The sequence below is a fragment of the Marmota monax genome, unplaced genomic scaffold, assembly GCF_021218885.2.
Source record: "Marmota monax isolate L192 unplaced genomic scaffold, Marmota_monax_Labrador192_F-V1.1 WCK01_AAM20220418_F8-fsc00132, whole genome shotgun sequence".
Taxonomy (NCBI): domain Eukaryota; kingdom Metazoa; phylum Chordata; class Mammalia; order Rodentia; family Sciuridae; genus Marmota; species Marmota monax.
Window position 1 is genome coordinate 4,902,176 of NW_026695199.1, and position 72,089 is coordinate 4,974,264.

The 72,089-nt window shown below is 34.2% G+C and overlaps 2 protein-coding genes and 1 long non-coding RNA gene across 7 annotated transcripts; 1 reads left to right on the forward strand and 2 right to left on the reverse strand.

Moving 5' to 3' along the window:
• Positions 1 to 12,157: 12,157 nt before the first annotated feature.
• Positions 12,158 to 18,908, reverse strand: LOC124082255 (UDP-glucuronosyltransferase 2B17). Its single transcript, XM_058574049.1, is given in 3 exon segments — positions 12,158 to 13,086; positions 15,373 to 15,874; positions 15,877 to 18,908. Coding segments are annotated over 3 exon segments (819 nt in total). The 5' UTR covers positions 15,914 to 18,908; the 3' UTR covers positions 12,158 to 12,806.
• Positions 18,909 to 22,857: 3,949 nt separating this feature from the next.
• LOC124082282 (UDP-glucuronosyltransferase 2B31) lies at positions 22,858 to 46,624 on the reverse strand. 5 transcript variants are annotated; one of them, XR_009225330.1, is made up of 8 exons: positions 45,855 to 46,624; positions 45,016 to 45,164; positions 38,259 to 38,390; positions 36,998 to 37,085; positions 35,518 to 35,737; positions 28,157 to 28,766; positions 25,385 to 25,453; positions 22,858 to 24,669 (listed from the first exon to the last, which is right to left on the reverse strand). XR_009225330.1 is itself a non-coding variant. In XM_046428748.2 (6 exons), the coding sequence occupies exons 1-6, from the start codon at positions 46,576 to 46,578 to the stop codon at positions 28,487 to 28,489; spliced, it is 1,593 nt and encodes a 530-aa protein (XP_046284704.1). In that variant the 5' UTR covers positions 46,579 to 46,624; the 3' UTR covers positions 22,858 to 28,486. The 5 variants fall into 5 exon arrangements, 1 of the variants encoding a protein (XP_046284704.1); XR_009225329.1 differs by lacking the exon at positions 25,385 to 25,453; XR_006848314.2 differs by having other exon boundaries at positions 22,858 to 25,453.
• LOC131423599 (uncharacterized) lies at positions 39,868 to 46,025 on the forward strand. The gene is made up of 2 exons (XR_009225332.1): positions 39,868 to 40,014; positions 44,929 to 46,025. It is a non-coding gene; the product is annotated as an uncharacterized LOC131423599 (long non-coding RNA).
• Positions 46,625 to 72,089: the final 25,465 nt, after the last annotated feature.

The window sequence follows — 72,089 nt, forward strand, 5'->3', positions numbered from 1 at the left end:
CCAAATTTTATTTTTGAAAAGTTGTTCAGGAATGTTATATGTGTGATTTTAATAATGTAATTCTTATCCAAGTTGCAAATCAAGTGCAAACATAGTAAATTTGAGGGAAAATAAGTGTCTTCCAGGTATCATTGTATTTTCATTTATAAATGCTAGAAAATTATATATCCATATTCTGTTTCATGGTTCTTTGGGCTAATGATTGTTCTGTGTACATTTTCCCAAAGTAACTCAGGAAATATAATAAGTGCTGACAATTGATCCAGAGGATTCAGTGATAACCCCATGACCCAGAACTGACTGTCAGAAAAAAATAAAAGAATCTCTCTCGGGAAAAAAAAAATCACTACCATGAATTTATTTATAAAAATTAGTCCTTCTAACTTTTTAAAATTTAGATTGTGTGTTTAGTTATAAGCCACATTTACAAATGAGAGGAAATTTCCAACTTTTTTAGTAAATGACACTTTAAAGTTTTCATACACAAGCAAGACTTTCCTTATGACTTCTAATTGTTCTTTTGGTGTATGTTAGGTTTTCCTTCATAATGGATATATTTTTATCTTTCATATGTTTTTTTGTTTTTTTTTTTTATTTTTTATTTTTAGGGATTACTGGTGACTGAAAAAATTACTTCAGAGTGGCTCAAAATGAGAAATTTGATGTCCTTTATAAAATAGACATGTCTGGAACTGCACTTCAATTTTGCATAGAGATTCACCAGATACAGCTGAACTGTATCTTAAAGAAAGAGCAGATGACCCACAGTTTTTAGAAACAGGGCAGTTATGGCTTGGCTGGGCAATCAAATGATTATAGGAAGAAAAGACCTTGATTTTAAAACTTTGGATTTTTCAGCATCATTAATCAGTTCCCCCTTTTTCTGCTATCTCTGATATTCCAAATTCCTTAAAGCCAAGGCCTATCATTCTCTTTTTATAGTCTTTTCCTGCCTTTTCTAGATTAGACCAGATAAGACAGTATTTATCCTCATCAGTCTCCCTTATCTTATAACTTAGTTAAGTTCTTTTCCCTATTATTATGGTCTAAGAAATGCCATTTGCAGCTTGAAACTATATTTTCTGCCTCTGCTGGTTTCTTTTGCTGAATTATTGACCCAGGACACTGTGTTCCACTGCTATTTACTCGATGTCAAACTGTTCCTGGAGTCATTGCTGCAGTCTGGCTGGGCACAAATCGTGACCCACTGAAACAGGAACAAACTTTATTTCTGAACTCCACCAGCACACTCCACACATGCTCCCTGGTAATTCTCCCAAATGCCACACGGCTCCTCCATGAACCACACACCAACCGGAAATCCCTCCTCCGGCACTTTTCCAACCAATGGGAACTCTCCAGGAATCCCAAAGTTGCGAGAACTCCAAAGCAGCAGCCCGAGGCAGACAGCAGGGGTCTAACATACACAGCTCAACATAACCATCATTATCCCAATGGCCTGCTGGCGTCACCTCTCAACCACTCCATACTGGCAAAAATGCTATACGTCATTCCTACTTGGCTATGGCTCTCAGCATGTCATAGCTCTTCTTCTTCTATTTGGATAACACAGTTCATGTTCCAGATCTGGTGAAAATGTTTTTTTTTTCCTTTACCTTATTTCATGTCCAGGTCTCCAAAGGGCAAAGACATACATTATTCTCTCTAAGGTCTTCCCTGGGGACTGGAGCTGGTCACTGAGAGACTACTGTGAGGGCCAGGACCTGCTTCCTGTGGAGAGTCCTCTTTTCTTAGCAGACCCTTTTCAATTTCTACAAATCACACATTGCCTTGCTTGGGTCACTTTCATCTTCTCCAAATAGATTTGGATTCCCTGATAGCACCCAAGATAAAGTTATAGCTGCTGCTGAAAATTTCCTAGTCTGCTGCCCAAGGAAGACTAGTCTGAGTCTCACTCTGCTCTCCTGACCCAGGATCCCTCCTACCTACTATCCCACACTATGGCTACCTGCTTGGATTCCTTGAGAGACATTTCCTGGGAACATTTATATCTCAAGTCTGGTTTTACCATGCATGTAGCTATACCTCTATCCATGTGCAGCAAGAACTTTTACCTGAAGTTCATATCAGCCTGTGCCAAATTAAATCCAAAGCCACAATTCCTAAACTGAAGCTCCATAGATTGCTCTGACTTGGGTCCTTCTATGTTTAGGAGTTGGAACTTCAAATGCATTGCAGATCCCCTGAGGCATAATACAGATATCAGTGGGTTGCAGTTTTGCAAATATATGCTCTCAGTCTGGAATAGTTGGAAACACTCCTTCCGCTTATCACTACACTCCTTTTCAATCTCAGCAGAAAAGTGATATAGTATCAAATGTTACCCCTCCCCCAAGTGATTGCCTCTGATTCTGGAAATATTTGCTTCTATACCTTTACAGTGTATATGACAAATCATTTCAGGGTACAAAACTTGTGTTGATGTTCTTTATAAACATAATTTGAGGGAATTAATCCTGTGATTCTAACAAGATTTTGAACTAATTCCAGCTAATACTGGTGTTAAGAAGGAAGTAAAATAAGCCAAGTGTGTCTATTTGCTTTCTTATCTTTACTAACACTGAGATAATGTGGTGTAACACATATGGGTTTCTTTTACTATGATCCGTTTTTGGGGAAAAAAATCTTGTTCAAGATTTAATCTTTTTTTAATTTTAATTTTTTTTGGAGTGGTTACTGGGAATTGATCTCAGGGCCACTCAACCACCAGTCACATCTCCAGGGTATTTTGTATTTTAATTAGAGACAGGGTATCACTGATTGCTTAGTGCATAGGTTTTGCTAAGGCTGGTTTTGAACTCCCAATCTTCCTGTATCAGCCTCAGGAGACTGTGGGATTACAGGTGTGTTGCACCCACCTGGTTTAGACTTTAATCTTCTTAATAGATTGACCACACTGGTTGCCTTCACTAGCAGGGTATAATAATCTTCACATTCAGGATGTAATAATCTCCACATTCACTAGTTTTCATTTTTAGGATGTATTTCTTAATGGGACTTAATTCAACAACAAAAACAAAATGCTATAAGATTAAACTATTCTCCAGTTATTTTTCTATGCACTAAATATAGAGTGTAAAACAATTTAGATTTATTCTGATTCCCTTACAATTAATCTCACTCTTAACACCACACTTTTTTTGGTGAGAGAGAGAATTTTTTAATATTTATTTTTTTAATTTTCGGCGGACACAACATCTTTGTTTGTATGTGGTGCTGAGCCAGGTGAGTGTGCTACCATTTGAGCCACATCCCCAGCCCCTTCACACCACACGTTTCTAGTAATATTCAGTTTCAGAAGTGTTCGATATCTTTGAAATCATAAAAACCTGCCACTAAATTAATGTTTCAAAAATAATTTTTATCTCTATTTCTTTTTTAATTTCCAGATAAAACACTGTTGTATTAAACTCATTCTAATGGTGTTATTGGGGTGTTTGTGTGTGTTTAACCTAACTGATGTACCATGAGGTAAGGACAGTGGTAACAAATATCTGGCACTGATGTGAATATTCTCTATCTTTTACAAGTCTCATTATTCAATCAAAAATTAATGAACAGCTTAAAGTTCTTTCCATCACAGCACAGGTATATATCCCCTTTCACTCTACTGTGTCATAACTTGTCTTACCCACACCATTTACTCCCTTTTCCCACTGGCCTTATTTTCCATTTGGGAAAGTTACACCCTTTGAGGATTTTGAGGTTTGAGTACTATGCCCCATTTCACTATCAAACAACAGAGCACTCTCCTCCATATTTCATATTGGTTTTCATATACAGACAAGAAGGTAGTACAATCTATTTCAAATACTTGATGTTAAAGAAATATGAGAAGCCAATTATTTTGCTAGAGTTCCTCAGACAATTGAGAAAGGTAAGAAGGAAAAGTGGGACTAAGAATAGGTAGTTTTCAGTAAACTACCTGTAACAATGTCTCATTTTTTATTTGTGATATTGGACTTTTATATATAAATAAAATTTACATGTTGTTAAAACATTACCTTCAGCAGCAATCTTTATAAGCAGCCACTTATCTAATACACTCTAATATTGAAATTTGCCATACTAAATTTATTGATGCCTATCTGGAGACTTGCTGAGCCAAGACTTTTTGTAACTATCTTTATTTTAATATCTAATGCTTGATTTTACAGGCTACATTAATTTTCTACCATCAACATATAAGTAGTCAAATATCTTAGTAGAAAGTGAAACATCAAAATTCATAGCTTCTATCTCACTAGTTAAAAATTTGGCATACTTGTTTTTGTGAATGAAAATGGGACTAAATCAGAAAAGGAAGCAATAGAAAACAGAAGAGCACAGACTAGAGTTAAAGAGTCTTTTTGGCATCTGCTCTGTGCCACTTCCTATCAAGTAACTTGGGACCTTGAGACGGTAACTTAACTTTCCTGTGACTCAGTTCTTATCTGTACAATGTACACAGGATGGACAGAAATTATCAATAAAATAATTAGAATGTGTTTATTAAATATTCACATTCCCATTTATTAGCTACCATGAAGAAAATTGTTTTTATATATCGTGAAATTTTGTTTGTTTAAATGGGTGTGAAGCATCAGATTTATTGTTCCACAGAGATGGCTTCAAAATGACAGATATTTTACATGTTAGTCAGAGAAAAAGAGGTCTCTGATGTCATTACAGCTACAAATATTCTTTTGTTGTTTGCTCCCAAGTCTAATTTTCCACAAGGAAAAACTATTGTGGTGTAAGGGATTATTGTTAAATACTGAATATTTTCAATGGAGGCCAATGATCATCATTCAAAAGAAAACCATAAGAAGGCTGTGTAGATTATAATACCTTTACAAATAATGTTTAGGATATAATAATAAAACCTTTGAAAAAATATCAAAAAGTTAGATATAATCAAATAATCATTCCACATAGATGGATTAAAATTTATGTGCCAATCATTCCACATAGGTGGATTAAAATTTCTTACTGGGCATTTGATTATATAGGGAAGTCTATATTGTTAGTCTTTTCATCTGGCATTATGTATATTCACATTTACATATAATTTTCTTAAAAACTATAGAATGGGAAAATAAAATGGAATATATGTCAATTGTATAAATTAAAATCAAACACTATGATTTGTGGGTTGATATATACTTACTATACTTTGTATTTCATTGCCATTTCAATTAGAATCTATCAGACATTAGACAAATTTATAGAAGAATTACTACACACATTTTTAAAGTATTCAAAGTGAGACTTATAATTGAGTTTCAAATCTAAGTCTGTTTGACTCCAACATGTCATTCTTAACCATTATATGACAATACATAGAATTATATATAAGAAGCTCCTATAGCTGTGAGGAACATTGTCATAGAAACAGTTATGTAATGGTGGTCAATATTACAATGTAAAGGTTCCAAGTTTTATTTATTCTCAGAACACCAGTGTTGCAGAAATGCAGGCTAAGAACCTGTGATTAAATTTATGTTTTCTATAAACTATAATTGGCCATAACTAGTACTTGTTTATAATTTTATAAAGCAAGACAATAGCATCTTTAAAACTTTTGTAGGTTAATTAAATTTCCAGTATGGATTTGTAAACTTACCAATTAGAAAGAAATGCCACTGGTAAAATGCATCAGTCTCAACAAATGATTAGTAAGATAATTTTTGGAATGCAGCTTACTTATAAGATGAGCACTGACTCCACTGTCCTGTTCTCTCCTATGGAGGGCTTGAAGAAAACTAGTTGTATAAATTTTATGGAGAGACTTCTCATGCAAGTTGGAATATGGTGAACAAAAGAGGAGAGAAAACAAAATAATTCTTCACAACTTACCCTCTGTGTACCCTCTCCTTTCTCCAGTCCTGTTAGCAGGGGAACCAAAAATGCTGTGCATATTAGAAGTTTTAGAAAAGAAAAAGATTCTTGTGGTTCTCTCTAAAGACTCTGATTAATAAAGCAGAGAATTTGGCCCCAGATTTTGCTTGTTATATAAACATCAAAGGTGAATCAATGCCTGTATTGTGTGTTGATTTTTCCTAGTGATACATTTGAACTACTCATATTTTACAAGAAAAAACTTGATAAGCAGATAGATAATGGGATGCTTTTAAAACAACTATCAAGGCATCCCTTTTGTACTGATTGAATTCATATTTATAAATAAAATATGTAAAATAAAATGGACAAATGAAATTTAAAATAAATGGTTTAAAATAATTTGAAAGGAAAAAGTACAGTTAGTGAATTACAAAGCTCAGCATGAGCCTTTTTTCAAATTTGCACTGTTTCAAGTCAAAGAAATAGAAACTTTCCCAGTATAGTTTGCTCAGTCACTTTTATTTTTTTATTTTGGGGGTACTGGTGATTGATCCCAGGGGTGCTTAACCATTGAGTCATATCCTCAGCCATTTTTTTTTTTTTTTTTGTATTTTGAGACATAGTCTTCCAAAGTTGCTTAGGGAACGTAAGAGAAGTTGCAGCAGTTGGCGTTGAACTTGTTGTCCTTCAGCCTCAGCTTCCTGAGTCACTGTGATTATAGGTTATGCACCACCATGCTTAGGTTAAAAATGTCACTTTTGAATCATGATACTGTTGCACATAAATGTCTGCTTTCTCTTTTCTTGTATTCTGAGACTCTGTTCTTTCAATCAGTTACTCCCTAAATACTAGGGAATGGAGGAAACAGAGAGAGGAACACAGAATTTGGACAGGATGGTGTGCCAGGTCCAAGAGCTCTACAATGCTTTAAAAGACTACTTATATTTTTCTTTAGGGACGTGATGGATGTCAATCCAAACTACAGAGACTCAGGTTCATAATACAGAAAGCTGACACAAGAAGCCCAGGAATGACAGGGGGATCCCACTTTCTGTGGTTCTTCTCTCTAGATTTAACAGTGACAAAAGGGAAGAGCAATAGAAAATTCCATATATACAAGTTTTATTTTTCATGAGAACTTTTTACTAAGATACCATCTCTCCCAGAACATCATAGAATTTCAAAATCTTTAAATATCTGGGCTGAGTCTATTCTGATACTAACATTCACTCTGGTATGATATAAATATTCTATATACTCTGCTATTAGAGTAATTATAACCATTTTTTTAAATGAAAACATCTACCTTTTTTTTTAAGCTCTTGGTTTTTCTGGTGAATTCACCTTTTGTCCTGTGCATCAAAATTAACATATTTTTGTTTTGATTTGTTTTGAATAATGATTGTGTGTGTGTGTGTGTGTGTGTGTGTGTGAGAGAGAGAGAGAGAGAGAGAGAGAGAGAGAGAATATGTGTGTGTGTTAGATCTCTGGGATTTCTTTCTTTATTTAAATTCTTGCTATCTTTATTTAGAGGCCAATTATTCAAGGGTTAACTCTCAAATGCACTGGAAACTAAGAGATCTCCTATGATGAGTCTTAAATCAGGAGATAAGTAGTGGTGATGATCAGAGTGCTTCTACCCTCTTGGAGGATGAGTGGTAACCTGAACTTGGATTTCAGCATCTAGTGTGGCTGACAGACTCTACTACTAGTATCTCCCACTGTTTAGGTTCTCCCAATATCTGAGTCAGATTAAAATAAAGCAAGGTTTATAAGAATTAAAATTCTAACTAACAAATGTAATTCTGTATGCAAAAAAGAAAGAATGAAAAAGAAAAACAATTAATCTGTATTTGAATTGGAAAAAAGTACAAAAAGTAAAGCATTTCATCTTATTAAAAAAGAAGTAATTGACAAAAGTTTAGAAATTTTATAAGGATTTCATAAGGATTGCTTCAAAATGTAAACTTAAGAAATTAAAAATAATCAGTACCAGGAAGCACTAAGACAGAACTCCATTTTCGAGGGACAAACTATGTACCCTAAAGACAGGCTTCCAATGACCTACCTCTTCCAGCCTCACCTTCCCTACTTACAATTACTACCCATTTGATACATGTCAGGAGTTTAATGCACTGGTTAGGTTAAAACTCTCATAACCCAATCATTTCCCCTTTAAACTTTCTTGCATTGTCTCACATGAGCTTTTGGGGACACTTCATATGTAAAACATAACACCAAGCATACAAGTCTTTTAAAATGTAAATCTTATAAAAGCACTTTACCAAGTTGGTATTCTCTAAACTAAAGTTGCAAGAATTTTTTTTTGTAACAAGTTTTCAGAAGTATATAAACATAAAAATTTAATTCAGCATCTATTTATGTCATTTAATGTTTTTTAACTGGATAAAAGTACTCTTAAATTGAGATAGAAATTTAAATGTGATTTTAGAGAGATAACAAGGAGAGCCTGATTTGTTTAAAGTTTGACAATGTAGAACATGAAAACATTTTGCCACATTTTTCTTTTCCCTGTAAGGAAGTTAGGACCTCTCTGAGCTTTTCTGTTTGATTCATGTTTCAGATGTAACTGATATTCAATTATATTATATTAACTGATATTTAGATAGCCTCAGAAAAGAATATTGGATATTTGAAAGAGGAGCAATGGTGAGCTTCAGAAATTAAACATTTTAGCTATGATTCGTCAAATGGTCAGCCTTATCTAAGTTAAGGCTCTTCCTCTCACCATACTCCATGTTAGGATAGTTCCAATTTAGTTAAGTTCAATTAAGTTCATTTAAAGTTCTATTAAAAAGTCAGATTTTGTTGTTAGGACTACTGTGATCTCAAAATAAAAATGACTATAATACAAATCTAAAAAAAATGTTTGCACAAATTACAAAATATATTTAGAAGTGAAGTTTTAAAAGAAGTTTAAAATAAAGTAAAACCTATAAAGGCCCTATTAAGAATTTTATTTACAATTAATTTGATGAGTGCAAATTTTAATGGGGGCCAAATTGATATCAAAGATATTTTTGTGTTGTTAAAAAATTATGTTTTTGGTTCAAAGGTTTCATATACACTGAGTATGTTTTTGTTCTTGTTATTTTTATTTTCTATTTTCCTTGTAGAACTTTATAATTATTATCTGTTAGTGTTTTATAGAAGTACTACTTTTAACACAATAACCTTAAGAGATAATAAGCCATCACCTACAGAAAGACAGAACATAATTCTTACTCTGAGTACTCATAGTAACCCCAATTAAATGGAAGGGTTGACCATAAAATCATAGATAATAAAATTAAAACCCATTAGTCTTTAAGATTGGTTCAACTGGTCTGCTTCATGTTTAAAACCAAAACTTGGACACAAAAGAGAAGGAATTAAAAAGGCTAAGAGATAAGCAGCCAATATTTTGGACCTTGTCTTCTAAGATCATCCAGGACCTAGGGAATGATGGAATCTCACTAAGGGCCCTAAAACTCTGGTGAGTCAACTGGCCTCCCACTCAGGGGATCTGTGTGGATTCTAGAGAAAAGGAAGACAATTACTGAACATATTACAAAAAGGAGGGGAATTGAGGAAGAATCTATCCATGATTGTTCCAAGGGAAGCTGCATGTGATCACCAAGACCCTGACCTAAACTGACATTTGGCACACCTGGTAGAGGAAAAGTTAAAGGAGTCAAGAGACTTCCCTTAAGCTCCCAAGAGCGATCTCTGAGGAGTCTCAGCTGAAATTAACTAATTTTAATCAATTAGAGGCCAATTGCTCAAGGATTATCTCTCAAATGCACTGGAAACTAAGTGATCTCCTAGGATGAGTCTTAAATCAGGAGACAAGTAGTGGTCATGGTCAAAACTTCTACCCTCTTGGAGGATGAGGGGTAACCTGAACTTGGATTTCAGCATCCAGTGTGGCTGACAGACTCTACTACTAATATCTCACACTGTACAGGTAAGAACATGTAGGTAAGAACGTGGTTGATTTTTTTTTTTTACCAACTTGCTCTTAACACTGTTACATTTTAGACATTAGATGTTACCCAAAAGCTCATATGTAAGACAATTCAAGAAAGTTTAGAGATGAGTATATATATATATGCTAAGAGCCACATCCAAGTAATATGATGCATGGCATTTTTGGTTGAAAGGTGATGCCAGCAAGCCATTGAGATGATATGATTATGTTAAGATTTGCATTCATATGATATTGGACTCCTGCTGTCCACCTCAGCCTGCTATGGGACCCCTGGAGAGTTCCCATTGGTTGGGGAAGTGCGGTAGGAGGGAATTCTGGAGGAGGAACTTCCTCTTGGGTTCCGCAGATCCGGGAGAACTACCGCGTGCTTGTGCCCAGCCAGACTGCGGCATATATATATATATATATATATATATATATATATATATATATATATATATATATATATATAATTCAGCCATAAAGGAATATAAATAAAATTATGTCATTTGTATGAAAATGGATGGAACTAGAGACCAGCAGGTTAAACAAAATAATTCAAACTCAGAAGATCCAAGGTTTTATGTTTCCTCTCAGATGTGGAAGCTATAGAGGAAAAAGAAAGATGCAGGCAGGTCTCATGAAAATCAAAGGGAAATCAGGAGATGAAAGGAACCAAAGAATGGGAGGTGGAGAGGGAGGGGTTCAGTGCTGGGGAGTGCTATTGGCCAAATTATACTGTTTTATTGTGTATCTGTGTGCATGTACAAATAGGTCACATCATTACCAATCAGTTTGTACAATTAAAGTGCACCAATAAAAAGTGAGAGAAAGATATGGAAAATATGTTTTACTATGTATTTTAAATTTATACCTAAGATGGAGAATGTTTCTTGTGAGGCTTAGATGGTGATCTTCATATCACAAATGATAACTAGCTATTACGATTTGGGCATGAGGTGTCCCCCAAAAGCTCATGTTGAGACAATGGTAGATTGTTCAGAAGGGAATTACTGGGTTGTGAGAGTCTAAAGTCAATCAGTGAACATTCACCTGATGAGATTAATCGAGTGGTAATTGGAGGAAGGTGTGTTGTGGCTACAGGGAGGCAAGTCATTGAGGTCATGGCTTTGGGGTATATATGTTGTATCTAGCAAGTGGAGTCTGTCTCTATGATTTCTGATCATCATATGAACTGCTTCTGTCCACCACACTTTCCAGCCATGATGTTCTGTCTCCTCTCCTACCTCCAGAAATGGAGCCAAACTTCTATGGAATAAAACCTCAGAAACGGTGAGAAATCAAATAAACTATTCCTCTTCTGCAATTTACCTTGTGGGTCTTTTATCCACAGCAGTAAAAAAGCTGATTAAAATACTAACTATTCCTCATTTGGGCCATTTTGATCATAAAAAGGTTCCATGATATTTCCCTTTAAGGACAACCTTTGGACTACTTGAGGGTTTATTTACCTATTTTTCAAATAATTTATATACTTTTTATATTGTTTTCAGTGTTACTGATTATTATAATAGATAACATGTTTATATTTGAAGGAAAAATATGATGACTTTATTTTCAGTCATTCCAAGTTATTTAGATTCCTTATTAGTGTTATGGGTGAGATGAGACAATAAGCTACTGAGGAAACAGAAAAATTTGACAAACTCTTCATAATTACAGATTATAGAATGGTAAACATAATTGCAAACTGTCTCATTGTTGAAAGCCACAGCCGAAGGGGTGCCAGCAAACTTCCAGCTGCCGGCTGATGATTGGCTCAAAGCAGACCCAGCAACATCTAGCTGATTGGCTCCTCTGCGGTGATGCTCATTGGGCTGTTTCCCTGCCCTTTCAGACCACGGAGCTGCTCATTGGGGGACTTTTTTGGCTCTGCCCACGAGACCCAGCCAATCGGCCTCAAGAGCAGGAGCGTTGTGGGAGGTGGAGAGAGGCTTGTGTTGGAGAGAGAGGCTTGTGGGAAGCTGGTGGTGGCAGTTGGGGCTCTGAGGGTTTTTCCTGAGAGGCTGTTTTGTTTGGCGTGTGTGGTTCTAAAAATAAAGTTAGTTTCTTTTGACAAGTGGCTCCTGATTGTGCCCAGCCAGACTGCGGCATCTCATTACATTTCACATCATAACAGTAACAAATAGAGATAGCATTGTGTCTTATTTGAGGGGAGAGCAAAATTCAGCAAGTTTGTTTTCTGTTCATGTTCTATATTACCACAACCTAAAATTGAGACCTAGTATCTGTTTCCAAAGTATAATTATGAGAATGGGCAACATGGTCACTATTTTTTAAAAATTAAGAGTAAATAATAATAAGCAAATAAAAACAAATATATTCATTTATAATTAGCTTTAATTGTACTATAGAAAGCAGATAGGAATCATTGTTTTTAATTCCACAGACATTGTATTGGGAAGTGATTTAAGTGGAAGAAGGGAAATGACTTTATGAATTCTTCAGGAGAGAATTGATGGTGAGACTGGATTATAATAAAACACACTAGCAATACTGGTCTCTCAAACCCAAAAGGAAGAGTATGCTTTTTACAAATTGTAATTATTAAGAGCTTTCTTCAAGAAAGTTAAATGTAAAAAATCTATTCCATAATGAAGTTAAAGCAGGTAGGAATCTGAGAAACCATGTTGATACTGTGAGTGAATACTTACTAGTCTTATCTCAAAGAATAATCATAATTAAGCTCATCAAGTTTTTGAGTATGACTAATAAATTATAATATTCAATTTCTAGGTAGATTTATATAGTTTAATCTTTCCTGACGTTTGATTTTTCTTTCACTTGAAATGTTTATACCCCTTGACCAGGAATAAAATCTCAAGAAAAAAAAAAACCTTTGAATTCATTAGGTAGGTTGTGAAAATTTGTTTTCTCACAGGCAATAGAGAGTCTAGCATTGTATCCTTTTGTTGCTGGAGTAAACTGGAAATGCCTGTCTGTGAGGACTCCCAGGTTCAGGCTGAATAAACTATTCCTCTTTTTTCTTCTTTTCTGTTTTAGCAAACTTCTGACAACAAAGCAGACAGCATTTGGTGATGGCGAACATCACAGTGGCCACACAGGCCAGCAGGAACCCAAGCACATCCAAAGAGTAGTACTGGAACCAGGAGAGGTCATGGGCAGCCATCCGGAGGTGTTTAGCTCCTTTGTGGCGCATGACAAACTCGATCCAGAAGACAACTCGGTCCAGAGGCTTCACTGGCTGTTCATGGTGAATTCTTGATAATCTCATAACATTCTCTTTATATCTATACAACAATCATAAGATACCAATATTTTAAAAAAGTTAATTGGCCTAAATTTTTAAGTCCCTGAAAGTGTTAGACCAGGACACAAGAAAAGACCACTGACTTCAATTAAAATCAAATTAAAACAAGCTTATTATTTCAACCATCAGGGCTTCCTCTCTCACCCAAAACCTCCGGAACAAGACAGCTGCCGCATCTTTCCTGCAGCCCAGCTTTATAGCCCAGAAAGTCACACAAAGGGGGGCTACAGATAACAAAACTGACGAGCATAATACTAATGGTAGTTTACATTTTTGCTGGCCCCGACATCAGTATTTATGAAGGTCATTAGAGCCTCAGAGGGTTGTTATCTGGCCAGGGAAGGCCAAGATTTGTGAGGCGTCACTAAAGTTTCAGAGAGGGCTGCTCTCTGGTCAGAGAGCCAGGCATGGGTGAGTACAAGGCACAGGCAGGCATTCCAAGCAGGTTCGGAATTTGCAGTAATTTATAGTAAAGCCAAAATTATCTTTCCATGGCTTTGTGGTGAGATGGTTCCCATTTTTAAGAAGAGATCAGGTTGGGTCTATCAAAACGTTCTTTGAAAGTTTCACAAAACTGGGTCAAATAAGTGTCATAGAACAGCCATAGAAGAATTTTCTTTTTTTAAATTCTGTTGTCTTGAGAAATTCAGCTTCTAACATGGTGATTTGTTTATTTACTTCCATTTCAAAGTTCAAATGTAATTAAAATGGTGATTGTATAGAATGGGTTTGAAGTCATTCAAGCTCCTTAAATTGGAGATTTGTGTTGGACACATATTTTCCAAAGTGAAAATGGAAGGTCAGGTGGGAAAGGTAATATTACCTAGTAGACCAAGTGGAAGTATGCAATTTTCAGTGTGGTAAGTGATATGGTTAAACACTATTTAAAAATGATCATCTTGATGTTTTTGAAGAGGTATTGTGTCATGTTGGGTGAAATGACTTCGATCAATTCTATTTTGCTCTTCTATTCTACCTGTTGCTGTGTATTTTCACTCAATACCCAGAAAGATCCTTTTTGATTAAACACATGTCAGCTTCTAATACTGCTGTGACCAAAATTTTCGAATGGCTCCCCATGTATTTAGATTAATATCCAGTTCAATATTTATATACTGTTTCCTCACTTAGTTACTGCATGTTTGAACAATATATTATTTATGATTTTGTTTTTTAAAAATGTACTGAGTAGGTTTCATGGCATAAATATACATTCATCACTTAAGCTACATTTATCAGGTTCTACAAATTTTATATGCACTTGTATTTATTAATTTTTAAAATAATTTCTAAGTTATTACAAAAGTGTTCAAAATCATTTATTATTACACATTCTGTGTGTACTTTCTTTTTGTTATTTAGACTTGTTTACTCTTATTTAGTAGATGCATAAAATTTAGAATGGTATTGTTTGGAATGGCTTATGAAATAATATTTGAATAATTATTAGTATTTATTTTTAGAGGTTATTTTGCACTATTTTGGTAATAGTAGTAGAAGTAAAATAGCTTACATTGATTATGGCTTCATTGGGAGTTGTTTTACATTTTTACTCATGGTTTTATTGTATACTTAAATTTATTATGTCTTATAAACCAGGTTTAGTTAGTTGAATTAGTTTTAAAAATATGGTCTTTGATAATAATTCTGGTTTTTATAATTAATGTAAGCATTAATACCTTCACAGTTGAATTAACTTTTTAATTTTTGATTCATTTTCTTTTTTTCTGACCTATGTTTCATTCCCATTCTATTTACTTCTTGATACTTTAAAAGCACTATTCCATTGAATCTTATTACTATTTTGTTTTTGTTCACGCATTATTAAAGTGTTCTTTTAGGTGATGTTTTCCTTATACAGTAATATTACTGATCATTGTGATGAATGTTGAATTGATTGTAGATATGCTAGGCACTTTGTACTTTACATTGCATTTCCATTTGAATTGGGGAAATTTTGATAATTAAAGAATTATTTAACTAAAATAAAACATTTTCATGCTTCAAAGTGCACTATGAAGAAACTGATGGATCCCTCTATAGTAGATGGATTTTCCTCTTTGAAATGGAAGAACATGTTTGCAAATCACCCAGTATCTCACTGTAAAACTGATTCCATCTCTTCTCATTAAATAATTTGAGCCAAAAATCAAAATAAAAAACGTAGAGCATATATTTTACCCGCTCAACAAATGTCATTTGATTGCTTAATCCTGAAAATATAACAGGCACATAGGAAGGAGAAAAGAGTAGTTCCCTACTATACTTATTAAATTTGCAACCAGGCGATAAGCAGAGACTGCAAACAAATGGGTTTTGAAGAATTTCCGCCAGCAGCTCATCACAGGGACAAATGGCATCTGAAAGAATGACATCAAACCTTGATTCTTATAGTTTTGCCATAAGTTTCTTGTTCAAAACTGCATCTCTACATATAGTTTCTACATAATCAGAAAACTAACTCATAATTTTTTGAAATCTTGAATATTTCCAAAATGGATTTTTCACTGTTTCATAAATAATTATACCAAGTGATTGAGTATAAAAATTCTCTATATATTCTCTTGAAAATGATGAAGCATAGTTCTCAAACTTAATGGCAGATGATTTGTCACCATCCACAAAAATGGAACCTGAAGGTCTAAAAACAGTCACCTCATGTGCCCACTGTGTGAGCTCCTCCAGTATTGTCTTCATATTGATCCAATGGTTGTATTCCATTGCCCACACCAGCACCTTTCCACAACTTCCAGAACCAAAGTGTAACAGTGTAACAGGCGCAGAACTACAGTCATTTTCATAGACATCCTGGTGAAATGCAAGGCTTCCTTTCACAGTGAATTCCCTCTGCTCTTGCAAGTATCCAAGAAGAAATCATTATTTGGTTAAAAAGTAACTCGTATGTATAAAGGTAAATACATAAGTGAACATTTAGTATACCTGGATGCCAAGTAGAAAAATCAAAGGTGACTTTGAAAAATCATTAGGTGACTTCCTGCTTGTGTATGTGTAATGACTCTTTCATGATTATACATGCTCTCCTGCAGTTAAGAATGGATTATCCTGCATGTGCAATATACCTATCTTATGTTAAAAGTTTTAGAATAGTGTGAGGAATGGTTGCAAGTGAGATGACTTGTTCCTATAGATTCCTTGGCTGGAACTAAAGTAAATACATAGTTGAATCAACATTTCTTATAGATCATTGTTTAACAGATTGTTTTTTAAGTAAAATCTTTGTTTGCTTATAATTCACATAGGATGAAACTCACCATTTTTAAGTATACACTTCAATTTTTAAATTTCAGAATAGAATCTCAGAATTGTAAACCTCAGTTAACATTCAATGTTGAGGCATTTAACAATCCAAACTTTCCCAGTACCTCTAACCATTCCATGTCCCTCATTCCTAGGTAACCTGTAATCAATTTCCTCTCTCTATGGATAAGCTTATTCTGGTGGCATTTCAAATAATTGTTATATAATATATGGATTATGATTGATTTCAACATTTTCAAATAATTGTCATGGGTTTTGGTGATTTATATCAATACTTAAAATTATGTCACTTATCGATATTCCAACATGTGACAAGACTTCATTCATTTTCATGCTGTGACAGGGCATGAGCTATGCCACTGAACTGAGGCAACCATGGAAATCCTTTCTCTCCTGATTTTTATGGTCATGCTGGAAATATTTTATACATGTTGCTCAGAGTAGCACACATACATTTATTGAAGGGACAGTAAAAAGGAAATAGGGATGCTAAGGCAATTCTAGGTGACTTTGAACTATGCTGACCTGTTGTGGTTGCAACCTGCTCCTAAAAAAATTTTTAAGGTTACAGGTAATTATCCTTATCTCCTTAAGTTTTGTAACCAGGTCTTTGTAAAGCTCATAAAATTCCACCTCTCCCTTCCCACAGGGTACCTTGTATTCTTATTGGCATTTTGGACCTGCATTTCTTGTGCAGATAACAGCTTCTTTGCTGAGGAATATAACATAATCTATTAAGTTAAACCACCAGTTAAATTTTTTGTGTGTGTGTAAAAATGAAAGCATGTGGGTATCAGCTCAATGGTCCTACTTTATAGAATTATTACCTTAAACTCCTGTGCCCACTGTTAATGTTTGTGTGCTTCCTATTAAAGCCAACTAACAACTCATAGTGTAAAATAGATCACATTTGTTTTTCATTCCTAAGTTTTTGCACACTAACTTTTTCCCAACCTTGGGCTATTATGAATGATCTTATTTATTAATGCTTATTTAATAGTTTTATTTGCACATGTTTTCATTTCTTTTTGGTATATAGTTAAATTAAAATTATTGGGTCTTTTGAAAACTCTGTTTATCCTTTGAGGGCCAGAATGACTCCTTCCTCTAACCAGCATTGAATGAGTGTTTTAATTTCCATTCTAACCAGCATTGAATGAGTGTTTTAATATCTCACATTACTGCTAACACTTTATTATTAATTTTATTATAACTATGGTATGAATAAGTCAGATATCTCAATATAGTCAGATATCTCAATATGGTTCTTTCTGAATTTCCTTGTACTACTGGTAATAATATTTTTCCAGGTGATTGCATATGTTTTCATTGACATTTTGAAAATTTTTCTTGAAGATATGTCTATTCAGAGTTTTTGGTCATTTTTTATTTCGTGATATTATTGAGTTGCTAACTTTCTTTATATATTCTTGATGCAAATCCATTACCAGATGTATGATTTGGAAATAATAGTCATTTTTTCATTTATTTTATTGATTGTGCTCTTTCATGTAGAAAAATTTTAAGTTTCATGAAGTCCAATTTTTCCATTGAAATTTATTTGTGCATTTGTACCACATATTACCATCTTCAGGGTCATAAATATTTAAATATTTATTTATTTCTAATCAGCCCCTATATGTGGTTCTTTTATTGCATGCTTTTGAGACTAGTCTTAAAAATTAGAATAAAGTCCTTGTTCCCTGGTGTTTAAGGTTAAAATCCCAAGTGTATTGCTTGAATGTCTGCTTAGCATACATAATGCTGAAGTTCATAAGGACTAATAGTAGTTCTAGATATGTATTCAAATTCATGGGAATCTACTGAGTTCCACAGCAGACAAGACACCAATGAGTAGCCTGGAAGAGAACATGTGGCCAGGCTCAGGTTATGTATACAACAATGTGTTTGATGGGAGCTCAGCAGTGGCCTAGTACCCCACCTCATGACCCATACCTAGTTAATTTCAAATATCAGAGGGACTAGAAAGGAGCTTCTTGAATTCAAACACCTCAAGGGGAATACTTTCCTTGATTTCTTTTTTTCCCTTTTCTTTTCCTACACACATTTTATTGTTTATTATGTTATTTTTTCATAGTTGTACCAGATTTTCATTTAACTTCAGTGAGATATTTTCATGCATTCTCTATTGTCTTTTACTGTTTCATTTCCCCATCTTCTTTCTTTCTTAATTTTAGTTTTCTTAATTTTTAACATTTAGCTTTTTCTACAATGTTTCTGCTCCTTCACTTCTAGACTTTGTGAGTTTTTTCAATCTCAATGCATTACTAATTTTTTCTATATATTTTTTCTATATATTTTATTTTGTGATTATTGTTTATAATTCTTTTATCTTTCATGTTAAATTCATTTTTAGATATTTATTGTTTAAAACTATTGTATATTGGATTGATTTCTTGATTTTTCACGTAGTTTCTTATTGGTATTTAGAAATACTAGCCACTCTTGCATATTCATCTTTTATCCACTAACATTATCAAGAGTACTTCATCTGTTCTTTTTCATTCAAAAGATTTCTGGTGGAGTGAGTAAGCTTTGCTCTATATAAGATCATATGGAATCTAAAAGGTGATAGTTTGACTTCTCCTTTTCCAATTTCAATGAACTTTCTTTCTTTGATTAATCATTCTGGGTTGAACTTCCAATATTATATTGGGTAAGAGTGGTGAAAGTGAACATCCTTTTTTCACTTCCAGACTTAGAGGAAAAAAATCGACTTTTTCCTATTCAATATCATGTTAACTGTGTGTTTTGAATATATAGCTTTAATTGTGTTGAGGTATGGTCCATGTACTTATAATGTACTTACAAGATTTATTGAAGTTTACTGAATTTTATTGAGTACCTTCAATTTCCATTTGTGACAGTTGTTATTTTTACATGTTAGTAGCCATTTTCACTTGTGTGAATTGCCTATCCATCTCCTTCATCTATTTGTATACATGACTATTCATATTTTTGTTTGGTGATTTGTAAGATTTGTAAGTACTTGATGAATACTAATCTTGGCCATATAACTGTGGTGAGCCGCTTCTGCCGTTTCTGCAGATTATGGTCGCCATTACAAGATGACGCTGGCTCCGCTGTGGTCTGTGACAAACAACTCCTTATCTGGGAAAGTTGGCACATGATTTTTCACCACCCTGTGAGAAAGCTCCACGCGGCAGCTTTGCATTGGGGCTTGGGATGCTTTATTAAGGCTGGGAGGGGCATCCAAGAGGGAGAAGAAGAAATATCAAGGGCCTGAATAAACTGCTGAAAGAAGATTCCTGAGTTGCGTCTTCCTTGCGGGCAAGGGGTCGCGACAAGTGGTGCCGAGACCCGGGAACCAGAACTTTCAGCAGTCAGAGGTGGTGCACCGGTTAGTCCCAGGTAAGTGGGATCCGCGACCAAAGCGGGGTTAGTCCCAATAAGTGGGATCCGCGATCAAAGCGGGGTTAGTCCCTAGTAAGTGGGATCCGCGACCAAAGCGGGACAGCTCCTCTGTAATGAAAGAGAGAGCCTTACATTTTATTGCAGCTGCACTGTGTACTTTCGCTCCTACTTTCGCTTTCTTTTTTTTGTGCTTCCTTTGTTGTTGTGTCATGGGTGCCGCATCTTCAAGTCCGCTTCTCCTGGCCCTAGATGGCCTGTTACGTTCCAAGGGACTGGAAGTGAAACATAGTATTTTACAGAGATTTTTACAGAAGATAGATATCGCTGCACCGTGGTTTGCATTTTCGGGCAGCCTTACTGTGCCTAGTTGGGATAAATTAGGCAAAGATCTTGACTTTGCTTCTGAGCAGGGCATATTAGAGGGTGGGGTGATACCCCTTTGGAAAATGGTCCGTGGTTGCCTTACAGATGGTAAATGCCAGGAAGCTGTGAGTGAGGGTCAAGCTATTCTTGAGCAACTGCATGAGGAAAAATCTGAAGGACCATGTAGTGGAGTGGCAGAGAGTATTAAAAGTAACAGTAGTGAGAAGGCAAAAGAGCCTGAAGATAAAAATAGGAGAAGGCTCTACCCAGACTTGACCGAATTAAAAACGCCTGAGAACACAAGCGACTCAGAGAGTTCTGAGGACCTTGATATATTGTTACAACAACTACATAAGATAAAAATGAAAAGGAAGAAAAAGGAGACACAGGGCACGCAGGCCTACTGTAAGAAGGGGAAGGGAGTTAACATTGGTCAACAAAACTCTGAGGAGGAGGAGGTAGAATATCTAGAAGAAGATATGGTGCCGATTGCCCCACCTCCGTATGTGGGGGGGGGCCAAGGTTCCGGGAGATCTTTTCATGCACAAGTTTGGAGGACAGTTAATACAGATATGGGACTTGCATACCCTGTATTTCAGGACAATAACAGGGGAAGATATCATGAGCCTTTAGACTTTAAGATAATTAAAACCTTGGCAGAATCTGTCCGCACTTATGGCATAGATGCCGCTTTCACTCTCACTCAGGTGGAGGGACTTACTAGATTTTGCATGACTCCCTCAGATTGGGCTAGTCTAGTCCGCGCTTGTGTTTCCCCAGGGAAATATTAGGAGTCCAAAGTTGGCTGTTTAATGTTTCTGGCAGTACCCAAGACTCGGAGCGAGGTAGGAGGCTTAAAATTTCTGCAAATAATTCACAATTATCTAATGCTACATTACCCTCCGCAGCAGTCCGTCTCCAATCTCCGTTCCTGTTTCTTTTGGCTAATGTTACATCACAGGGGATGCTTAATTGTTCTAATATTACCTGTTATTTGTCTGAGTGTTGGAATGGCTCCTGGACTACGGCAATGGTTATGAAATTTCCAACCTTTGTCCCGATCCCGGTTACTTCAGATCCAGAGTCATTTCCTATTGTTGAACTGATTAGAGCCCGTAGAGATTTTGGAATTACGGCAGCTATAGTGACAGCTGTGGCAGTGTCTGCTGCTGCAGCGGTTACAGGCGGAGTGGCCATGGCCAGTCAAGTACAAACTGCTGCCACCATTAATCAATCAATCAACATATTTTGTCAGGGATTTTAGCTGCCAACCAAAGGATAGATCTGCTTCAAGCTCAAGTTGAGGAATTGTCTGACCTAGTACATTTGGGTTGTATTGATCAACGTGCACATTTATGTATAACCTCTGTCAGATTTAATGATTCCAGAAATGCCTCCCGCATCATCGGAGAATATTCATCCGGAACCTGGTCCATGGAAGCAGAAAACATGATCCAGTCTCAACTAACTCAGATTGCTGTTTTGAACAGTACCCGTGTCGATCCCGTGACTTTGGGTCAGTTCACCGATTGGATATCTTCTGCTTTTTCCTTCTTCAAAGAGTGGGTGGGGGTAGGCATTTTTGGTGCAATGTGTTGCTTCAGTGTTGTACTTTGTTTGTGGCTTCTCTGTCGCCTTAAAACTCGCCATGCACAAGAAAAGGCTATGATCATACAAGCTCTTGCAGCTTTAGAAAATGGCAACTCGCCTCAAGTCTGGCTTGCGCATCTTAAGCAGTAAACCTTTGTCATGGTCGTTACACCCCAAGTTATTATAACATTGCACTGGGATCGACATGACTTTCCTTGTTATTCTCTTAGTGTTGGAAAGCCCTTGCACTCTGCCGGTCTTACTGCCATTGCACGCAGATGGGTTTCCACACTAGTGCTTTTCTATCGCCTTGAAGTTCGTGCCTTTCTTTCAGGGTGCTGTCAACTTGTTTGTCGTTATAAACAGCCACAGTTCAGCCTCAGCTATCCCCTTTCGTCCACCATCGTCACGATACAGGATGCGAGGCAAGGCACTGCACTTGAGTGATCCTTGATGTGGACCTCAAGGAGAGCATGTCCTATTGCATGCGGGTTAGACGCGTCCACGCCCCGCCCCACGAAAAAAGGCGTCGGCTGATATGGCCTCAGATCTGGGGAAGGGCCCTCCTTAGGACTGAGCCATACTATGCAGCCACTTCTGCACAGTGGGATAGGACCTCTACTCTTGCCTGTATTGTTTTAAGAAAACAGAAAGGGGGAACTGTGGTGAGCCGCTTCTGCCGTTTCTGCAGATTATGGTCGCCATTACAAGATGACGCTGGCTCCGCTGTGGTCTGTGACAAACAACTCCTTATCTGGGAAAGTTGGCACATGATTTTTCACCACCCTGTGAGAAAGCTCCACGCGGCAGCTTTGCATTGGGGCTTGGGATGCTTTATTAAGGCTGGGAGGGGCATCCAAGAGGGAGAAGAAGAAATATCAAGGGCCTGAATAAACTGCTGAAAGAAGATTCCTGAGTTGCGTCTTCCTTGCGGGCAAGGGGTCGCGACATATAACCAAAAGCAATATACAGATTCAGTGAAATCCCTATAAAAGTACCAAAAAATGGCATTCTTCACAGAACTAGAAAAAAGAGAGTCCTAAAATTTATTTGGCATTATCAAAGTCGTAGGATACCCAAAGTAATTCTGATCCCAGAAAGCAATGCTAAAAGCAACACAATGTCTGACTTCAAATTTTACTACAGAGCTATAGTAACAAAAACTGCACAGTATTAACATAAAACACATACACCATTGGTACGGAGATGAAGATACAGAGAAAACCACACATATGAACAGTCATCTAATTCTTGACAAAGGTGCCAAAACTATACATTGGAGAAAAGATTGCCTTTTCTACAAATTATGTTGGGAAAATGACTCATCATGTGTAGAAGAATGAAATTACACCCTTTTGTTCCACCCTACACAAAAATTAACCACAAGTGGATCAAAGACCTAGGTATTAGACCAGAAACTATGGAACTCCTTGAAGAAAATGAAGGCTCAACACTTCACCGTATAGGCATAGGGAACAACTTTCTCAATAGAAGCCCTAAAGCTCAGGAAATAATACCAAGAGTTAATAAATGGGAAGGTATCAAATTAGATAGCTTCTACACACAACAAAGGAAACCATTAGAATTGTGCAAAGAGAACCTAGAGAATAGGAAAAAATCTTTGCTAGCTCTCTTCTGACAAAGGATTAATATGTAAATGTAGAAATTACTCAACAAAATGTATGCTAAATAACCAAATTATTAAATCAGCAAATGAATTAAACATATACTTCTTAAGACATGTGCATGACTAACAACAATATGGAAAAAGAATGTTTGATGTCTTTAACCTTCATGGAAATGCAAAACAAAACTTTACTGAGATTACATTTCAAACAAGTCAGAATGGTAGTCTTCAATAATAAAAAGAATAACAAATACTGAATAAAATATGGAAAAAAGAAACACTGTTGATGGGATTGTCAACTAGTACAACCATATGGATGTCAATATGGAGGTTCCTCAAAGGCTAGGCATGAAACCATCATATTACCCAGCTATACAACTTCTTAATACTTACCCCCAAAGAATTAAAGTCATCTTATTACAGTGATACCTGGATACTCATATTTTAAGCAGCACAATTCACAATAGCCAAATTATATAACCAGCTTAGGTGCCTGCCAATGAATGAATAGATAAAGAAAATGTGGTATATATACATAATGAAGTGTGTTATTCAACCATAAATAATTATGTCATTTGCATGAAAATGGATGGAATTGGAGATAATTTTGTTAGACAAAATAAGTCAAACTCAGAAAATCAAGGGTTTTATGTTTTCTCTCATATGTGGAAGCTAGAGAGGAAAAGGAAAGACTGTTGTGAATCTCATGAAAATCAGTGGGAGATCAGGAGAGGGAAGGAACCAGAGGATCAGAGGAGAAAAGGGTGGTGGGAAATGCTGGGAAGTGATACTGGCCAACTTATATTGTCATATTGTGTCTTTGCGTACATGTACGAATATGTCATATTAAATGCTATCAGCTTGTATACTATAATGCATGAATAAAGAAGTGACAGAAAGATATAAAAATAGGTTTTAATATTTATTTTAATTAATAACATATAACAAAGATTGTTTCATGTGAGGCTTGGATGGTGGTCTTCATATCAAAAGGGAGAATTAACTGTTGTAGTTTGGGTGTGAGAGGTTCTCCAAAAGCTCATTTGAGAGACAATGTGAGATGGTTCAGAGGGGAAATGATTGGGCTGTGAGATCCTTAAGCCAATCAGTGAAATAATGACCTGATGGGATTGAAAGGTAATTGAAGGCAGGTGGTGTGTAGCTATAGGTGGCAGATAATGGTGGCCTGGCTTTGGGGTATATATTTTGTATGTAGCAAGTGGAGTCTCTCTCTCTCTCTCTGTGTCCTGGTCATGATGTGAGCTGCTTCCTTCCAGCACACTCTCCCAACAGGATGTTCTGCCTCACCTGGAGCACAGAAGAAATGAGCCAGTGAAAAAGCTGACTTAAAAAAATAACTATTCCTCAGTTTTGGTCCACTTTGATCGTAAAAATGTTCTGTGATGTTTTCCTTAAAGGACAGCCTTTGGACTACTTGTGGTTTTATTTATTTTCCACACAATTTATATAATTTTTATATTGTTTTCAGTGTTAGTAATTATTATAGTAGATAACAAGCTGAGATTTGAAGGAAAAGTATAAAGATTTTATTTTTCAGTCATTCCAAATGATTTAGATCCCTTTTTAGAGTTATGGGTGGGATGAGGCAATTAGCTACTGAGAAAAGAGAGAAAAAATTAGACAAGCTCTTCATAATTACAAATTATAGAACAGTAAACATAATTGCAAACTGTCTACAAAACTTAGTACATTTCACAATATAACTGTAACAAATGTAGGTAGCATTGTGTCCTATTTGAGGTGAGAGCAAGTTTCTTTCCTGTTCCTGTTTTGTATTAACACAACCTATAATTGAGACCTAGTATCTATGTCCAAAGTATGATTATGAGAATGGGCAACCAGTTGAATTTATTTGAAGGATTACAAGTAAATAATAATAAGCTACTGAAATCAAATATTTTCTTCAATAGCTCAACTGTAGAAAGCAGATAAAAATCATTATGTTTCTAATTCCATACACATTATATTGAGAAGTGACTTAGCTGAAACTAGGCAAACATACTTCCAGATGCTCAGAGAGAAGTTATGCTGAGGCTGGGTTTATAGTAAAATTCAGCAGAAATACTGGTTTCTGAAATCCAAGAGAAAGATTTAGTCTTTTTACACAATTGAAATTATTGAGTGTTTTCTTTAAGAAAGTTAAATGTACAAAATTCTGTACTACAATTAAGTTAAGGCAGGCTAAATATTTGAGAAACCATATTGATACTCTGAGTGAATCCTTACTGGTCTTATCTCAAAGAATAATTATAATTAAGCTCAATAGGTTTATTGGTATGAAGAATAAATTACACTATTAAATTTCTACATAGGTTCATATAGTTTTTTCTTCTCCAATGTTTGATATTTCTTTCACCTGAAATATTTATACTCCTTAACCAGGAATCAAAATTCTGGAAAAGAAATTTGAGTTAATTATGGTAGGTTGTGAAAATTTCTCACAACAGTAGGGAGTCTAGCATTGTAACAGGTTTTTGCTGGAATACACTAGAAGTCCATCTGTTAGGACTCCCAGGTTCAGGCTGAATAAACTTCTCCTTTTTTTTTTTTTTTTTGCTTCTTTCCTGGTTTAGCAAACATTTGGCAACAAAACAGACAGCATTTAGTGATGATGAACATCACATTTGCCACACAGGCCAGCAGAAACACAACCACATCTAAAGAGTAGTACTGGAACCAGGAGAGGTCATGAGCAACAACCAAAGGTATTTAGTTTCTTTGTGGCACATGACAAACTTGATCCAGATGATAGCTCAACTGGATGCTTATGATGAATTATTGATAATCTAACAGCATTCTCTTTATCTCTAAAGGAAAATCATAAGACACCAATTTTTAAAGTCAGTTAATTGGTTGAACTTTTCAAGTCTCTAAAATGTTCTTTGAGTTTACAAAAGTGGGTCAAATAAGTGCCATAGAACAGCCTTAAAAGTACTGTACTTTGAACTGTTGTCTTGGACAACTTGGCTTCTAAGTTGGAGGTTTATTTATTTCTTTACTTCCATTTCAAGTTCAAATGTAATTAAAACAAAAATTGTGCTTGAAAAGAGTGAATTCAAAGTAGTACAATCTCTTTAAGTTGGAGATTTCTGGTGCATAAACATTTCCAAAGTTAAAATGGAATGTCAAGTGGGAAGCTTAATCTTTTCTAGAGACCAAGTCGTAGTAAACCATTCTAAGAATGGTAAGTGAAATGGTTAAATGCTATTTGAAAATATCATCTTGACCTTTTTGAAGAGGCATTTTGTCAGGGTGGGTGAAATGACTTTTAACAATTATATTTTTTCTCTTCTCTTCTACCTTTTGCTAGAAAGATCATTTTTGATTAAACACATGTCAGCTTTGGATACTAGTGTGACTAAAGTTTCCACATGGATCCTCATGTATTTAGATTAATATCCAGATGTGGTTATTTTAGTTAAATATTTTTTGTTTGTTTCCTCACTTAAATCCTGTGTATCTGCACAATATATTATTTATGATTTCTACCTTTTCAAATCTACTAAGTTTTCTTGTCATAAATATACATTCATCACTTAGGTTACATTCATTACATTCTATCAGTCTAATGTGCACTTATATTTATTAATTTTTTATACAATTTATTTATTTATTTTTATGTGATGCTGAGGATCGAACCCAGGGTCTCATGCATGTGAGGCATACCACTGAGCTATAATCCTAGCCCATATTTATTAATTTTAAAATAATTTATATCTTATTGTAAAGGTATTCAATATCATTTTATTATGTCAATAAATTCTGTGTATTCTTTTTTTTTTTGTTCATTTAGACTTATTTAATTTGAAGTTTATTTAGTAGGTGCATAAAATTGAGAATGTTATGCTTTAAAATGACTTCAAATAATATTGTAAAAATATTAATATTTAATTTTATTTGTTATTTTGGAAAACAATGGTAGTATTATTGGAGGTAAAATTGCTTATTTTGGTTATGGGTTCAGTAGGACTTTTCTCACTTTTTCACTCACAGCCTTCCTGTATACTTAAATTCAGCATGTCTTATAAACAGGGTAGATAGTTAATTTTAAAAAATATGGTCTTACATTCTTTGTCTGATAGTAATTCCAGTTTTTATAATTAATGTAAACTGTAATATCTTCACAGTTGAATTCACCATTTTATTTTATATTCACTTACTGTTTTTCTCACCTGAATTATATTTCCATGCTATTGTTTTCTTGAATTTTAAAGTACTTTTCCACTGAAATTTATTACTATTTTTTGTTCATGCATTGTTAAAGTGTTCCTTTAGGAGATGACCTTCTTATACTGTAAGATTAGTGTAATAGTTGTAATGAATGTTGACTTGAATATAGATATACATGGCACAATGTACTTAACATTGTCACTTCCATTAGAATAAGGGAAATCTTGGTAACTAAAGAACTATTTAACTAAAATTAAATATTTACATGATTCAAAGTGCACTATGAAGAAATAAATCTGTGTATTCATAGTAGGTGAGTCTTTCATTCTGCAATGGAAAAATATTTGCAAATCAAGTATCTCACAATGGACTTTCATCCTGTGTCTTGCTTTGGAAAAACATTGGGAAGAAATGAAAAAGCAGTAAGTATTTTTACTAATTCTACTACCAGTTCTAAATTATCATAACTTATAATTGATATCTTACATCTCTTTCCAAAGACTGAATATGAGAATCAGTGTAACCAGATCATTACTTTTATGTGGTTAAAAGAAAACAGAATAAATGTGTAGGTAGGAAACAGTATATTTCGTATTTGACATACCTTTTTTGGAAATGACTTCAGCAAGAAGAAGATAAAAGTCTTATCAGGTCCTGAAGAGAAATGATGCTAAGGCTGGATGTACAAGCCAGCACTACCAGTCTACCAAAACAAAAGAGAAGGGTGAATCTTGACACACAATTTTAAGTATTGAATACCTTATTCAGAAAAAGTTAACACTACGAAACACTACACCCAAGTGAAATTAAATCATGATAAGTTTTAAAAGTGATTTTATAAGCAGAAGAGGAGGCTGGTTCACAATCTTTTCTTGTGAAATTGAACTAGAGGAGGTCCATCTGGCAGGACTCCCAGCTTTGGGTCTAGATGCAACTATGCCCTTTTCTTCTTCTTTCCTGTTTTAATAAACTTCTGGCAACAAAACAGACAGCATTTGGTGATGATAAATATCACAGTTGCCACACAGGCCAGCAGGAACCCAAGCACATCCAAAGAGTAGTACTGGAACCAGGAGAGGTCATGGGCAGCAACCCGGAGGTGTTTAGCTCCTTTGTGGCGCATGACAAACTCAATCCAGAAGACAGCTCGATCCAGAGGCTTCACTGGCTGTTCATGGTGAATTCTTGATAGCCTCATAGCATTCTCTTTATATCTAAAGGACAAACCATAAGACACCAACATTTAAAGCAACTTAATTTGCATAAGTATATTAAGTCTATGTAAGGTTTTTAAAAATGTTCATAAAACTGAATCTAAACAAGTGCCTTAGGTAGCCACAGAAGAGCCAGGTTGGTGACACAGGCCTGTATTCCTGATATTTGGAAGGATGAAGCAGAATAGTAAGTTCAAGGCTAAGTCTGGGCAAATTAGCAAGACATTGTCTCAAAATTCAACAAAGTGGGCTGATGATGTAGCTCAGTGGTAGAACATTTGCCTATCATGAACAATGCACCTGAGTTCAATTCTCAGTACTACACACAAATGCAAAGAATATCCATAGACTTTTGTTTTTGTTGCTGTTAAAGATGTTAGATCATCATAGAAAGTTTAACTTTTAATTTGGGATTTTCTTATGGGCAAATATTTTCCAAAAGAAAATGGAAGGTTGATTGCTTCAGATAAAATGATAATAAGCCATTCTAAGCACTATAAGATAGTTAATTGTAGTTAAATTATCATCTTGAAGTCTTTGAAGATAAATTGTCATAGTGGGTGAAATGACTTTTAATCAGTCTCTCTGTTTATAATCTTCTTTATTGCTCTCTACTGTCTAATTTCTACCTAGTATCCATTTCAGATTATAACACTTGTTCAAAGATTTTCACTCATAATCATATTTAGAATAACATCCAGATATACTCTTTGGAACTCTGTTAGACCAGGACACAAGAAAAGACTACTGACTCCAATTAAAATCAAATTAAAGTAAGCTTATTATTTCGACTGGCCGGGCTGCCTCTCCCACCAAAACCATGGGAACAAGACAGCCCCACAGCTTTCCTGCAGCCCAGACTTATAGCCCAGAAAGTTACAGAAGGGAGGTTACAGATAACAAAACTCTGAGGAGCATAACACAAAGGCTAGTTTACATTTTTGCTGGCCCCGACGTCAGAATTTATGATGGTCATTAGAGCCTCAGAGAGGGTCCTTATCTGGCCAGGGAAGGCCAAGATTTGTGAGGCGTCACTGAAGTTTCAGAGAGGGCTACTATCTGGTCAGAGAGAACCAGGCATGGGCGAGGTCAAGGCAGGCATTCCAAGCTAGTTCAGAATTTGCAGTAATTTATAGTAAAGCCGAATTTATCTTTTCATGGCTTTGGGGTGAGATGGCTCCCAACTTTAAGAAAAAATCAGGCTGGGTCTATCACTACTAGACCACAGAAGGTCATATACTAGAAATGTTCTCTCCTATCATTTTTCCTGTGCATATTAAGTTACAGACACAATTTTTTGTTTTCAGTTTTTCTCCTGAAGCCCTCAATGTCTATCTCAGTCCACCAACTTTTCTGCACCCATTCTTTCTGTCCCCTCTCCTTTGCCCCATCTCAAATTCTTGCACTCATCCCATGCCCCATTCATTTTGCATTAGCAATCAGTATCAGAGAAAACATTCAGGCCCTGTTTTTTTGGAATTTGTTTATTTTGCTTATCTTGATATTCTCAAACTCCATCCATTTACCTGCAAATCCCAAAATTTCAATCTTTTTTAATGCTAAGTAATATTCCATTGTGTATAATATTCCCCAGTTTTGTTATCCATCCATCTATTGAAGGGCATCTAGGTTGTTTCCACAGTTTGATTATTGTGAATTGTGCTGCTATAAACATTTAAGTGGCTTCATCACTGTAGTATGCTGTTTTTAAGTCCTTTGGGTATAGACCAAGGAGGGGGATAGCTGAGTCAAATGGTGGCTCCACTTCAAATTTTCCAAGGAATCTCCATACTGCTTCCCAGATTGTTTGCACAAATTTGCAGTCCCACCAGCAAAGTATGAGTGTGCCTTTTCCCTTACATCCTTGCCAATACTTACTGTTGCTTGTATTCTTAATAACTGCCTTTCTGAATGGCATGAGATTAAGTCTTAGAATAGTTTTGATTTGCATTCCTCTAATTCCTAGATATGTTGAACATTTTTTATGTATTTGTTGATCAATCATATATCTTATTCTGAGAAATCTCTGTTCAGCTCCCTAGCCCATTTATTGATTGGGTTGTTTGTTTGTTTGTTGGTGTTAAGCTTTTTGAGCTCTTTATATATCCTGGATATTGGTGCTCTATCCGTCTTGAGTGTGGCAAAAATTTGCTCCAAAATATAGGCTCTCTCTTCACTCATTAATTGTTTCTTTTCATAGAGAAGAAGTTTTTCAGTTTGAATCCATACTATTTATTGGTTCTTGATTTTATTTCTTGCACTTTAGGAGATTTGTTAAAGATGTCAGGGCCTAATCTGACATTATGATTTGGGCCTACATTTTCTTCTATTAGATATAGGGTCTCTGGTCTAATTCTGAGATACTTGATCCACTTTGAGTTGAGTTTTGTGCATGGTGAGAGGGGTTTAGTTTTAGTTTACTGCATATATATTTCCAGTTTTCCTAGCACCATTTGTTGGAGAGGCTATCTATTTTCCTATGTTTGTTTTTGGCACCTTTGTCTAGAGTGAGATAACTGTGTTTATGTGGGTTTGTCTCTGTGTCTTCTATCTGTACCATTCGTCTACATGTCTATTCTGGTGCCAATATCATGCCTTTTTGTTACTATAGCTTTGTAGTATAGTTTAAGGTGTGGTATTGGGATTCCTCCTGCTTCACTCTTCTTACTAAAGATTGCTTTGGCTATTCTGGACCTTTCATTTTTCCAAATAAATTTCATGATTGCTTTTTATATTTCTATGAAGAATGTCATTGGGATTTTAATTGGAATTGCATTAAATCTGTATGATGCTTTCGGTAGTATGGCCATTTTGACAATATTAATTAATATACATATTATTTTAAATATTCATATAGTTCCATTGCTTATATGCATGGGAGTGGTATTGGTGATATAAAAATGCAAGTATAATTGTGATTTCTTTATGGAATCTAAATTACTTAGACGTATATTACTTAGTTTTCAAAACCTAGAGGGTTTTTAGTTAATTTTTTATTTATTATTTGTAGTTAATTTTTTCTCTAATTTTTTTTTCTGATTTAAGTCCAATATGACTGGAAAATGTATTCTTTAGATTCAAATCATTTCTGGGCAGTTTTATGGCATACCCAAATATATCAGGTTCTTCAAATATGAATATTATTTTCCATCATTTTCTGTTATCGATAAAAGTTTTTAAAAACTTCGCATTATGACTATAGACCTGTGCACTTACATTTTATATTTTTATGTAAAATTTCATTAATAGGTCTATTTTATATTGAATGACTTCTAAATGAAGAAATATTCTTTTCATATTTAGTTTTGTCTACTCTCTATGACAGTAATATAGCTACAACAGCTTATTTATTTATTTTGTGTTAGTAATGATTGAACTCAGGGGCCATCCACTACTCTAATCCTTCTTATATTTTACTTTGAGATAGGGTCTCTTTAAGTTGCTGAGGCTTGCCTTGAGCTCACAATCATGTCTCTGCTTCAGAAATTACTGAGTTACAGGCTTGCACCACCATGCCCAGCTGCAACACCTTGATTGACACTTAAAATCTTTTATCTCTTTACTCATAGAATTTCTATGTAATTAAGTTAAACATATCTCAGAAAAAGAGTATATGACGGGTTTTTAAAATCCAATTTGATTATCTTTTAATGATATAGTTAATATTACGATAGATATTGATATATTACTATATAAATCTACCAACTTATTCCATATTTTCTTTACCATTTTCCTTGCATTATGTTTTTTTATTCCTTCTCATCTAATTTTAAAGTATTTTAGCATTCAAAATTGTAACAAATTTTTTTTTTGGTAATCCATTGTCAAAGTATTCCGATAGGTCATACCTTCCGTAAATAATGAGTATTGGTAGTCATGATCAATGCTGACTTGATGGTAGAAATCTAAGCACTATACATTTTACAGAACAATTTTTGTTGTATCAAGAGAAAATTTGATTATAAAAGATATTTTATAGAAATTGAAATTATTTGCTTTCCAAAGTACACCATTATAAAAATGATGAACTCATCCATTCAGAATAGAATAAAATACATACAAATCAAATATCTCAATATAAATGTGTCTCCATAATAAAAACTACTGACAGTTCAATTTTAAGACAAGTACCTAATTAACAAAGGATTTAAAGACTTGGATAATTATTTGTACAGAGAATAAACATGATTATCTAGTATGCATGTGAACAACAATTCATCATTTTAAACAACCTGTGGAGTGCAAATCAAGGTCACAATTAGTTGCCACTTCATAACCACTAGGATTGGCATTATAAAAAGAAGACAGAAGATAGCAACTTTTAGCAGTGATGTGGAAAAGTTAGAACTCTCCTATACTACTTCTAGGAATGTAAAATCTTGCCAATTATTTGGCAAACAGAATGGAATTTAATTACTAACATGAAGTTCTCATGTGAGGGAGTAATGCCACTCTTTGGCACTACATAAAAGAAATGAAAAAAAAAAAAAAACTTTTTCCACACAAAACTAACCATGTTCAAATATTTGAAATTAAAAAAAAGCCCAAATGTCCATGATGTAACAAATAGTTAAATAAAATGTGTTATATACATCCACACCAAAGAATACTATTCAGCAATAAGTAGAAATCACATAGCTCTACTTGTTTAAACATGGACAAAATTAAAAAAAAACAATATAGTAAGTAAAACAACAGAGTTGGAGCTGACTACCATTGTATGTCTGGTTGTATTTGTATGAAATGTGCATCTAAGGCTAGTTTTTAGAGACTGAATGTATAATTAGTTGTGGCGAAGAGCTGGAGGTTAAAAGAGATTTATTTGAAAGATATATGAGATTTCTTTTTGGTACAACAAAAATGTTATAAAATTATCTCTTGAAGAAGAATTCTGAACTATGTGAACATAACCCAAATTATTTGACTTTTACAGCTCAAACAAGAAATTTATGGTATATAAGTTATATATAATAGAATCTGTTAAAGTAAAAATCAATTTTGGAGAAAAATTTATATTTTCAGTAGAGGGGAACACTTGAAGAAATCAGTATAGTCAATGACTTTTTTTTTTTTTTTTTTAGCTGAGACTCCAATGCACATGCAACAAAAGGAAAAAGGACAATTAGGATTATGTTAAATTGAGAAGCTTTTGCACTGCAAAGTTAACACCAAGAGAGTAAACAGAAAACATGCACAATTGAGAGGTAATACTTGTTAGATGAATATCTAGAATATGTGAGGAATTCTAAAAACTCAGCAGCAAAAATCAAAATTATTGCTGTAAAAAGCAGAAAATGATCAGAATAGACCTTTTGATTTCAAAAGAAGATATTGTATATGACAAAGTGCTCAACTTTATTAATCATGCAATGAGATGTAAATCAAACAACAATCAATCCACAATGTTGATTTCAGAACTCTTTTGTAGTTTTCTACTCAAACTTTGAAAAACACCCATCTTCAGCATGCCAAAAAAGAGCAGCAGCAGCAACAACAACAACAAAAATGAGAGATAATCTCATTGAATTGAATGGTCATAATCTAAAAGTGAAAAAATAACAAATGCTGTTGAGGTAGAAGAGGACGGGGACCTCTTATAGTCCACTGAGAATAATGCAAATTTGTATGGCCACTATGGAAAAAAAGAACATGGAGTCTCCTTAAATAATGCAAATAGAACTACCATAGGATTCAGCTTTCGAATTACTGTATACTAACACAATGAAAACGAAATCAGTTTATCAAATAGGTCCTGAACTTCCATGTTTACCTGCATCACTATTCACAATAGTAAAGCTATAAATCTACTGAGGTGTTCATTGTTAGATGATGGCTAAAGCAAACATGGAAATACACACACTCGCACGCGCGCGCACACACACACACACACACACACACACACCCCTGGCTTTTATTCAGCCATGAAAAAGAATGAAATATTGTCATTTCTACTTACAAGGATTGAAGTGGAAGTAATTATGCTAAATCATATATACTGGCACCAAAAGAAAAATACTGCATTTTCTCATTCTCATGTGGAATCTAAAAAGCTGACTTAATAGAAGTACATTATTGAAAAGGAGTAATTAGAGGCTGGGAATTGTAGGAGCAAGGGGGTCAAAAGAGAAGTTGAAAAACACAGAACACGCTACAGTTAGATAGAAGGAATAAGTGCTACTGGTATGTAGCACAATAGGTTTACTATTGTTTATAATTTTTTATATATATATATATATATTATAAAGAATTAGAGGATAAGAGTTTGACAGTTCCTAGCAGAAAACATTATGAATATTTAAGAATATGGAAATAAAAATTTTCCTGATTAGGTCATTGCATTTTATATACATGTATCAAATTATTCTGCCATACCAAATAAGTGTACATAATTTTTAAAAAAATGTTGGCAGTTTTGGAAATTTTAGGTATCAAATGGAAATATATTATTTCTTCAACTGCATTGTCCTTCTGTTCTCTTGTCATATTAGTAAAACCTGTGTTCTTTATATTTAGCTTTATAGTAAAAAATTTTTAGTATCACATTATTTTACTAATAACTAGTACTGCTAATTAAGTAAATTTGTAAGGCTAATTTGCAATGTAAAAGTGATTGGTTGAGAATAAAAGCACATTTCAAAGAGTTCAATAATTTTAGTTATTAACATTAGACTCAAAGAGGAATAAATCTTTTCTCATTTTCAAGGGTACCTAAATATAAATATTACTTTACTGAAAAATTTGTTATACTTACGAAGGTTCATTAATGACTGTATTCAATGCACTGAGTAAATCCATACTTGACATTGTAATAAAATTCAGTCTAAGAGCTGCTCCTTTGGCTTTCATGTGCATGACATTATCAGGTTGATCCGCAAACAAGGGAATGCCCACCAGAGGGATCCCATGATAGATGGCCTCATAGATGCCATTGGTTCCACCATGAGTTATAAAAGCTTTGGTTTTTGGATGACCTAGAATTGAAACAAATGAAGGGAAATTATTCATGTCAGAAATAAATTGTCAAATATGTAATGTAAAGCAATGAAGATAAATTGTTTTCTAGGTAATAGATTCTTGTAATGATGAATTCATATCACAATTACTTTCAATTCTTGGGGCAAGAGGCACCTGTGTGCACTGGTGAAGTAAGTGAAGATTACATGGAAGAGTAGGTATGTTACCTGAGATCTGAAAAATGAAAACAAGGTTGCTATCTAGACAAATGGAAGGAGGACATACTGGGTAGAACAACCAACCTGTGCAAACATAAGAGGGGACCTGGATTTATGTGTTCAATTAAAACAACAATGATGTCCCTGAGCATGCTATGAAGGGTGTCCAATGCAGCAGGGAGTGGGTTGTTGATGGTTATGAAACCAGAGGTAGGATTGGCTATACTTCATTAGGAAGTACAACTTCAGGATTAAGATCTTAAACTTGATTGAGAAGTGTTTTTCAGTAGAGAAAGAGGATAATCAGAATGTTGTGCCAGAAACTACCTCTGAAGGCTGTACTTTCCAAGTTCAGGACAGCACTCCTGGGACTTTTAACTTATATGCTACACAGCTGAGGCATAAAGTTTATTGTGTAGTATGTTTGGAATAAATTTGTCTTACTGTTTTTCTGCTAAAACTCTTTGTAAATGTGGTTTGTCATTATAGCACTTTTTACAACCCAACTGTACTAGAACAGTTCCAAACTGTATATATGTATAAAGATTGTCTTCTAAATGGTTTTCCTATTACTAAGTAAAATTTCATATTTTAAAGTGTCCTGTAAATAAGGATTAAATTCTATCCTTTTCCTAAAAAAATTTTTTAAGGATTATGGATTTTTTTTTTTAGGATATGGAACATGCAGAGTCAGTTGTAATAACAGAGAGAGGGCTGTTTTGTATCGGCATTTCAGATAGCACTATTTTATGTCAAAGGGTAGGTGTAAAGTTGTAGAAATAGGAGATAAGGGACAATCCAGGAAGTGACCAAAAAATTCTTTGTGAGAGGTAATTACCCCTAAAATAAGGATACTTGGACTATGAACACAAACAATATGACTTTGTATAATAAAATGCCCACAGTTGTTCTTTATTCACTTTCTCCCTAGGACTAAAAAGAGAACTTTAAAAATCAGATTATTTTGAAATTTTCTTAATAAATTTTCAAAACCTTTTTAAATTTTTATTTTTCTAATTGGCTATTAATCATATTTTTGAGATTTATTCTGAGTCTTACCAAGAAGGTCATTCTGAGGAATCCATTTGTAAAGTCGAGTATTGGGTCCTAAGGTAGCTGGTTTCTTGCCATCATATCTCCATATGACCTGTTAGGGTAAAGCAAGCCTCTTATTAGTTGAGTTAAATGTCAAATTATAGGATATTAAAATTTGAAAGTGATTAAGAAAGAAATCACATACTTAAATACCTATCCTATGCAAGATAAAGAAATGAGAAAACAACAAATAATAATAACTATTGAAATAGGTATAGAGACATAATTTTCCTGTATTCATTTTTATATTTAATTAAGTTAATATAAATAGTAGCTTCATATAAGTAGTAGCTTAGACAAATGAGTTTATCAATATCAAATACAAATATTTAAGAAATTGATAATTATAGATCTATAGCATAAGGTGTAAAAAATTACTATTTACATTCATTTTGTTTTAGAAATCTGTATTTTATACTAATTCATATCTACTAAATTTAATATTAACCTTTGTTTTGATATACGAAGATTACTATAACCACTTTCTCCATGGGTTACTAGTGTTTTGTCCTTGTAGGGTCACAGTTTCTAATTCACAGGATTCCATCTCCACCTTTTTTCTTACATCTTCCTTCTTGAGTAATTAATAGGACCATGTCCACCATGACAAACTAAGTATCCTTGTTTTGATGGATACCTGCACTCAGGGTTGGTGAGCCTGGCCTTCCTTTCTCTAACTAGCAGCACAAAAAATCATCATAATTAGGCCCCTTCTAACATTTAGGGGGAGTATCAAGGCCAGGATTATATAGGATGATGATGCTGTATGATGCTATTCAGACTTTTTATTGCCTGCTATTGCTATTGCACTGATGGAATCACTGACTAATATTTAACTCCATGCTTCTTATATCTGTAGTGTGCACAGTGTCTTCAGGAGTTCTGCAAGCAAAACAAGGAAATGAAAGAGCAGAATTTGGAGATTACTGTGTATCTGCATATAATACTTTTTTAATACCAAGTTCATAAGGCACCTGAATAATGTATTTCATTCTGAGCACAATGTTAATATCAAAGTATTATTAATCAAAAATATCCTTTGTGCTATTTCAGAATTTGCTGTATATATTTTTGTTTTAAATGTATTTTTTTAGATAAATTTTCACTATAATGACATTTAATCTTTCACAGAGAAAATATATGTAATTATATCCTTTACAAGGTTTAAGATAACTAAATAGGTACTTATTTAGTACTTATCTACCATTAGGGCACTTTATCTAACCTTTTGTGGAATCTGGGCAAGGGCTGATGCAATCACATTGGCCCTTTCTTCGGTCATGTTATTGACCATTGACCCCAGAGAAAACACCACAACACCATTCTCTCCAGAGCTCTGGACAAAGTCTTCCATTTCCTGTAAAGGAAAGAATTTGTTCCATTACAAAAGAGAAAAGACAGAACACAGAGTATTATAAGGTTTGGTACAATCATTTAAGGAAATAAATCAAGTATTTATAGAAATTATGTTGGGTTGTTTTAAAAATTAAGTTATAATATATGGTTATAACCATTTCTAAAGGTATAAAATTCTGTAGTATTACACATGCATATATTTCACATTTTTTATGCAAACAATATCCAGAACATTTTTATCTTTTACACAGGAAATCTGTATAAGTTAAGCAAGAACTCCCCTGGTCCATTGTTTACCTTACTTCTACTTTCTGCTTCTCTGAAATTGACTAGTCATGTATTCCTGCAAGTGGATTCATAGTAATTTCTTTTTTCTTTGAAAGACTTATATTACTTAGTGTAATGTTTTTTAGTATTATAGCATCTATCCCAATTCCCTAATGTTTTTAAGGTTTAGTGATATTTATGTACATTTTATCAAAAAATTCATTAACATCTACCTAGGTAATTTCCACCTCTTCATTTCCAGGAATGGAGTTTTATAATTGACCTTGGGCCAAAACCTTGTGAAGATCCTTCAATCAATTCTTCTACAATCTAGCCAGAAGTGGAACTGGTAAAACCATTCAGTATTGGCGTGTGTGTGTGTGTGTGTGTATCTGTGTGTGTTGCCAGAAGTTGAATCTAGGGCCTTATACATGCCAATCAAGTGCTTTACTAGTGAGCTACATCCCCAACCCATGTTATCCTTCTTTTTAAAAACGTAATCGCTTAGTTTAGTTGGAGATTTCTTATATGAAATACATTTCCTTTATTATGCATAAATGCACGTGTATGCATCTCTCTCTGTCTCTGTGTGTGTGTACATGTGTGTGTATGTATATGTGTGTGCGTGTGTGTGTGTTTAAGCAAAAAATGAAATAGTCACTATAGACTAGTGAGAATGTTTTTTTTCTCCTTGACCAAATGTTTGTTGTCCTATCTAAAATTGCATCTCCTATAAAAGCTGGCTTTTGTGTTTCCTCTTTGCATTTAGTATTTGGGTATTCTTCTTTGTATTGTCAAGAACCCTCTAAATTTGAGTCTTGTTAAATTAGCTAACTAGAATCTGCCAACACTGATATCTAATATCTTACATCTGATTTAAGATATTTTCAGGTCTCTCAAACTCCTCCTTCCCCAGATATCCCACTGACCTGCCTTCAGCAACTATCTTGTTAGGTTAGTTTGGCCAGAATCCCTGCAGCCCCTTATGTTTTATCTTAATAACTTTCTATCCACTGATCCTCACCTTACACCTTTACTTCAAATCTATCTTTTTCCCTGTGTTCATAACTGGACTTAATTTATCTCCCTTTTCTACAAAATTCAATTGCAGTGGTGTCTGCACATACTGTGTAGATGCAAAATGCAGTCCGCCTTACTGTGCTTAATGTTTATCATTAATTTTTTTTCTTTAACCCCCAGAGAGGGTCATATTCATCTCCAAACTGCTTAATCTTTCATTTAGGATTGTAAGTGTGCATCTTTAAAGCCTGTGCCTTCACTCCTCACTAGTTGATTGGCTACCTATTGGGGAGTAAAACTCCTGAAACTTTGTCCTGAAGAAACATCTGCTGACATTGGTAAGGGCAGATCATGTTTTTCAAGAACCTCACTATTCTCTGTAAGCTGATCTAAAGTCCAAGAAATTGGAGGCTATGCTAGTCTCCTAGGAGTCTCAATTTTAAGGGGCATGATTAGAGTTCTAGGCAAGCAAAAGCTGTTTACAGTGACAGGCATCTTTGATGGAAAGATAGCTGGGTACCTTACTGGCTGTCTCTCTGGAGTGGAGATAATTCCCTGACATCTGGGCTCTAAAATTCCTTTTTGCTTGGCTAGTCCTGAGGCCTATTTATTAATTTTCCCATGGGAACACATCAATCAAATGAAAGCTCTTTTCAAGACCCTGCCAACTTTGTGTTCTGACAGCTGTCTCTGCTTTCTTTCTTGTTGGTATAATTTCAGAACAGATATTTTGGATCTTTAAGGTTACTTAGGGAAACTTTAGACATCCCCAAACATGCTCCTTGGTGGACTCTCCCTTTCCATCTCCTGTTTCTTCTTCCTTTAACATGTCACTGTTCTCCTCAGGCCCCTGCACCCTTTGCTATGTCTCCTTCTAGGTCCTACCTCCTCCCTCCATCTGTGCCCAGAGCTGCACTTTTCACTTCCCTCTTTAGTGACTCTGTTCCTGCAGTGACAGTCACTTGTACCTCTGCCTCAAGCAAGGGCTCTCAAGGAACTCAGGATCCTCCAAAGCAACTACTTGAGGTTGAAAGAGAAAAGGCTAATTAGACATAAACTGAATATGTTGTCCAAGTGATGGGCTTCAAAGACATTTAGAGGGGCACAAGATGTCTTGTCTCCCTCACATAAAATGAAGACTCCCTTAAAAGCCTTCTTCACACATATTTTAATTCCAAGAATCTTTACTCCATATTGAATATATAATCTTACCTTGTTGCATTTTTATCAGAAACACAATTTAGATGAAATATTATATGGAGATAATAGCAGTAAGTTTTGTATTACAGTGTTGCCCGATTCATGCCTAAAATTTTAGAATGGAAGCTGGAGATCTGTGTGTCTGCATGTTTATGCCTGTATGTGTGTATGAATGTGTGTATGTGTTACATGTTACATATATATGATATTTTCTCAGCTCTAGATGATATGCCTAATGAAAAATATAAAATCTCTGAATAGCTTTCTATTCCAACTCACTGTGAGATAAATGAGCACTTACATAAATTACACATACCTAAAATTACCAGAAATGTAGAAAAAATCAAATACTTTCAATATTCACATGGCTTAGTAAGTCTTTGGAAAATATGACTAGTTTGATGTTATTGGTTTACTAAAAACAGATGTGTGACTCGTTTTTCATCATAGGTATAATATGAGCTTATATTTTTATTTTACCTGGGTCTACCAGTCACCTATGGTTACAATTAGTTAACAAGGAAATAATTTGAGATGAGGTCTAGTATTTTTGCTGTTAAGTGTGAAAAGTATGTCTTCCTAAAACCAGTTTCCAAAATCTTTTTGTTAATTTGATACCTTAGTTATATACTAAGTTAAATTAAGGGATATTTGTTTATTAGATGTGTATCCCATTTCTACATAAGACTGAAACATTAATTTTTACATGTGGCTTTTTTATTATTATTATTCAACTTCTTTTTTTTATTATTATTTTTTTAATTTTATTTTTTTCATATTTTTAATTTTTTATTGTGGGTTGTTCAAAACATTACAAATTTCTTGACATATCATATTCCACACTTTGATTCAAGTGGGTTATGAACTCCCACCTTCACCCCATACACAGATACATGTGGCTTTTAAGCATAATTATATTTGTGTCTGTTAAGAAAGATAAAGAATTATTGAATGATATAACAGTCCTATTAGAAAACGTGTCACTAAAACATTTGCTTGTCAAATTGACTTTCATCACATCTTTAACTACTGCAGTTTGATGAGCCTGCCTAAAGTAGACATGGAAATGAATGATCTGATAAAGAATGATTATAATATTTTTAACATTAAGTTTGAGATTTTGTTGGAATTTGATGTTTTGTTTTCATGATTCAAGGCACCGTTTTTTCTTTTCCTGTACAGTATTTTCCCACATAACAAATTTGTAGTTTATACTTTTTTATAGAACTTAATCATTTATTGGCTTCCCTTTTTCTAATCTCTACAGAATTTGGAAACAACATACTAGATGCTCTTGCCATTAGAAGTTTAACTCTGTTTCCTAACTTGGCTTCCCAGGTTTCCCACCTCAGGAGGCTTTTAGAAGTCTATCTGAGATTTCTTTTGGAAAGATCTGGCAAAGCAAACCTCAAAAGCCTTATGATCAATTTCCATTCTTGCTTCGTTAGTGAAAATAATCCACCCAATACAATGAAATTAAACATATTTGGTCAGGAAGAATTACCTTACTTTACCTATCATTTTTCAGAAATGGAGTTGAGTGGTTGTAGGTAAATTTCATGTCACAGAGGAATATCATGACACACTATTTTGTGTTATTTTAACCTGTAAATTGGACAGTGTCATGTTGTGTCCATCCTCACTAAATTTTCAATTCTAGGTTCCTCATCAAACTAAAGTATTCATTGTTTCTGCTGTCTTCCCGGTGTAGACTACCAGGAGCAAAATTCTGACTTTTATTTTGTGACTCTCTAAAGATTTCCCACAAGTCGAAGCTGGGAGGTTTCATGCTTTGTTCTAAGAAATCATCACAACTGTGACCTTGATATCTGTGCCATCACTAAAAGCACTTAAATTGCACATCAGGAAATTTGTCAGTTGTGATGTCTGAGTACTATTTTCTGTCTTCAGCAAGGATTATTGTTTTGACCTAAATTTCCTTGACTTCTGATGTTTGTTCTTAGTAATCTTTCATCCACTGACCGTCACCCTGCACTTACGCTGAACTTCATGTTTCTCGTTATTTTTCTGGACATCCTCTCTTTCCTCCTGTATTAACACTGTCATTTCCATTTAACACAAATGGAGAAATCTTTTAAAAATAGGATTGAACTACCCAGAACTTTCATTACTCTTAGGTCTGATTTTGGAATTGAATTGCAACATGTAGCCTCAAAGTTTGGCTTTAAGTACCTATATTTGGATTTTAAATGTTCAATGAGATCAGATACAATGGTACTGCTAATAAAAGAGTAGACAAAAAGAATCTCTTAAGTGATCGCTTAATAGTGAAATAAATGATTGCTGTTTAATGTAACAGCTCTGTGTTTGGGATTGTATAGGGATTCTGGCCCTGAAAATGTAAAGAGCAGCATTCCCATGGTGAGAAAGCACAAGGGGGAAGTGGGATAGCAGGCACTCTGCTTCCCACCCTTAGAATGCCCAATAATTTTTCTGAGGATTTAATAATACAGCTAATTTATATGCTATGTCCAGCTTGTGTGGCAATGCCCTGAGACCTCTGTGTTAGACCCTCATCAAGCCTCAACCTTGATTGCAGGCACATACTCCTGGGAATAGAAAAACTTGTTTGATAGATAACTACAACGTTTCATCAAGCTTCTGTGCCCTTGGAGCTGCCCGCCTAACATTCAGACAGTGGCTTTTCTTGAGAACTGCACAAAGCTCCTAACACTGCTTATTGCAATTGTGAAATGTTACTGCAGAATAAGCAACCTTACTGATACTCTAAACAATAATGTGGTTATGGTACTAATGACCTGATGTAACCTATTGGTATAAATAAATGTGGCCACTTGGACACACCACCTTCCCTGCTTCTGCACTTTGACTCTGTCTCCTCTTTATTATTATTCCTTACAGGATTGGGTCTCTGATGGCTTTATGACTTTGGCATGCTTGGTGGCTAGGAAGTTTCTGTGCAAAGACACAGAATGCCTAGCTGCTGTATCAATGACCTGCATGAGGAGTCTCTGTGGTAGAGTCTTACCATTCTCAATTTTCATCTTAGGCACATAGCTCATGGGAATAAAGAAATTCTCTTGTTAAACAACCACAATGTTTCACCAAACTCTGCTGCCTGAACCTGCCCACATAATAGTAACTTTAAACAATGGATTTTCTTGAGAGCTATACAAAGCTGCTAACATTGTACACTGCAACTATAGTGTGTAACTGAGAAAAAAGCTGCATAATGTTGCTAACTCTGTATCCTGCCTAATGACACAATGAACAATAATGTATTACTGATGCCAGTGACCTAATGTAACCTATTGATATAAATAAAGCTGGCAACTTGGCCATTCTGCCTCTGCATCTTGTCTCTGTTTCTCTTTTTATTATCGTTCCAGTTTGTTGGAATGATAAAAGTGCAATATTTGTTAAAAAAAATACATCAGATTCTTATGGTTTTTCATAAGCAGTATTATTCTAAATACTTACCGAATTATTTTATAATTAAAAGCTAAAAGCATCCTACAGATACAAGAGGTACAAGTTAATATTTATTCTTCAAATATGCAAAATTTATGGTCATTGATAACTCTGCAGTATATCTCTCTGTCTTTTTCTGTAAGACAACTAAAGTGTGGTGACCCACTTTGCCACAGGGAGTTTTCCTGAGGTTCCCCGATAGCCTTGGGTAGACAGGAAATGCCTGTGGTCCTTCCCTATTATAATATTTCTCACAAAATTTCTCTTTCGTGTTCACAGTCTGTCTTTCAATGTAGAATGTAAGGTATTTGGGAGAAGATACTCTGTTACTTTGTTTCTCTGCATATAAAGAATTTTCCTATGGTACATGCTAGTCATTTCTTTGAATTAATGACTGATATTGTCTTGTATGTTGAGAAATAAAGACCTCAATTTAACTGAAGCTTTGTGTAGCTCTCAAAAGTCCCTAGGTTTTGCTTTTCTACTATTAAAAAAATAAAATTTACATAGTTATGTGAATATGCATAGACATGTAAGAATTTCTATCTACAGATCTCTTTTGTCCCATTTCCTATAACTTTTTTTTTTTTTTTTCACAGTGAATGAGACATTCTGAGTGAGAACAGAGAATCATTCTTGGTGAAAATGCAAGGACAACAGAACCAACTAAATGGGAATAGGTTTACCTTAGGCAGAGGTTTGGCAGGTCTGCAGTGGAGTCCTCCAACGAAATCAACATTTGGTAGGGTTGGGCGAGGAAATTCCAAATCCCAATAGGTTCTAATGAGCCAGATATCTGCTTTTGACATTGTCTCTAGTAATGTAGTGGGTCGTCCTGAACAGGAAAAGGAATACAAAAGCTATAGGACATTAGAAAGTTATCATGTGGAAATGAATATGTCTGGTAAGTATCTGAAAAAGCTTTTAATAATGAAGCCAAACATGTTTAAGAGTTTCTGTGATTTAATAAAGCTAATGTGTGTATGCATATGTGCATATATAAAAAACATATATGTTGCTCATATTTATGTGGACATACTTGAAAGACACAATGTGAGAGATGAATTAAGTGACAAAATATTTGAATTTATAAATGTGGAAACTAATCTACAGATACATAGCTGATTTACTCAAAGCTACATAGATAATTGTTCTAGAAATATTTGTAGGAGTCATCAAACTACATTCTAGACTCATGAAGACATTGAGTAACATTAAAAATTATTGCTTTTGAAAATGAAATAAATGGATACTAAAAGGATAAATGTGTGTGACTTCCTAGGGAAGTCCTCAGTGGCTTATTTTGTGTGTGTGACTTCCTGCTGTATCCAAACATTTCAAACTAACTTTACAACTGAAGCTTTTCCATAGTGTTTTGAGTATGATGTATTATTGTGATAAAATATTTTTTATTTTATCACCACACATTTAAAAGATCAACTTCTCTGACTTCATACTCCTGCAGGCTCACCCTCAGAGACATGACTAATTTTGGAATTTTCATGCCATTAGAAAATAGGCTTACCTAAAATTTCACTGTAAAACTGATTCCACTTCTTCTCATCAAATGTTTGGAACCAAAAATCAAAATACAGCACATACAGCATATTTTTTATCCGCTCCATGAAAGTCATTTGATCACTTAATTCTGACATAAGAATAGGCACATAGGAAGGAGGGAATGAAAGTCCTGCACTATATTTTTCATACGTGTATCCAGACAAAAAGCGAAGAGTATACACAAATGGTATTTTAAATAGCTCAGCCAGCAGCTCACCACAGGGACCAAATGCATCTGCAAGAATGACATCAAACTTGGATTCACGTAGTTTTGTCATAAGATTCTTGTTAAAAACTACCTCTTTACAGAGTGTCATAAAGTATTCAGAATCTTCCCACACCAGGTCTTGCAACAGTGAAAAGTATGTCCAAATCGATTCTTCTGGCAGCTCATAAATCAACTTCCTGATTGCTTCAATGTAAAAATCTTCCATGTCAGTTTTAGACATTGCTGAAGGGTAAGTCTCAAATTTAATAGCAGATCCTTCTTCAACATAAAAAGAAACGGAAGCTGAGGATTTCAGAACAGTCACTTCGTGACCTTTCTGAACTAGTTCATCCAATATTGTCTTTATATTGATCCAATGGCTGTATTCCATTGGCCACACAAGCACCTTCCCACAACTTCCAGAACTAAAGTGACTACTCAGCTGTAACAGGAACAGAACTGCAGTCATTTTTGTAGACATCCTGGTGAGATGCAAGGCTTCCTTTCACACTGGATTCCCTCTGCTCTTGTTGATATCCAAGCAGAAATCATTAGTTAAAATATAACTTGTACACACCTAAGTAAATACATACACTAATAGACAGAGTGTCTGACTGCCAAGTGGGAAAAGCAAATGGTAGATGACCTCATGTCCATATGAAAATGTGCCATAATTCCTTTCTGTGTTCTTTCCTGTAGTTAAGAGTTGATGACCTTACATGTATATGTCTCTTATGTTATACTTGATGTTTTCGAATAATGTCAAGAACAGTGGCATGTGACGTATTACTTTTGTTTGCAGCTTCTTTGTACAGAAGCAGAAATATAGTCATAATCCTGGTGAATCAACATTTAAGGATAACTTCCTTCAATGAATTTTTTTTTGGGGGGAAGTGTCAATTTTGTTTTCTTGTAAATCACGTATCATACAATGCAGCAATAAACATAAAGCTCAGTGGTACATAGTACAATCTCAGAATTGTAAAACCATGACTGCAATCAAGTTTAAGGAATTTTAGTAACCTGAAAATAAGCCCTATGCCTCTACTTACTCTCTTTGCTACACTCCTAAGAATGTCTAATATACTTTGTCTCTTTATATCACTTTGTAGGGACTAGTATAAAAGCTACTAGGTACAGAATATGAACCATTTGCCTCTGTTATACTGACTCCATTTCCTGTGTAATATTTAGCTTCAAAGTGTTACATTTTTAGTCTCTCCTTTATATACCTCTGTATTAACTGAAAGAGTATTACATTAGTAAAATTAAAAATATGTCAATTTAATGTTCCAGTTATCTATCACTGTTTAACAAATTGCTCTCAAATGTAGAGGACTAGAACAGCAACATTTGTTTTGGTATCTTCTTTCATAATTTGGTGTGTTGAGTGTACTCAGCAAGGTGGTTTTTACACAGGCTTTCTTAGATGGATGTGGTCCTGTGGTTGCAGGGATATAATCATGGAAGGTCATTCATCCACTTCTCTAGTCAATGTCAAGAAAAAGTCAAACTGACTTTTTGGGTTGGAACAAGTGGGACAATTCTCTCTCTCCACTAAAAGTTTATCTTGGAGGCTTCTGTACTGATTCAGATTCTGTAGAGTTTGGAGAATTGAATAAGAGAGGAAGGAAGAGACAGAAAATAAACACAGGGACAGGAGAGAGAGAGAGAGAGAGAGAGAGAGAGAGAGAGAGAGAGAGAGAGAGAGAGAGAGAGAGAATTGTTTTTTCCAATAGTTTTTGAAAATAAACTATGTCACTTCTACTGTATTGTCTTTGTTGAGGGAGCTATAAGCCTTGCTGAAATTCAGCCAGAAAGGTCACCCAGAGGGAACATAGCTTGTTAAGATTGTCAGGGTATTTGAAATCTTATGTCAATCACCACAAATTTTTGAAGTCATTAACAAAGGTCACTAATTTACTATAAAATATATTAAATAATGATATTAAATGCTAAGTAATATCACAAAAATGTGTGATTTTAGTTTTTGCTGTATAGAAATTTAATAATATATTTATTCATACTTTTTGTAATTTTTTATTTTTTTACAGATATACATAATGATAGAATGTATTTTGATATACATGGAGTATAACTTATTCTAATTAAGATCCCATTATTGTAGTTGCACATGATGTGGAGTTTCACTGGTCATGTATTCCTATATGAACATAGGAAAATTGTCTCTAATTCATTCTATTGTCTTTCCTATTCCCATCTCTCTTCCCTCCCCTTCATTCCAATGAACTTCTTTTCTTTCCTCCCCCAGCTTGTTTTGTGTTAACATTGTATATTATAACATTTGGCCTTTGGTGTGTGGGGATTGGTTTATTTCACTTAGGATGATAGTCTGCAGTTCCATCCATTTAATGGCAAATGCCATAATTCCATTTTTCTTTATGGCTGAGTAATATTTCATTGTGTATATATGCCACATTTTCTTTATCCACTCATCTGTTGAAGGGCACTTTGCTTGGTTCCCTAGATTTCTATTTTTAATCGAGCTGCTAAAAACATTAATGTGGTTGCATCACTGCAGTATGCTAATTTTAAGTCCTTTGGGTTTATAATAAGGAGTGGTATAGCCAGGTCAAATGGTGGTTTTATTCCAAGTTATTATCTGAGTAATATCTATAGTGCTTTCTAGAGTGGTGGCACCAATTTGCAGTCCCACCAGCAATGTATGAGCGAAACTTTTCTCCCACATCCTTGCCAACATTGTTACTTGCATTCTTGATAATTACTATTCTGACTGGAGCGAGATGGAATCTCAATATAGTTTTAATTTGCATGTCTTTAATTTCTAGAGATGGTCAACATTTTTCATGTGTTTGTTGACCAGATGTGTTTTTTTTTTTTTTTTCCTGCGAAGTGTGTGTTCAGTTCCTTTGCCCATTTATTCATTGGGTTGTTTGTTTTTTTGTATATCCTGGAGATTGATGCTCTATCTGACACAGCGACAAACCCACATAAATACAGTTATTTCATACTAGACAAAGGCACCATAAACATACATTGCAAAAAAGATAGCCTCTTCTTAAGTGGTCTGGGAAAACTGGAAATCCATATGCAGCAGAATTAAATTGAACCACATCTCTCACCTTATACAAAACTCAACTCCTAGTGGATCAAGAACATAGGCATTACACCAGAGACACTGTGCCTAGTTGAAGAAAATTTAGGTCCAACCCTCCATCATGTCAGCTTAGAACCTGAATTCTTCCACAAATCTCCTAAAGCATAAGAAGAAAAATCCAGATTCAATAAATGGGTGGTATCAAAGTAAAAAGTGTCCTCATAGCAAAGAAAACAAGAATGTGAATAGACGGACTACAGAATGGAAGAAAATCTTTGCCACCTGCACCATAGAGATTTTAAATATGAAACAAGTGTCATAAAAGAAGGCTTAAGATGGACAAATAGACAAGATTCTGGCCCATGAAGTATTCTGAATTCTAACAAACTGTTAATTTGATATCAAATCTTATAGCTAGCTATGTTGAATCAATATGTTTGTTTTACAAATTAGTTTTAAGCCATATGATTAATTGTAATTTATTATTGGGGAAAGTCAAATATCACAGAAGTACAGAGATTTAACATTAAAATTATTTACCTTGAAATTCTGTGTATTTTTGCAAATTATTTACACTGTGTTTGTACAAGTTCACATATATTTTACTTCATTCCAAAGTGCTTTTCAAATTTATGAACTTTAAGAAAATAAATTTGACAAGAACAGCATGGTTTTGTACCTTATAACATTCATTGTAAGAGTATTTTCACTGACTGTTAGCCATGGAGTTCCAAAGAAAATGCCCCATAAACAAATATGATGATGTGTGGGTTATTTCTGCTTGTGATTCCTAAATATAGAATTTCAATAGCAAGATGACTTTTCAATTTGATTTAAAAATGTTACTCCACATTGTGTTTTCTTAGAAATAGTTTATATATATATATAATATTTATATATAACTATATAAATATTATATATATATATATTATATATATATATATTATATATATATATATATATATATATATTATGAGTCTTTTCTGAGAAAAAAATGTCTTGATTTCATTTCTGTTTCCTACATATCATTAGTTTTTTTGAAGCATGTAAAGTTTAAAAAAAAATTAATTGACACATAATAATTGTGCATATTTATGGGGTAAATTAGGATATTTCAACTCGTATACAATGTTTAATTGTCAGATCAGTGTAACAACAAATCCATCACCTGAAACATGAGTCATTTCTTTTGGGAACATTCAAAACTTTCTCTATTAGCTATATAAAATATGCAATTAACTGTTGTCAATGTTACTTATTCTACTATGTAAAAGAATATTAGAATTATGACTCAAGTATAGCCACACCTCTCTCTTTTTACCATTATTCTTTCCCCTTCTTCCTACCTTTTTCTACTTCTGTGAGATTAATCTTTTGTGCTTCTACAAATGAGAACATATGGTATTTTTTTGTTTGTTTGCTCTATTTCACTTAATATAATGTGCTCCAATTCTGTTTATGTTGGTGCAAAAGGCAGGACATCACAATTTCTTGTGGACAAGTAATATTTGATTGTGTTTACAAAACACATTTCCTATACTTATTTATCCATTGATGGGAACTTAGTTTTATTTCATATTTTGGCTATTGTGAATAGTGATGTGAGAAATATGGGAGTATAGATTTTTTTTTGACATACGAATTTCCTTTCATTTGAATATATACCAGTAGTGAAATTGCTGGATCAAGTGATATTACTGTTTCTGGATTTTCCTTTCCTTTTTCTGGAATTTCCATAATGTTTTCCATGACTATACCAATCTACAGTCTTGGTAATGGAGTATAAGCTTTCGTTTTCTCTGCATTCTTGCCAGCAATTTTTTTGTGGTCTTTTGATAAAGCACAGTCTTACTGAGGTGAGACAATTGATATCTAATTTTGGTATAATTTGCAGTTTCCTGATAATTTTCAATGCTGAGTGTTACTTATTGGCCATTTGTATATATTCTTTTAAGAAATATCTAATCAGGTCTTTACCCCATTTGTAATTGTGGTTGAGATTTATCTATTTATCATCTATCTATCTATCTATCTATCTATCTATCTATCTATCTATCATCTCTCATGTATATATCCAACTATCTATGTATTTATCATATATTTATCATCTATTCATCTATACTGGAGATTGGATCCAGGGCCTTATGCATGCCAAGCAGTGTTCTTCCACTGAGCTACATTTCCAATTCTTTTTATTTTTTGTTTTTGCTAAACTGCCAAAGTTGGCATTGGACTTACACTTCTCCTACCTCAGACTTTCTAGCCATTGGGATTAGAGATATGCCAAATATTTTACTGGTGAAATATTTTCTTCTAGTTTAATTTTGTATAATTAAGCATGTATGGATAATTATATTTTAAACTCCACACACAGTCTACTGGGAAATGCCCTTGAGTGGAATCCCTACTACATAACATCCCACATAAATAAATAAATAAACAAATAAACAAACAAACAAATAAGTAAATCCATCGCAAACAACAGAAACAATTATTGTTTTCAATGTGTAATCAGATGCAATTTTGTGTGGATAGACCTTTCTATGCAGAAAATGGAAAGATTATGTAGAACTAGAAGGTAACTTAGAGGTTAGGTTGGACATAATTAATGTTATGACTAACAAAGAAAGGATGCATAGGGCTTTAAGATTTATTGAAAAAGAGAGCTGAAGGAAGAGATATGATAAAACTTTAAATTACTAAAGTGGGCATTTCTATCCCTCAATTTAGAGAAAGGGGAATGAAGCATGGAGATTTAGATATTTTTGAAGTATCTCATAATGAATGAGTGACAGTATGTATTTCAACACAGGAAGGATAGCCTCAAATTGAACACTCAACTATTACACAAAATTGCTTCTTGGAATACAGAGAAATTCCTGTAATTGATACAGCATTTAGCTACATTATATGCTGCTCAAAAATGTCTTGAAAAATTGTCTGGGAAAATGAGGGCATTTAAGCTCCTTGGAGACTCTTATATTTCCAAATGCCAAACTAAAATTCCCTAGGTATAGAACAATTAGAGAAGAATCCATCACCTTGTCTCCTGAAGATCCATCTACCAACTGACCTTCTTTCTAAGTCTTTCTGGGAGAACAACTACAAGGTAGACTCTAAACTGTAAGCTGTAAAGTGTGACCCTGATTCTTTACCCATTCACATAGTAAGAAAATGGCCAGATGTTTAATTGACTTGTGACAGTGAGCACTGATACACATGAGAAATTGTTTCAATTAAAAAAGAAAAATAGTGTAAGTTTCCTTACTTAAGTTATCTAAACTTGGGTAGCAACAGAATCCTCAGCTCAGGACAGTGTTACTACTTTTATTCCTCTGCTGTCCTTAGATATTGTGGCCTTCTACAAAACCTTAACATAAGAGTGCTAATTCTTATTTGTATGATAAAATTCTTCAGTGAACATTTATTTGTGTCTGTGTATTTCTTTTGGTGTAAGTTTTAAATTCCAAATTGAATTCTTCAATAGCTATAGTGTTATTCAGATCATCTATAGTATCTTATCTGGCATTTGCTAGTTTGTTATCTGTGAGAAAATTTTCCAAGTTGTTGAATTTATGAGTGAAAAATTATTCACATAATATATACCTATATTATTCTTATAGTGGTTTTAGGAATTGTTATGATACCCACTGTTCTGTTCTTTATCTTTGTTGTTTGTATCTCCTTTCTTTTACTTTTTTTTGTTCTTGCTAGAGTGTTATCAATTTTATTTTAAAAAGTGAGATTTTTGTTTCTATTATATTTCTACTTTTATTTTCATGGATTTGTGCTCTTGTCTTTATTATTGCTCTCCTGATTGTTTGGGTTTAATTACTCTTTCTTTTCTAATTTCTTTATATAAGAAAGTAGATTACTAATTTGGTGCCTTTCCTCTGTTTCCAGTGTAGAATTTAGTGCAGTAATTTCCTCTCAGAATTGCATTGGTTGTATCACACAAATATTGATGTGTTGTACTTTGATATTCATTCAGTACTATGAGTACTTTTACTCATTTGAAATGCACTTTTTTACTATAGGATTATTTGAAAGTGTGTTGATTTCCAAATGTTTAAGGATTTTCACAGTCTTATTGCTTACTAGTTTGATTCTATTTTCATCAAAGACCATACATTATATAATGTTATTCTCTAAAATATATTATATTTTATCTCTGTCTATCTTTGTGAATGTTCCATGGGCACTTGAGAAGAATGTGCAGTTTTCCTTGTTGGTTGAAATGGTCTATAAATTTTGGTTAGACTCTGTTATCTGATAATATTATTCAGTTCTTAGTACTTGCTTGTTTTCTACTGTTTTGTGGTTTGGTCAGTTGGTGAGGGTAGACTATAAATGCCCCCAACTATAACTTTTGAGTTGTTTTTTGCTGATTTCAACTTCACCAGGTTTTGTTCCATGCATTTTGAAGCTATATTGTTTTGTGTTTGGGAGTTAGGATTGCATTATCTCCTTCTTGGATTAACCCTTTTGTCATTATGCAATGTCCTTTCTGTTTCTAGTAATTTTTTGTACTGAATTTTACCTTGCCTCATATTCACACAGCCACTCCTGCCAGGGTCCAGCCCCAGTGAGGATCCAGGGGTCCTGAAAGAGGAGTGGCGTCAGACAGGAGGACAGGTTGCAAGTTAGGAGGAGCCTGCAGAAAAAATCTGCTGCCCCTAGAAGTTCCTTTATATTTATAACTTTTTTTACAGATGTTTTTTCAGATAGTTAATGGATAGCCTCAAAGCCCCAAACTTCTTTGATTTACATGATTTTTAAGAGTTACACTCTTTTCTGATATATACAGATTACCTAAAATGTTGAGTACATTGTTTAAAATATTTTCCTATAACCTTAGCCAATCATGATTAAGCTTTTACATTTTCACATCAATCACTACACTAGGTGATTTAGAATTCTTTTTAGATACTTCAGAATTTAATTCAACTCAGTATTGGTGTCTATTGTCTTTGTACATTTAAATTGTGGTTTTCTTAGTTTTTAGAAAGTCAGATTATTTCTATTTATATTCTGGATTTTGACTATGTTGTTAGGATTAGTTTTAGTAGTTATTTACCATTTTGAGGTTTACCATATAGATTTTTACTGTATTTTGGGGACTTTGTTCTCATAGGAGTTTATTTTCATCAGTCCACGCAATGTTTTTCTTGTTGTGTTGACATTCTGGTGTTGTTGGTGATATTGCTTTGTCCCTGCTCATGCCTTATGCAGAGGTGTATGGTACCTCCTGGGACCACTGGCTAGTGCTGACTGACCTACTAAAGGAGGACAGAGCCTTGATGTCTGGGTCTCCTTGTGCCACCTGGTGGAAGGTATGCAGAAACAGAGCTTTGCTGCTGTGGTATATGGAACTACCCATGGGGGCCCCAACTGTGGATCAGAAGCTGGGAAAGCCAGGGGCATCAGGTCATGTAGATGGTCCCAAGTGTAGAACAGAGTTTGGGATTTTTACACTATGTCTCTTTTGGGCTTCTTATTTCCTGATCCTTTGTCTAGGAATTAGGTTTTGTTTTATTTGGTTTATGCTTGCTAATGGTTCCAGGTCACAGAGCTCCTTGTTGTACAATTCAAGAGCATATAGGAAATAAAAGGAAAATCCAGAGGGAGCTTACTACATTGGTGTCCTTAGGTCAGGAGGTGACTATTCAGTATAGTTTCAGGGTTTTAATATCACTGTCAACTTTTTAGAACTCTAGTGATCCTTAGAGGACAAAAACTGGGGCAAGTGGGTCTCTGTCTTCCAGTTTCTCAACTGGTTGCCTCTATAAACTGATTTTAATGCCTGTCATTGCTTTCTATTGCCTCCTTAACCTTTATCTTTTTTAACCTGTTGTATGCTTGCTGATGCTTAAGTGGTTAAAAATGAGTCACCACGGCCTCACAATTTTGTTATTTTCAATTTGCTTGTTATTCTCAGTTTTCTCCAAAAATGTTGTTGTGTATTTCTAGATTCCACCGTTAAAGGAGCCAGAAACTGGCAAGATTTCTCTTCCAGAAAAATCTCTTAAATATATTGTGTATTTGAGGTGTTGATGAAGAAGCATTATGGTCCACAGTTTCTAGGAGAAAAAGCACTCTGCCATTTTAATTATCTATTTTTAATGAATAACTTCCATTTTATTTTCTTTTTTTCTCTCTACTACAGATGATTTATCTTACTTGAAATGCCAAGGATGTTTCAGTATCAAAAAAAATTTTGCCTTAATGAATAATTTACACCCTCTTCCTTGACCACAGAAAGAATATCTAGAGAAATATAAAAGTTACTTTTTTAAATAAGTGCATTCAAATTCATCACAATTATATCTAAATTTCATTTTAGAAAATTAGTCAACTGTATCCAACATTTTACTGTACTATTCAGGTTATAAACCTGATATAAATCATTAGCATAATAAAAATATTCTAGAATTCTTTCTCAATTACTAGAAATATGTTCTTAGTCTCTGCTCACAATAAACGTTACTTAACTTGCTCAGATCATTAGTTAGGTCTGTACACCTATATTTTTAATGGATACTTGATAGAAATAATTTGTAGAAGAATAGTTTTCTTCCATGTGAGACTGAATATAATTTATTGGCAGTCAATGTATTTTTATCTGAAATACTTCCTTTGTTTTTCACATTTTTAAAAATTTAATTGCTTGTACATCCATAAATGGCTAATTTTACTTTTTAAAATTGACCTTATATTCTCAATTCCCATGATTGCCAAATTATACAAAATGTCTTTACAATTTAAATATTGTTTAGGAAAAATAAATGATTTGATGAGTACTTATGGAAATAGACTTTTTCTCTTGTTTTAGTGGCCTGTGGTTCATGGTTTAATCATGTTAAGAGCTTTTAGAAGAAAAAGGAAAAATATCCAAAACTTTTCCTATACTATGAAAATATGAAAGAGGTAAAAGTTGTGGATATTTATTCTGGATAATATCTCTGCCCTGTCCTAAGGTAAATACTTACAAATATGTCTGAATTACTGGAAATTAAGTCAAAATTTAACATAGGAGAACATAGAATTTGGTGTTAAAATACAATTTTACCACCATTTATGAAAATTGTGGGCTGGGTTCTTCATCTATAAAAACAGGACTCATTTAATAATACCTAGCACCAAAAGTTACTCAATTAGAGTCAACATTATTAAATGAAACATAGTGTATAAAGCTGTTTGTAGAACACATTAAATGTCTGAAGAGTATTTCCCCTGTTATTTACTGTTCTGCTAAATGGAAGTGGTTTTGGAGAATTGTGGTGTAAATACAAGTTCTTCATTCTTCTTTAATTCTTTGTCTAAGTTGGAATAGGCCTCTTTCCCTTCCTCAATGTTATATAAATTTTCCTCAGTATTGTACTCTGTTCTTTGCAGCCTCCACATCATTCAGAAAATAGTGGTTATTTATTTCACTAAGAAGATTCACCAAAAGAAAGGACTTTTTTTCTTTTTTCTTTTTAGTCCTATAGGAAATTTTTGCTCCTTACAGATACTGAGTTACAGGAAAAAAAATCCAAATTTAATGTAGAAGAATAAAGAATTTGGTGTTAAAATACAATTGTACCCATTTAAGAAAATTGTGGGCTGGGTGCCTGCTTGTAATTCAAATGGCTCAGGAGGCTGAGGCAGGAGGATCATGAAGTCAAAGCCATCCTCAACAAAAATTAGGCCCTAAGCAACTCAGTGAGATTCTGTCTCTAAATAAATTACAAAAAGGAAAAAGAAAATTGTGTATATTGTGTCTTATTGTGTATGACACATGTAAAATGTGTTATTGTTAATAAAAACACATTTATCAAATTATCTTAAATTTCAAAATTTATCCATCTATTGATTATATCACCATATACTTTCTTTTTTAAATTTATTTTTTATTTTTTTTTATTGTTGGTTGTTCAAAACATTACATGTTTCTTGATATATCATATTTCACACTTTGATTCAAGTGGGTTATGAACTCCCATTTTTACCCCATATACAGATTGCAGAATCACATCAGTTACACATCCATTGATTTACATATTGCCATACTAGTGTCTGTTGTGTTCTGCTGCCTTTCCTATCCTCTACTATCCCCCCTCCCCTCCCCTCCCCTCCCCTCTTCTCTCTCTACCCCCTCTACTGTCATTCATTTCTCCCCCTTGTATTATTTTTCCCTTTCCCCTCACTTACTCTTGTATGTACTTTTGTATAACCCTGAGGGTCTCCTTCCATTTCCATGCAATTTCCCTTCTCCCTCCCTTTCCCTCCCACCTCTCATCCCTGTTTAATGTTAATCTTCTTCTCCTGCTCTTCGTCCCTACTCTGTTCTTGGTTACTCTCCTTATATCAAAGAAGACATTTGGCATTTGTTTTTTAGGGATTGGCTAGCTTCTTCCAAATTCATTCTACGAGGCCAACATCACCATATACTTTCAATATTCTTTCTTGTGTGTGTGAGAGAGGAACAGAAATTCAGTTAGTGTTCTTGGAAGTAAGCATAACCCTAGTATTGTGTTGTGCACATGAACACATGAATCAAAAACATCAATTTGCATTGAGTTACAGGATGAATTCTTTTCTAAATAGGTTTTGATAACATGAAAACACAAATATAGTGTTATCAAATTAAACATTTTTTTCCACAAAAGTACTGCATTTAATTTCTTAAAAATTACTTTTAGTAAAAGAGAGCAAGGCAGACTTTTCTTTATAAATGTTTGCATTATAAGTTGGAACAAAAAATGGATTTTATGTAAAATATATGTAATATATAGTATATATATAAGAGACACATTATATATATATTTTATTCCCTGGTAGAAATTTTTGAAAAATCTTTTTAAGCAAATTCTCAGGGATAAATGACTGAATGTAATTTACAAGACATTTTTTTTACCTCCAATTAGATAAAAGTTGATGCCATCTACTAAGATGTACATGTAGAGGAGACAACCTTTTACCTGGATTATTTGACTTCTCCTGTTTCAATAAGAAAGAGTACATGCTTGTCTAATAATGAGGTCAGTTTTTGCATCTCCTCTGATGGTGATAAAGAGAGAATATTTGTGTTAGATAGATCTAATGTGTATCCAGGCTATGCATTTGACAAAATCTATGACACTGAATATATTAATTCACCTGCCAAAACTCTGCCTCCCTCACTGACAAAATGGGAAAAATACGAACACTTATGGCATAAGTTTTTTTGTGGGAGGATTATAGCAAATGAAATGTAAGCATTTAGGGTATTTTACAAACATAATACATGAAGAAGTAATAAATATTGTTGGTCTAAATAGTTCAAGATTCACCTGCTCATTCATTCATTATTCTATTCACTCAATAATTGACTTACAGAAAATGCTTTTTCTGCATACCTACATGCAGCACTTATTCTTTAGGCCATTCAAAGATAAGTGACAAATACATTTGCTTCAAAAAGCCAACAATGGAATATAAGAATCACACAAATGAATGCTGAAAAGGGGTCAATGTGAAATAGGACACAGGAACCAGGCACATCCAGATTGGAAAAATGGCTTCCTGGGAAAATTAATGTCCTAATTTAGTGGCACAATAGTCAGCATAAAAGAAGGGACAGATGATGTCTAATGTCTATTTCTATGTCCCAAATAACAATAAAACAAAAATCTGGCCTTTGGCCAGCATTCACTTTATTTAAAAAAAAAAAAATTGTTACAAAGTGTTTGTGTTTATTTGCATAATTTATGCACATTTCAGAAGATCACCAGAATGCTTCATGTATAACTTTTTATTTCTTAAAATTGTGTTCTTCTCTGTTTTTTTTTTAATATTTATCTTTTTTTAGTTTTTTTGGCAGACACAACATCTTTGTTTGTATGTGGTGCTGAGGATGAAACCCGGGCCGCACGGCCCACATGTCAGAAGAGCACGATACCGCTTGAGCCACATCCCCAGCCCTTCTTCTCTATTTTTAATGACATCCTTGCTGATGCACTATTCCAAATATGTTCGTGTTGATCTTCATGTACATTACAAAGAGCTATTGCCATATGGTCAACAAAAAATAAATTATAATAACCAGAGAGACAACCTTGTTTAGGAGTATCTTTTTCATTTGAATACCTGGAAGTTTTACTAAAGTATCATGAGTTAACCTAGAAAGTAATTCAATATTTTATAAAATGAAAAATAATATTTTCATCCTAGAATATTAACAGCACATTAACAGTTCATTCATTTTAAAAATGAATTTTTATAATCACCCAAGTGTAAGAGATTAAATATACGTTTATATGCTCCAAATTTTATTTTTGAAAAGTTTTCAGGAACGTTAATGTGTGATTTTAGTAGTGTAATTCTTACCCAAGTTGTAAATCAAGTGCAAACCTAGTGAATTTTGGGGAAAATAAGTGTCTTCCAGGTATCATTGTATTTTCATTTATAAATACTAGAAAACTATATATTCATATTCTGTTTCATGGTTCTTTTTTTTTAAGAGTAGTTTAATTTTTTTATTGTTGGTTGTTCAAAACATTACAAATTTCTTGATATACCATATTTCACACTTTGATTCAAGTGGGTTATGAACTCCCATTTTTACCCCATATACAGATTGCAGAATCACATCAGTTACACATCCATTGATTTACATATTGCCATACTAGTGTCTGTTGTGTTCTGCTGCCTTTCCTATCCTCTACTATCCCCCTGTTTCATGGTTCTTTGGGCTAATGATTGTTCTGTGTACATTTTCCCAAAGTAACTCAGGAAATATAATAAGTCCTGACTATTGATCCAGAGGATTCAGTGATAACCCCATGACCCAGAACTGTCAGAAAAAAATAAAAGAATCTCTCTCTGGAAAAAAAAATTCACTTCCATGAATTTATTTACAAAAATTAGTCCTCCTAACTTTTTAAAATTTAGATTGTGTGTTTAGTTATAAGCCTCATTTAAAAATTAGAGAAAATTTGAAACTTTTTAAGTAAATAACATTTTAAAGTTTTCATACACAGCAAGTCTTTCCTTATGGCTTCTAATTGTTCTTTTGGTTTATGTTAGGATTTCCTTCATAATGGATATATTTTTATCTTTTTAATGTTTTCTTGGTTTTTTTAATTTTTATGTTTTTAATTTTTAGGGATTACTAGTGACTGGAAAATTACTTCACAGTGGCCCAAAATGAGAAATTTGATGCCCTTTATAAAAAAGAAATGTCTGGAACTACATTTCGATTTTGCATAGAGCTTTAAAGTGCTGAACTGTAACTTGAAGAAAGAACAGATGACCCACAGTTTTTAGAAACAGGGCAGTTATGACTTGGCTGAGCAATCAAATGATTATAGGAAGAAAAGAACTTGATTTTAAAACTTTGGATTTTTCAGCATCATTAATCAGTTCCCCTTTTATTCTGCTGTCTCTGAGATTCCTAATTCCCTAAAGCCAAGGCCCATCATTCTGTTTTTGTAGTCTATTCCTGCCTTTTCTAGATTAGACCAGATAAGACAGTATTTATCCTCCTCAGTCTCCCTTATCTTATAACTTAGTTAAGTTCTTTTCCCTATTATTATGGTCTAAGAAATGCCATTTGCAGCCTGACACTATATTTCCTGCCTCTGCTGGTTTCTTTTGCTGAATTATTGATCTAGGACACTGTGTTCCACTGCAATTTACTCGATGCCAAACTGTTCCTGGAGTCATAGCTCATCTTCCTCTATTTCGATAACTCAGTTCATGTTCCAGATCTAGAGAATTTTTTTTTTCCTGTACCTTATTTCATGTCCAGGTCTCCAAAGGGCAAAGACATACATTATTCTCTCTAAGGTCTTCCCTGGGGACTGGAGCTGGTCACTGAGAGACTACTGTGAGGGCCAGGACCTGCTTCCTGTGGAGAGTCCTCTTTTCTTAGCAGACCCTTTTCAATTTCTACAAATCACACATTGCCTTGCTTGGGTCACTTTCATCTTCTCCAAATAGATTTGGATTCCCTGATAGCACCCAAGATAAAGTTATAGCTGCTGCTGAAAATTTCCTAGTCTGCTGCCCAAGGAAGACTAGTCTGAGTCTCACTCTGCTCTCCTGACCCAGGATCCCTCCTACCTACTATCCCACACTATGGCTACCTGCTTGGATTCCTTGAGAGACATTTCCTGGGAACATTTATATCTCAAGTCTGGTTTTACCATGCATGTAGCTATACCTCTATCCATGTGCAGCAAGAACTTTTACCTGAAGTTCATATCAGCCTGTGCCAAATTAAATCCAAAGCCACAATTCCTAAACTGAAGCTCCATAGATTGCTCTGACTTGGGTCCTTCTATGTTTAGGAGTTGGAACTTCAAATGCATTGCAGACCCCATGAGGCATAATACAGATATCAGTGGGTTGCAGTTTTGCAAATATATGCTCTCAGTCTGGAATAGTTGGAAACACTCCTTTCGCCTATCACTACACTCCTTTTCAATCTCAGCAGAAAAGTGATATAGTATCAAATGTTACCCCTCCCCCAAGTGATTGCCTCTGATTCTGGAAATATTTGCTTCTATACCTTTACAGTGTATATGACAAATCATTTCAGGGTACAAAACTTGTGTTGATGTTCTTTATAAACATAATTTGAGGGAATTAATCCTGTGATTCTAACAAGATTTTGAACTAATTCCAGCTAATACTGGTGTTAAGAAGGAAGTAAAATAAGCCAAGTGTGTCTATTTGCTTTCTTATCTTTACTAGCACTGAGATAATGTAGCCTAACACATATGGGTTTCTGCTACTATGATCTTTTATTGGGAAAAAAAAAATCTTGTTCAAATTTAATCTTTTTAAATTTAAATTTTAATTTTTTTTTGGAGTGGTTACTGGAAATTGAACTCAGGGCCACTCAACCACCAGTCACATCTCCAGGGCTATTTCGTATTTTAATTAGAGACAGGGTATCACTGATTGCGTAGTGCCAAGGTTTTACTAAGGCTGGTTTTGAACTCGCAATCTTCCTGTCTCAGCCTCAGGAGACTGTGGGATTACAGGTGTGTTGCACCCGCCTGGTTTAGACTTTAATCTTCTTAATAGATTGACCACAATGGTCTCCTTCACTAGCAGGGTATAATAATCTTTACATTCAGGATGCAATAATCTCCACATTCACTAGTTTTCATTTTTAGGATGAATTTCTTAATGGGACTTAATTCAACAACAAAAACAAAATGCTGTAAGATTAAACTATTCTCTAGTTACTTTTTTATGCACTAAATATAGAGTGGAAAAAAATTTAGATTTTTCCATTTCCTTTTTTTGTGGGTTTTTTCCTTTTATTCATTCTTTAGTTTATGATTCAAACATCTATTCTGATTCCCTTACTCTTAAACTCACTCTTGACACCACACGTTTCTAGTAGCATTCAGTTTCAGAAGTGTTCCATCTCTTTGAAATCATAAAAACCTGCCACAATGTTAATTTTTCAAAGACAACTTTTTATCTCTATTTCTTTTTTAATTTCCAAATAAAACACTGTTATATTAATCTCATTATAATGGTGTTATTTTGGTGTGTGTGTATGTGTGTATGTGTGTGTGTGTGTGTGTGTTTAACCTGACTGATGTACCATGAGGTAAGGACAATGGTAACAAATATCTGGCACTGATGTGAATATTCCCTGTTACAAGTCTCATTATTCAATCAAGAAATTAATGAACAGCTTAAAGATTTTTCCATCACAGCACAGATATATATTCCCTTTCACTCTACCGTGTTCTAACTTGTCTTACCCACACCATTTACTCCCTTTTCCCACTGGCCTTATTTTCCATATGATAAAGTTACACCCTTTGAGGATTTTGAGGTTTGAGTACTATGTCCCATGTCACTATCAAACAACAGAGCACTCTCCTCCATATTTCATACATATACAGACAAGAAGGTAGTACAATCTATTTCAAATACTTGATGTTAAAGAGATATGAGAAGCCAATTATTTTGCTAGAGTTCCTCAGACAACTGAGAAAAGTAAGAAGGAAAAGTGGGACTAAGAATAGGTAGTTTTCGGTAAACTACCTGTAACAATGTCTCATTTTTTATTTGTGATCATTGGACTTTTATATATAAATAAAATTTACATGTTGTTAAAACGTTACCTTCAGCAGCAATCTTTGTAAGCAGCCACTTATCTAATACACTGTAATATTGAAATTTGCCATACTAAATTTATTGATGCCTATTTGGAGACTCGCTGTGCCATTGACTTTTTGTAACTATCTTTATTTTAATAACTAATGCTTAATTTTAAAGGTTACTTTAATTTTCTACCCTCAACATAAAAGTAGTCAAATATCTTAGTAGAAAGTGAATTATCAAAATTCATAGCTTCTATATCACTAGTTAATTATTTGGCATATTTTTTGTGTGAATTAAAACAGGACTAAATCAGAAAAGAAACCAATAGAAAACAGAAGAGCACAGACTAGAGTTAAAGAGTCTTTTTGGCATCTGGTCTGTGCCACTTCCTACCAAGTAACTTGGGACCTTGAGACTGTAACTTAACTTTCCTGTGACTCAGTTTCTTATCTGTACAACATACACAGGATGGACAGAAATTTTCAATAAAATAATTAGAATGTGTTTATTAAATATTCACATTCCCATTTATTAGCTACCATGAAGAAAATTGTTTTTATATATCTTGAAATTTTATTTGTTTAAATGGGTGTGAAGCATCAGATTTTTTGTTCCACCCAGATGGCTTCAAAATGACAGATATTTTACATGTTAGTCAGAGAAAAAGAGATCCATGATTTCATTACAACTATGAATATTCTTTTGTTGTTTGCTCCCAAGTCTAATTTTCCTTGTGTGCAAACTATTGTGGTGTAAGGGATTATTGTTCAATACTGAATATCTTCAATGGAAGCCAATGATCACCATTCAAAAGAAAACCATAAGAAGGCTGTGTAGATTGTAATACCTTTACAAATAATATTTAGGATGTAACAATAAAACCTTTGAAAAAAAGTTAGATATAATCAAATAATCATTCCACATAGATGGATTAAAATTTATTTGCCAATCATTCCACTAGGTGAATTAAATTTCTTACTGGGCATTTGATTATGTAGGGAAGCCTATATTGTTAGTCTTTTCATCTGACATTATGTATATTCATATTTACATATAATTTTCTTAATAAGTATAGAATGGGAAAATAAAATGGAATATATATCTATTGTATAAATTAAAATCAAACACTATGATTTGTGGGTTGATATATACTTACTATACTTTGTATGTAATTGCCATTTCAATTAGAATCTATCAGATGTTAGACAAATTTATAGAAGAATTAGTACATACATTTTAAAGTATTCAAAGTGAGACTTATAACTGAGATTCAAATCTAAGTCTGTTTGACTCCAACATGTCATTCTTAACCATTATATGACAATACATAGAATTATATATAAGAAGCTCCTATAGCTGTGAGGAACATTGTCATAGAAACAATTATGTAATGGTGGTCAATGTTACAATGTAAAGTTTCCAAGTTTTATTTATTCTCAGAACACCAGTGTTGCAGAAATGCAGGCTAAGAACCTGTGATTAAATTTATGTTTTCTATAAACTATAATTGGCCATAACTAGTACTTGTTTGTAATTTTATAAAGCAAGATAATAGCATCTTTAAAACTTTTGTAGGTTAATTAAATTTCCAGTATGGATTTGTAAACTTACCAATTAGAAAGAAATGCCTCTGGTAAAATGCATCAGTCTCAACAAATGATTAGTAAGATAATTTTTGGAATGCAGCTTACTTATAAGATGAGCACTGACTCCACTGTCCTGTTCTCTCCTATGGAGGGCTTGAAGAAAACTAGTTGTATAAATTTTATGGAGAAACTTCTCATGCAAGTTGGAATATGGTGAACAAAAGAGGAGAGAAAACAAAATAATTCTTCACAACTTACCCTCTGTGTACCCTCTCCTTTCTCCAGTCCTGTTAGCAAGGGAACCAAAAATGCTGTGCATATTAGAAGTTTTAGAAAAGAAAAAGATTCTTGTGGTTCTCTCTAAAGACTCTGATTAATAAAGCAGAGAATTTGGCCCCAGATTTTGCTTGTTATATAAACATCAAAGGTGAATCAATGCCTGTATTATGTGTTGATTTTTCCTAGTGATACATTTGAACTACTCATATTTTACAAGAAAAAACTTGATAAGCAGATAGATAATGGGATGCTTTTAAAACAACTATCAAGGCATCCCTTTTGTACTGATTGAATTCATATTTATAAATAAAATATGTAAAATAAAATGGACAAATGAAATTTAAAATAAATGGTTTAAAATAATTTGAAAGGAAAAAGTACAGTTAGTGAATTACAAAGCTCAGCATGAGCCTTTTTTCAAATTTGCACTGTTTCAAGTCAAAGAAATAGAAACTTTCCCAGTATAGTTTGCTCAGTCACTTTTATTTTTTTATTTTGGGGGTACTGGTGATTGATCCCAGGGGTGCTTAACCATTGAGTCATATCCTCAGCCATTTTTATTTTTGTATTTTGAGACATAGTCTTCCAAAGTTGCTTAGGGAACGTAAGAGAAGTTGCAGCAGTTGGCGTTGAACTTGTTGTCCTTCAGCCTCAGCTTCCTGAGTCACTGGGATTACAGGTTATGTACCACCATGCTTAGGTTAAAAGTGTCACTTTTGAATCATGATACTGTTGCACATAAATGTCTGCTTTCTCTTTTCTTGTATTCTGAGACTCTGTTCTTTCAATCAGTTATTCCCTAAATACTAGAGAAAGGAGGAAACAGAGAGAGGAACACGGAATTTGGACAGGATGGTGTGCCAGGTCCAAGAGCTCTACAATGCTTTAAAAGATCTACTTATATTTTTCTTTAGGGACGTGATGGATGTCAATCCAAACTACAGAGACTCAGGTTCATAATACAGAAAGCTGACTCGAGAAGCCCAGGAATGACAGGGGGCTCCCACTTTCTGAGGTTCTTCTCTCTAGATTTAACAGTGACAAAAGGGAAGAGTTATAGAAAAATTCCATATATACAAGTTTTATTTTTCATGAGAACTTTTTCCTAAGATATCAACTCTCCCAGAACATCATAGAATTTCAATATCTTTAAATATCTGGACTAAGTCTATTCTGATACTAACATGCACTCTGGTATGATATAAACATTCTATACTGTTATTAGAGTAATAATAGCCATTTTTTTAAGGAAAAAAATCTATTTTCTTTTAAGCTCAAGGTTTTTCTCGTGAATTCACCTTTTGTCCCGTGCATCAAAATTAACATATTTTTGTTTGAGTAATGATTGTGTGTGTTCGTGTGTGTGTGTGTGTGTGTGTGTGTGAGAGAGAGAGAGAGAGAGAGAGAGAGAGAGAGAGAGAGAGAGAGAGAGAGATCTGGGCTTTATTTATTTATTTAAATTCTGTCTGTATTTATTTAGAGGCCAATTACTAAAGGGTTAACTCTCAAATGCACTGGTAACTAAGATATTTCCTATGATGAGTCTTAAATTAGGAGATAAGTAGTGGTGATGGTCAGAGCACTTCTACCCTCTTGGAGGATGAGGGGTAACCTGAACTCGGATTTCAGCATCCAGTGTAGCTGACAGACTCTACTACTAATATCTCCCACTGTACAGGTTCTCCCAATATCTGAGTTATAGTAAAATAAATCAAGATATCTAAGAATTAAATTTTTAACTAACAGATGTAATTTTGTATGCAGAAAAAGAAAGAATGAAGAAGAAAAAATTAATCTGTATTTGAATTGGAAAAAAAGTACAAAAAATAAATTATTTCATCTTATTAAAAAAGAATTGACAAAAGTTTAGAAATTTTATAAGGATTTAATAAGGATTGCTTCAAAATGTAAACTTAAGAAATTAAAAAATAGACAGTACCAGGAAGCACTGAGAGAGAACTCCATTTTCCAGGGACAAACTATGTACCCAAAGACAGGCTTCCAATGACCTACCTCTTCCAGCCTCACCTTACCCATTTGGTACATGCCAGGAATTTAATGCACCGATTAGGTTAAAACTCTCATAACCCAATCATTTCCCCTTTGAACTTTCTTGCATTGTCTCACATGAGCTTTTGGGGGACACTTCATATGTAAAACATAATACCAAGCATACAAGTCTTTTAATATGTAAATCTTGTAAAAGCACTTTACCAAGTTGGTATTCTCTAAACTAAAGTTGCAAGAATTTTTTTGTAACAAGTTTTCAGATTTATATGAACATAAAAATTTAATTCAGCGTCTATTTTTGTCATTCAATGTTTTTTAACTGGATAAAAGTACTCATAAATTCAGATGGAAATATAAATGTGGTTTTGGAAAGGTAATAAGGTGAGCCTGATTTGTTTAAAGTTTGACAACGTAGAACATGAAAACATTTTGCCACATTTTCCTTTTCCATATAAGGAAGTTAGGACCTCTCTGAGCTTTTCTGTTTGATTCATGTTTCAGATGTAACTGATATTCAATTATATTATGTTAACTGATGTTTAGGTAGCCTCAGAAAAGAATATATGATATTTGAAAGAGGAGCAATGGTGAGCTTCAGAAATTAAATACTTTAGCGATGATTCGCCAAATGGTCAGCCTCAACTAAGTTTAGGTTCTTCCTCTCACCATACTTCATGTTAGGATAGTTCCAATTTAGGCTAAAATTAAGTTCATTTAAAGTTCTATTAAAAAGTCAGAATTTTGTTGTAAGGACTACTGTGATCTCAAAATAAAAATCACTATAATACAAATCTAAAAAAATGTTTGCACAAATTACAAAATATATTTAGAAGTGAAGTTTTAAAAGAAGTTTAAAATAAAGTAAAACCTATAAAGGCCCTATTAAGAATTTTATTTACAATTGATTTGATGAGTGTATATTTTAATGGAGGCCAAAGGGATATCAAAGATATTTTTGTGTTGCTAAAAAAATTATGTTTTTGGTTCAAACCTTTCATATAAACTGAATATGTTTTTGTTCTTGTTATTTTTATTTTCTATTTTCCTTGTAGAACTTTATAATTATTATCTGCTAGTGTTTTATAGAGGTATTACTTCTAACACAATAGCCTTAATAGATAATAAGCCATCACCTACAGAATAGAATATAATTCTTAGTTTGAGTAATCATAGTAACCCCAGTTAAATGGAAGGATTGACCATAAAATCATAGATAATAAAATTAAAACCCATTAGTCTTTAAGATTGGTTCAACTGGTCTGCTTCATGTTTAAAACCAAAACTTGGACACAAAAGAGAAGGAATTAAAAAGGCTAAGAGAAAAGCAGCCAATATTTTGGACCTTGTCTTCTAAGATCATCCAGGACCTAGGGAATGATGGAATCTCACTAAGGGCCCTAAAACTCTGGTGAGTCAACTGACCTTCCAATCAGGGAAACTGTGTGGATTTTAGAGAAAAGGAAGACAATTACTGAACATATTACAAAAAGGAGGGGAATTGGGGAAGAAACTATCCATGATTGTTCCAAGGGAAGCTGCATGTGATCACCAAGACCCTGACCTAAACTGACATTTGGCACACCTGGTAGAGGAAAAGTTAAAGGAGTCAAGAGACTTCCCTTAAGCTCCCAAGAGCGATCTCTGAGGAGTCTCAGCTGAAATTAACTAATTTTAATTAATTAGAGGCCAATTGCTCAAGGATTATCTCTCAAATGCACTGGAAACTAAGAGATCTCCTATGATGAGTCTTAAATCAGGAGACAAGTAGTGGTGATGGTCAAAGTACTTCTACCCTCTTGGAGTATGAGGGGTAACCTGAACTCGGATTTCAGCATCCAGTGTAGCTGACAGACTCTACTACTAATATCTCACACTGTACAGGTAAGAACATGTAGGGAAGAACGTGGTTGATTTTTTTACCAACTTGCTCTTAACACTATTACATTTTAGACATTAGATGTTCCCCAAAATCTCATATGTAAGACAATTCAAGAAAGTTTAGAGATGAAACGTTGGTTTATAAGAGGTTTCCCTAATCAGTGCATTAATCCCTGATAGGGATTAACTGAGTAGTGACTGTAGGTTTTAGGGTGTAGCTAGAGGAGGTGTGTCTCTGGGAGTGTGCTTTTGGGGATTATATATTGTGAATTGAGCTTAGTTTCTCTCTCTCTCTCTCTCTCTCTCTCTCTCTCTCTCTCTCTCTCTCTGCTTCCTGGTGTGGTAGACCCAGATTCTTTGTTCCACCACAAACTTCTGCCATGATGTTCTGCTTCATTCACTTCAGGCACTGAGCAATGGCATTAGCACTCTATGGACTGAGACCCCTGAAACTGGAGACCCAAACTAAACTTTTCCTCCTCCAAGATTGTTCTTGTCAGTTCTTTCGGTTGCAACACTGAAAAAGCTGACTAAAACAGCTGGCAGAAAAGTTCACCCAAAGTGACTCATACTATTATGAGAATAGAACTTGAGATGTGAATTTGTGTCAGCCCTATCTAATTCTACCAAGAGACCTCTAATGAACACAGCTAAAGGACTCCTCCACTAAACAGAAAAAAGTAGCACTAATTTTTTAAAAAAGGTATTTTATTAAATGAGATAGCATTAGGAATCTTAAGTGTAGCTCAAGGTGATATCTGTGCAATGTTGTTTGTCTGTTTCTAACAAACAACTCTGCTCATGATTTTGAAGCCTTAAATGACCTCCATGCACAAATAAAAGGCATCTTGCTTAACTATTAATGAGTTACTCATCTGAGTGGCTTTCAAGGATTTACTGATAAAAAGCTATTAATTGCTTTTTTCCTAAATGTTTAACAAAAATATGTTTCTTAATGTTGTTTATTTTTGTCTTAACTGTCTTGTTTATTTTTGTGTTTACATGATCCTAACCCTATGCATATCTCACCAAGTCACCCACCAACTGTCATGATAGACCTCTAAATTGCCCTGATGCTGAATACCCTTAACTGTCCATGCCCTACTGGACATAAAGTGACTTCAGATCACTCCTAATTTCACCCTCACTTGGCAAGTAGCAGCCAGAACAAATCAATGCACAAATGCTCTAAAAGAATTTAGGCACCAAAAGTTCTTTTTTAAAATTTTTTAAAATCTATTTTTTAAAAATTTTAGTTGCATTTGGACACAATATCTTTTTTAAAAAAATGTTTACCTTTATGTGGGGCTGAGGACCACACCCAGGACCATGCATATGCTAGATGAGTGATCCACTGGTCAGCCACAACCCCAGCCCCAGTTCTTGATACAGGGAATGATAAGTAGCTGATAGTCATGAGCACTGGGAATGTGAGAGTAAGACAATAACTTCATAAATGTGGTCGGTCCACTATGCTGACTTCTACGTGCTTCCTTTTAATAAATGATTTACCTGCAGTCCTGCCAGGTAAAATATATTCCATTCATCAGCAAAATGCAGGTATAAAATGCTGACAAGAAGAACACAAGTTACCCTGGAGTGGTGGACTGTTATGATCTTTATACATATCAGGTTGCAGAACTTAGCAAGATAAGGATAATTCACCATAACCATAAAAATCTATAAAACAGGTTCCAATCAGAATAAGTCAGCATGAGCCAACGTGAACTAAGTTTTCCTGAAAGTTTTCCATGCACAGTGGGGACTTGAAAGTCTGATGTCATCTTTCCCAGTCAAAAGTCAAGAAGTTGGCCTGGATGTACTCTCTGCAAAGTTCCCAATACAAAGGGGAGCTTGGGCAGCCCTCCCTCTCCTCTCGGAGAGAACTCACTCTTTCTCACTCCAAGTGGGAAAAGTATGATGATTTTATTTTCAGTCATTTCAAGTTATTATCTCTATTTGTTTTTAATATATATAAATTATTATATGAAATTGATAAAGAATTCTTTCAAAATCCTTCATATAATTTCTCTAACTTTGAAACATGTTTTCCAAGGAGATCAATGACCTGTACATGAAAACTGCACAGCATTGAAGAAAGAATTTGAAGAAGACTTCAAAAGCTGGAAAGACCTCACCTATTCATGGATAGGCTGAATTAATATAGTTAAAATGACTATATAACCAAAATCAATATTCAGATCAGTTTAATCCTCAAGCAAATGTCAATGACATTCTTCAGAGAACTTGGAATATATAGTTCTAAAATTTATTTGGGAGAATAAAAGACCTAGAATAGGCAGAGCAATTCTAAATCCAGAAAGCAATGCTGGAGGTATCACAATATCTGACTTCAAATTATACTATAGAGCTATAATAACAAAAACTCCATGGTACTGGCATAAAACTGACACATAGACCAGTGCTACAGAATAGAAGACACAGAGACAAACTCCTACATCTACATTCTACTGATTCTTGACAAAATTGCCAAAAATTGACAAAAATATACAATGGAAAAAAAGATTGTCTTTTTAGAAAACAATGCTGGAAAGCAGGTTATCCATGTGTAGAAGAATGAACTTAGAACAGTATATCTCACCCTATACAAAAACAAACCAAAAATTGATTAAAGACCTAGGAATTAGAAACTATGCAACTCTTAGTATGAAATGTAAGGTCAACACTTCAGCATATGGTCACAAGACATGAGTTACTTGCTAGGAGAACCTCTAAAAGTCAGGAAATAGTACCAAAAGTTAATAAATGGGAACTCATCAAATTCAAAAGCTTCTGCACATAAAAGGAAACAATTAGAATCCTGAAGAGAGAACTTATTGAACAGGAGAAAATATTAGCTAGCTACCTTCTGAAAAAAGATTAATATCTAGTATGTATAAAGAATTTTAAAAACTATACAAAAAATCAACAACCAAATTAGTAAATGTGCAAATTAATTAAACAAATATTTCTCAAAAGAAAAATACAAATGGAAAACAAAAATATGTAAAAAAATGTTTAATATCTTTAACCTTCACAGAAATGCAAATCAAAACTACACTG

Excerpts from the sequence above, each read along its gene's own strand:
- LOC124082282 (XM_046428748.2), bottom strand. The coding sequence starts at position 46,578 with ATGTCTACAAAAATGACTGCAGTTCTGTTCCTGTTACAGCTGAGTAGT. Across the intron at positions 38,391-45,015 it reads CTGCCAAACCTCTGCCTAAG|GAAATGGAAGACTTTGTCCA; the intron begins GTAAACCTATTC and ends TTTCCTTTACAG. Across the intron at positions 35,738-36,997 it reads TCCTCAGAATGACCTTCTTG|GTCATCCAAAAACCAAAGCT; the intron begins GTAAGACTCAGA and ends TTTCAATTCTAG.